Source organism: Coffea eugenioides, chromosome 2 (genome assembly GCF_003713205.1).
Source record: "Coffea eugenioides isolate CCC68of chromosome 2, Ceug_1.0, whole genome shotgun sequence".
In the NCBI taxonomy this organism is placed as follows: Eukaryota; Viridiplantae; Streptophyta; class Magnoliopsida; order Gentianales; family Rubiaceae; genus Coffea; species Coffea eugenioides.
In genome coordinates this window covers 77,425,380-77,482,747 of record NC_040036.1, presented here as the reverse complement: position 1 = coordinate 77,482,747, position 57,368 = coordinate 77,425,380, and the positions used below count along the sequence as shown (strand labels likewise).

The 57,368-nt window shown below is 36.7% G+C and overlaps 5 protein-coding genes across 19 annotated transcripts; 2 read left to right on the top strand and 3 right to left on the bottom strand.

Moving 5' to 3' along the window:
- Positions 1-1,374: 1,374 nt before the first annotated feature.
- On the top strand, positions 1,375-6,339 carry LOC113762156 (F-box protein At4g00755). Its single transcript, XM_027305465.1, has 6 exons — positions 1,375-1,528; positions 2,024-2,208; positions 4,662-5,084; positions 5,284-5,456; positions 5,655-5,773; positions 5,853-6,339. Exons 2-6 carry the CDS (start codon positions 2,082-2,084, stop codon positions 6,133-6,135), a joined length of 1,125 nt encoding a protein of 374 aa, XP_027161266.1. The 5' UTR covers positions 1,375-1,528; positions 2,024-2,081; the 3' UTR covers positions 6,136-6,339.
- A 4,812-nt stretch (positions 6,340-11,151) lies between these two features.
- Positions 11,152-14,107, top strand: LOC113763610 (probable cinnamyl alcohol dehydrogenase 1). Of its 5 annotated transcripts, none has more exons than XM_027307481.1 (8): positions 11,152-11,428; positions 11,594-11,694; positions 12,434-12,547; positions 12,740-12,871; positions 12,968-13,253; positions 13,394-13,544; positions 13,637-13,829; positions 13,907-14,107. In XM_027307481.1, exons 2-8 carry the CDS (start codon positions 11,606-11,608, stop codon positions 13,974-13,976), a joined length of 1,035 nt encoding a protein of 344 aa, XP_027163282.1. In that variant the 5' UTR covers positions 11,152-11,428; positions 11,594-11,605; the 3' UTR covers positions 13,977-14,107. The 5 variants fall into 5 exon arrangements, with proteins under 5 accessions (XP_027163282.1, XP_027163279.1, XP_027163278.1 ...); XM_027307478.1 differs by having other exon boundaries at positions 11,153-11,345; positions 12,641-12,871; XM_027307477.1 differs by having other exon boundaries at positions 11,153-11,428; positions 12,641-12,871.
- Positions 14,108-17,576: 3,469 nt separating this feature from the next.
- LOC113762034 (peroxisomal membrane protein 11D-like) lies at positions 17,577-21,302 on the bottom strand. 2 transcript variants are annotated; one of them, XM_027305274.1, is made up of 8 exons: positions 21,123-21,302; positions 19,434-19,640; positions 19,150-19,224; positions 18,956-19,030; positions 18,777-18,857; positions 18,589-18,663; positions 18,318-18,491; positions 17,577-17,844 (listed from the first exon to the last, which is right to left on the bottom strand). In XM_027305274.1, the coding sequence occupies exons 2-8, from the start codon at positions 19,623-19,625 to the stop codon at positions 17,809-17,811; spliced, it is 708 nt and encodes a 235-aa protein (XP_027161075.1). In that variant the 5' UTR covers positions 19,626-19,640; positions 21,123-21,302; the 3' UTR covers positions 17,577-17,808. The 2 variants fall into 2 exon arrangements, with proteins under 2 accessions (XP_027161075.1, XP_027161076.1); XM_027305275.1 differs by lacking the exon at positions 21,123-21,302 and adding an exon at positions 20,975-21,087.
- An 11,154-nt stretch (positions 21,303-32,456) lies between these two features.
- LOC113761089 (protein CELLULOSE SYNTHASE INTERACTIVE 3) lies at positions 32,457-36,171 on the bottom strand. Of its 9 annotated transcripts, none has more exons than XM_027303921.1 (2): positions 35,849-36,171; positions 32,457-34,442 (listed from the first exon to the last, which is right to left on the bottom strand). In XM_027303921.1, exon 2 carries the CDS (start codon positions 34,388-34,390, stop codon positions 32,708-32,710), a length of 1,683 nt encoding a protein of 560 aa, XP_027159722.1. In that variant the 5' UTR covers positions 34,391-34,442; positions 35,849-36,171; the 3' UTR covers positions 32,457-32,707. The 9 variants fall into 9 exon arrangements, with proteins under 9 accessions (XP_027159722.1, XP_027159726.1, XP_027159723.1 ...); XM_027303925.1 differs by lacking the exon at positions 35,849-36,171 and adding an exon at positions 35,201-35,261; XM_027303922.1 differs by lacking the exon at positions 35,849-36,171 and adding an exon at positions 34,892-35,021.
- Positions 36,172-41,769: 5,598 nt separating this feature from the next.
- Positions 41,770-46,023, bottom strand: LOC113761979 (serine/arginine-rich splicing factor RS41-like). Of its 2 annotated transcripts, XM_027305198.1 has the most exons (7): positions 45,918-46,023; positions 45,765-45,830; positions 44,427-44,556; positions 43,196-43,308; positions 42,840-43,078; positions 42,203-42,466; positions 41,770-42,059 (listed from the first exon to the last, which is right to left on the bottom strand). In XM_027305198.1, the coding sequence occupies exons 3-7, from the start codon at positions 44,530-44,532 to the stop codon at positions 42,023-42,025; spliced, it is 759 nt and encodes a 252-aa protein (XP_027160999.1). In that variant the 5' UTR covers positions 44,533-44,556; positions 45,765-45,830; positions 45,918-46,023; the 3' UTR covers positions 41,770-42,022. The 2 variants fall into 2 exon arrangements, with proteins under 2 accessions (XP_027160999.1, XP_027160998.1); XM_027305197.1 differs by lacking the exons at positions 45,765-45,830; positions 45,918-46,023 and adding an exon at positions 43,513-43,748 and having other exon boundaries at positions 44,427-44,514.
- Between the last annotated feature and the right edge of the window lie 11,345 nt (positions 46,024-57,368).

Sequence of the window (57,368 nt, the reverse complement as noted above, 5' to 3'; positions counted from 1 at the left end):
TAGAAAAAAGCCTCTCAAATCTTCAAAAAAAAGGTAAGTTTTCTTCTTTTTCTTCATCCTTTATTCGTTTTCTTTTCTTCTTCTTTCTTCATTTTCTTTCTTTCAGACTTAAAAGAAAGATCCAAAATCTCATATTGAATGACGAATCCACTCAAAAAATCTAGCTGTGCCATCTTATCAATTCAATTTCCAATCTCTAATAGGCTACGTAAAAGTTCTTATCTCCAAGAATTGAAGACAGAAGTAGCGTCTTGCCTCCGAGTATAGATTGGGACTTTAAAGGGAAGCTTTTTAGTTTTTAGAACAATTATTGAAGACTAATGTGCTCAATAGCTTTTCTTTTTTTTTTTTCAACACAGAAAATATCCTTTCGGACTAATTTTCCTGCGCTTGTGCACCCACCTCCCAAGATACACAAGACGATAGAAGAAATCGAACCCTGATCACACGGTGCTGGGACCTAATGAGACAACCCTATCACCAGCCGACAGACCCCGAGGAGCTCAATAGCTTCTTGAGATCCAAATTGATGGGATGAAAAACTGCCACCTCTAAGGTTTTGGAATAATATGAAGGCTCTAATTCACTTCACAAAGATCAAGAAGGTTTGACGGGGCAACAAAGAGCACTGGCTCAAAATGGCCGGAATTGCCAATTCCAGCCAGATTACTAGAATTGGTTAACAAAAAAAAAAAAATCATGGATTTCTGAAAGCTAAAACCAAGGAACCAAAGTGCATTTTATTCTCTAATCATTAGACTTTATTCAGCCATGGAGAAATCTGCATATGCATTATATTGTTAGATCTATTGATTGAAGCCGTTGGCCATGGTGGTAGATCTGGATTTGGAGAAAAGGAAGAAAAGGAAAGGCAAAAAAAGGAGAAGGAAGAAAAAGAAAGAAACAGAAAAAATTCCTTAATTTAAAAAATTGTAAAAAATTTGTAAGGGAATATTCTTTGAAATTTCTAAGTTTACATTTATATCCCCAATAATTTGATTTTTTTTTTTTAAAGTTGCAATAAGAGGTTAACTGAATATGCCATTTAGGGGTAGCTTGATTTAAGGGTTTTGGTACTTGGAATTACAATAATTCCAATACTGCGCGCTTGGTCCAGTGCAATGAAAATTAAAATATTAAAATCATACCATAAAATTTGGTTATTCATGATTCCCGATCAAATTGGGAGGAATTGACCAAAACTCTCATTAGTGGGCCTTCTAGGAATTATTCTATTTCTCTTTCCAATTCCAAAGCAAGAACCAAGCGCCCCTTATAGTTTTCAAGGGGGTTAAATGTCTCACTTTGAAGTTTAAGGATGTAAATGGGAGTCGGGCCTAAATTAAAGGGTGCAAAGCAGAATTAATGTCTTTTATTATCTCTGTTTACTCATCCCCTATAAATGAACTCGTAAGAGAAAAACTTGCAGGAAAAAACTTGGCAAAAAAGCTCGTTTTGCTAAACTGGGCATTTATTCTCCTAGGTTATCAGACGTGCTCCTATTTCTGCCTTCTTCCGATTCAAGCTGGTATGATTCTACCCTGTTCTTTTCTTGGTCTATACTCTATTACGCTGCATTTGCCCAGGATTCCCTTTTTGTCCGCAATTTCGTGTGAAGTTGGGAGTTAATTGTGGAATAGATTTATGGGGTTTTCTTTTCCTAGTTGATTTTTGCCTAATTCATGTATTCGATGATAGGATGCATTTTTAGCTGCTGATTTCCTGATTACTGTCGCTTTCTGTGGGTTCCTGTTTGTAATTTCGTGGTTCCTGTTTGTAATTTCGTCATTGTTTGTGTTTAGGGGAGGTTGGAAGCCTTAAATGTAATGGCGCGATGACTGCATGATGTGTTTTATTTGGTTCTAGGGGTGAAAGCTAATGTCTTGTGTGTGTGTGTGTGGTGGTTTGGGGGGGGGGGCAAAGATTTGTCCTTTTCGGTGGTTTTCCATTTTTGGCGTCTAATTCAATTGGATATGATAGTTTGCTACTGGGTTTTTGAATTTCTTATGCTTAATTGATTCAGGTTTGAGGGGTTGAATCATTGAAAGAATTCTGATTGTGATTGAGCTGATCAGTGTAAAATGGATGCATGTGTGGATTTCCTAAAATCCCTTGAAACTGACATGGTTCTGAATATCTTCGAGCGTTTGGATGACCCAGCAGATTTAGTCCGTGCTAGTGTTGTGTCTCGTTATTGGCGAGATTTTGGTGAGCTATAATTTCTGAGATTTCCATATTGCTGTTCTGGCTTTCCGTTAAAAAATTGTTTGCTTGCTGACTCTATTTAGGTATGATACTGCATGTGGTTGAATTAGTTTCGCTGTTGTTGCATGAATTGACTGATTTATTATTCCAATTTGGGAGAGGCTTGAGAATAAATGGTGATAAATTTGTTACAAACTTATAGTATGTCTTTATCTTGTTATTTTCCAAGTTTACTTGTTCCTTGTGCCAAGTTAGGGTTCACAGACTCTCATCATGCTTAGACCCAATATTACATAGTCTGTTAGCATGCTTTTTGTTAGACAACTTGCCCCGCATAAAGAAATCGAGTAATTGTTTTTGTTTGGTTTTTACATTATAATTGTTTTCCTTGTTCTCTTTGGGACTTATGCTCATAATTTCTGCTGCAGTTTTAAGATGTAGGCAGGTTAGGCATTCTAGAAGGGGGAAGGGGTTGCTCAGTGTCCTTCATGAGGCAATCATGTTTGGACGAAGGAGCTACAGAAAAGGAAGAGAAAATTTCAACTTAAAGCATAATCTGTTACTGCATTCCTAATACTGCATTACAAGTCTGGTAGTATTTTCTTGAATTTATGATTGAAACTTCATGCTCAGTGGTGAGATAAAAGTTTTTCCAAAAGTTTCTTATTGTGTTATAGATGCATAAATGTTGCTCATTCTCCAAATTGATTGGGTGCACTAGTCAGTGTGTTGTTTAATCAGATGGGTCTGGTTTATAAAGTCCTTTTAAGTCTTTGGTTAAGGAAATAAAGCAAATAAGGTCAAGCCTTGTATTAGAGTTACTAGATAATTTCTGAAGAAGCAAATTTATAGAACAGATAAATTTGACGCACACTGTTGACTTAGTTTCTTATTGTGATAGTAACATCTAATTTACTACCTATTCTCTGTTACATATCTTTAAGAAAGCAAGCAGATATACTTGGCTTTTCTACAGATATATGGTAGCATGGTATAAGAATCCAAAATTACTTGCCTATATAATTTTTTTTTTGTCTATTCTGTGAACAACAATCTTGAAATCCAGAAAACAAGTTGTTTTGTTGCGTGGAAATATTGAAGTTTATTCAGAAGCATTTCGGCTACTTAATATGACTAAATCTTGTCAACGGCTCTTCCAAGAAAATTTTGATTTTGCCTTCTTACTCAATTTATTTTGGAAGGTCACTTTTATAAATACAAGCTTTAGAGGGTCATTGTTACATAAGCACGAAGCCAATGGGTAAAATTTTTTGCAGAATTATTTTTTATTGCAGGAGTTATTGCTGTTGGAGAGACAAGTTTAAAAGAACCTTTTTTTTTGGGGTTTTTTTTGGGGGGGGGGGGGGTTGGGGCTGGCTGAAGAAGGAACAGGAAAATTTTGTACTAATATCATATAGCTGGTGTGAGATCTTTGTAAAGTTGCTTTTTCACTTTTGTCTTGTATCTGCATATGATGTTGTGATTGATATGACGGTTGTTGAAGTCATCAATCAACATATTCTTGCACCTATTATTCTGAGCTACTGGTTGCCAAGTGCTGTGGTAATAATATGGAAAACGTGAAGGAACATCCCCTTTTTAAGCAAGCATGATATGTAAACTTGCATATGCATTCATTGGTGAAACCTTTGTTGCTGAGTTGGTGAAGCCCATAGTGGTATGACTGGATAATAATCTACAGGGAAAAGGTTTGTCATTTGCAGATGTCGCTTAACTTTAAATGTATAATATCTGAAGCACGAAGTATGAAGCAATAAAGATGAAAATTGTTTTGATAACAAATCTATAACTTTAAGGGTGTAATTGAACTGTATTTCTCATGTCAAGAGATTTAAATCTACATATAGATTTGCATTGTATTCCATCCAACAAATAGGAGGCTAAATTTAGGACTTGAATTTATTGGGTATCTGCTCTTCTGATATTTTCAACTTAAAAATGCAATACCATAGCCTGAAATCTCATGTTATCTTGGTTTTTCTCAAACCTGTATATCAGTATGTTGAAAATGATGAATGAAAAGAATAGATGATTAGTTATCACTTGACGTACATATGCATTTTTTGATCTCTACGTGATTCTTCAAGTATTTATTGTTCATATTTGGTGGAATTGCATTGGACCTGTATATTATATAGGTGGATCAATTCTTGATTTAATAAGCACATTTATTTACAAGATGATTCTAGATTTATAAAATCTTTCATTAAAACTTTTCACAGGAAATATCTCTTTCTTGTTTTAGAATCAATTTTTCTGGTCACTATCTTGTAAATTTAAACCACTTAGCGGTGGCTTTCAAAAGAAGAAAAGGTTATGCAGCGTGGTGGAACCCTCCATATATCATGTTCCATGGTCTGAAAAGAGAAGATGGAGAATTAACTGGAATAGGAAAATCATGTCAAGCCTTCTGACAATTTTATTATCTTCTGCAGTAATTGCCAATGGGCTATCTAAGCAGCTGTGTGTGGAATTTTATCCTCAATTAGCAAATGTTGAACGTGTAACTGAATCCAATTCACAAACAATTACACTGAACCATGCTGGAGCTAGCAATTCCATGGAATGGGATATCCTGGAGAGAAATCATAAGGTTTACGCTTCTCTGTCTCAAGTTCTTACGAAACTGATATCGTCACCTGTTGAGTGCATAGCAGAGGCATTTAGTGCTTCCAGCACAGATAATTATCCAGATGAAAGCATTGTGAATACACTAGATCCAAGAGACAGGTTTGCATTGAGAGCTTCGTACTGGTCAAGTAAAGGGCATAAAGATCCTTCTGTGCCTGAGACACTGATCTACAAACTAAAAGCTGATTTTTGTGTTATTACTGAGATTGACATACAACCATTTGAAGGTAAGTTCGATATTCTGCCTATCTAACGCGCTTTTCTTTTTACTTCCTTGTGGCCCTTTTGGGGAGGGAAAGGGGAAGTGGAGAACGCTATCTGTTCTAGCTCCTATTCCTTCTATTTTCCTGAGTAAATTTTTGAAGAAAATGAAAGAGAATCCATAAAGTAGGCATTCCTCTAATGTTGTTGTGTTATTTGTTCCAGCCTTTTTTCAGCCTGGCGACCCAATATATTCTGCCAAATCGGTTAGGTTTCGAATGGGACATCCCAAATCACCAACAGACATAGAGGATGATCTTTCATACTTGCCATTGCAACAGCCCGCTGATGACAAGTTCGTATGGACGTACACTTCAGAGGAGTTTGCAATGACTCAGGTACTCAATTGCATTTTTTTTGTTTTCAGTTTGATGGTCCTTTTGCACCCTATGTTTGTGTTCCCTTATTCCTTTCTTTCCTTTTTCATTTTTAATATAGATGTGGGAAATTTACTTGGCTTGATGTTGATTTACTTTTGAGTGATGGCATGAGCAAGTTGGCAGGGTTACTGAGCTGAAATAACATCTTACATGCAGGAAAACCGGTTGCAGCATTTCAAGTTTTCACAGCCTGCTCTTTGCATTGGTGGATTTTTGCAGATCGAGCTGTTGGGGAGGGTTCAACAACAAGAAATGGATGGATTACTCTACATATGGTTAGTCTTTTTGCCTTTTAATTGATAAATGCTGTGATACTCGTGGTGACACGCCAGCTGATCATGTCCTCCTATTCAGTGTTTCTCATGTTAAAGTTATGGGGCGGCCCTTGTCTCCTGCATTTCATGTCGAGATCCTTGAACCATCAGGGAAATTTTTGCTAAAGTATTGCCCTCATGCTCTTCAACACACGTTACAAAGTGAAGAGCCTGAGCTTGCACCAATGCCGATAATAGCAACAGAAGATGTGTTTTGGGGACGTGTGGGCCTGTTGCAGTATTTGGTGGGCGGTAACCAAGAAGCCGATGGCCCCTTTGATTTGGATGACGAGGAGAATGAAATGGATCAATTCGTTCTCTGATTCTTGGATGGTTTTCTATTTCCTTTTGTTTTCTTTCTTAATAAATCCTTGTTACCATATCTGTGTAGTTTTTTGTCTTTTAGAGTTCTCAAACAACCTCTGCCTTAGAGGCGGAGAGTTGATCTTGTAGTGCTTCTTGTGGGGGTTTTATCTCCACAAGTGATATAACCCTTGTAAATGTGATCTTATATGTGATGTATGCAAAAGTTCTTGTGGGGGTTTGGTGTTGTGGTGTGGACTAGCTTTCAACAAAGGCTAAGATGGAGTTGGCTCGTGCCTGCGTGGCCTAGATGGAGTTGAGACAAAGCTCGAAGATCAAAAAGCATGAAGCAAACTAGATCAAATCAATCACTCTGATCAGTAAGTCAATTGAACACAAGATGGACCAGACCTTTCAGAACCAGTACAGGCCATCTTAAAGGCCTCCATTCTATCAAAGCAGTATATATATGTTCATGGCCCTCAATAGCCGAAAATTCTACAAAATGGTATAGTGGTTTGTACCAATCGGTTGGTAAGGGGTACGGATCACGTAAATGTAAGACACGATCACAATTACTGACATCAAAGCGGTTTGGATCAGGCACATGAGTGCTAAATTTTACCGGGAGACATAAGGCTTAATAAAGATTGAGAGGAAGAGGTGCTGTTGTGACAGGGTTATGGGACCCAGATTGAATGGACATAAAGATCATTGAGAGAACTGAAAGTGCAGAGCTATTGTTGTGGTGGGCAGAGTCGGGGAAGTTAAAAAGCAACTTGTGAGTGGTTGAAGCAATTAACGAGGAGAATTAAACCAAGGGTTAATCAAATTTAATCCCCTTAAGGTATACCTCATTTTTCAGTTTACCCTCTAACCTTTAATTTTGCTCGCTTAATCTCCTATAGGACAAAACTGTCCTTGCATTATTTGACTTTTCATTTACCTTGTTTTCCTTTCTTTTATTTCTTTTTCTCTTTCTTCTTTATTAAATTCTTCCTCTTTCCCACAAAAATTTTCACCTTACTGATTGAAATTAAAAAAGAGAAATTACAGAGATTTATCTTCTCCTTAAATGATTAAAAAAATATTCAAATCAATTTCCTAAAATACAATTTTTTTAACCTTTCTAGTCTTTTATTTTTTGATTTTCCTCTTTCCTTCCTAGTTTCTCATTTTATTCCCAAAAAAATATCTTAAAATGAAATTGTGACCTGATTAATAATCATCAATTGAAATTTGTGACACCTGGTATCATACAATAAATCAAAATTAGTTTTTGATGCCATTTTAATCTTCACCTAAAAATATGCAATTACAAATTCAAAACAAAAATTTTCGTTGAAATTGAATTTTCTATTGGGAATGATAAAAGAAAGAAGAAAGAGAAAAAGAAATAAAAGAAAGGAAAACAATTTCATCTTATGATATTTTCTTGAGAATAAAATGAGAAACTATAAAGGAAAGAGGAAAATTCAAAATTAAAAGAATTGAAATGCTAAAAAAATTGTATTTTAGGAAAGTGATTTGAATTTTTTTTTAATCATTTAAGGAGAAGATAGATCTCTGCAATTCCTTTTTTTTTAATTTCAATCATTAAGGTGAATATTTTGTGGGAAAGAGAAAGAATTAAATAAAGAATAAAGAGGAAAAGAAATAAAAGAAAAGAAAACAAGGTAAATAAAAAGTCAAAATAATGCAAGGGTAATTTTGTCCTGTAGGGGATTAAGTGAGCAAAATTAAAGGTTATGGGGTAAATTGATAAATAGGATATACCTTAAGGGGATTAAATGTGAGTAGCCCTTAAACCAATCATGGGTAGGAGGAAAATGATCGTAAATTAGTATGTGCAATTAATTAAACCAATCATATGAATTAATAACTGTAAATGAGTAAACGAATGGTTAATTAATTAGTTGAGATGGAATATTTGTAGCAGAAGTAATATGTTGTTGCATGATTGTTTTTTATATTTTGTGGGTAGAACATAAAGAAATATTTTAAAAATGCATTTGTAATGGTATTAGACCAAATTAATGAGAATGAATTGATGACATAATAACCGCAGTGCGTATAGGTGAATTTAATTAGACCATATTTGTCACTTTTAAATTTTCAGCATTATCATCGCAATCACTTACGAGCAAAACTTATATACACTGACAGCGTATACACTATCACTATTGAATCTATGACATATATGCAAAAGTTGAATTTTAAATTTAAATTTTGCATATTTGTAATTCATCCAACTTTGATAGTGTATACACTGTTAGTGTAGGAAAGATTAATCCATCACTTAATTATACTTTTATCATCTGATTAACATGTTGGCTATGTATTGTGAACCAATACCACAACTAACTTTCACCAATAACCAACCACAAACATTATAATTACCAAATTCATTAAAATAATATTAAATTTTTTTTTAAAAGATCAAAGTTTTTTGTTTATTAAAATTTTATGCCATTTTGTTCCATATAAAAAATGATTGTTTAAATTGTACATAGATTGAGTGCACCATTTATCACTAGTAATACTAATGGTATTTGTACTAATGTATACATGCTTGAAATCAAATATTCGTATTAATTAAACTATGTAGTGATACAGTTAAGAAATATTTTTAATAGGTATAAATACAAAAATATAACTGCTTATTGTCTATTCTAAAAGTAGGACATCAAACAATTTTCACATTAAAAGTATTCCATATATTTTCATGGATAATATAATACAAGATGACATGCCCGAATTTACTAATGAATGAATAATTTTCTTTCAAATAACATAAAAACTTTTTACAACTGGTACTCCTGAACTTGAACATATTTTTAGGCAAAAAGAGATTAAAATTTATGATTAAGTGACAAATCACCTCCATTTTATTAGAAAATGACATCACGATAATATTAAAACTAAATCATCACTAACCAACCATTATGAAGAAAATAAGTTTAAAACTTGTAATTTAAATCAATACATAACATATATCCAAAATTTGGAAGAAATACAATTCCTGTTTATAATACTCTGCATGTGTGTAAGACTGATCATTAATGCTTGGATCAAAACAAATTTGGTCCCCAGTGTTTCAAATCTTAAGCATATTTAGTAAATTGACGAAAAAATGATGATTAAAGATCAAAGTCAAGTTGCCACTACTGAATAGTTTTGACTTTGCATTTTTTATAGCAATGTTTCGAATTTGGATCATCATGGTATCTTAGATTTTAAATAGTGATATTAACGGTTTCAAAGGAAAAGAAATGCAAATTAGATTGAAATTATGTTGAAAATGTGCAAAGGTTCACGAAACTTCTTTCTTTTATTGTTTTATTTTGTGTATTCATCCCACTTGTTTCTCGTAGACTTTTACTCTTGCATAACTGGTCCCAAATGTAGCATTATATATGTATGTATGGTTTTGCATTATGGAGAATTAATTGATAATGAATTTTTTTTTTGTTACTTGTATTGATATTTAAACGCTCAATTAGATATCCATTCAAACTATAAAGAATATGAACTATAAGTAAATCAGGTTTGTTTTCTTTTTTCAATTTTAATAGATTATCAATTGAATTTAAGATGAAATTAATATTTTGTATAATTCTTTGAATCATTCAATAAGATTCTTAAGGTAACGGGGGGAGGGTTGTGGTAAAATATTAAGGTAAACAAATAGCAAAGTAACTATTTTAAAACTTTCCATTGAAACTTTGGATTTAATAGACAGAAAACTGAGAAAAGTATATAAATTGTGCCCCTACTACTAGAGCAATTTAGCACGAGTTCAAAGTATTTTAAATGTCTCTTGGTTATATGTAGTTTACCTACTATAGTTTTTTTTTTATGAAATATATTTTGATTGTTTTACTTTTTTGGTTCTATAGATAAATAATTCAAATTAGATAACACAGTGTCGTTAGCCACTATGTACTCTATATAGAATAATATAGGCACAACATTATCATTTAACCTAAAAAGTATATCTTCGTTAAATAAGTTAAAATTGGATAATAATACATATTTGATATACAGAACAAAAATTAGGAGGTTATAATATAGGAAAAATTGAAATAGAATTTTATTGCTAAAACGATTTTGACTGTTAATCAATGTTAAGTTCCATCAATTGTTCTAAATGTGCTTAAAATTATAAATTTTGGAGACTAAAATTTTTTTTATTGAAATATTATCATTTTAATATATAACTAAACATTCACATTCATAACCTGCCTGTCATGTGATGCAATTCTCAGCACAAATCTTTATCAGCTTACCGGTAATCTTTTAGTTATACTCTCTTATTTTGTGCTTCATTTTCAAGGTGAAGTCAGCCTTGTCAGTTGTCCTTTGGTTCCTATTGACTTGATGCGAGGCAGAATACCTTGTACCATTGTGTCAGTCTAATACCAAAGAAATGGTAGAAACCGCTATACCATTTTGAAGAGGCTTCGCCTCAATAGCACGGGAATTTGGAGAATTTTCTGCAGCTAGTAACTATTTTTGGCCCATTAATTGCTTTTTCTGTCAAACGTATAACATCGGGTGACCAGCTTAAAAGGAAAAAGACAGAAAGATCAGAGGCTCTGGGCTTTGCCTTATGGGTAGAAAGAGGGTCTGAGCTGATAACGTGGATCATGGAATTAAATGATTCAGGATTGACTGAAAAAATATATTATTGGTCATGGCTGGCGGCTGTTTGGGATCGATGCTGGATGTAGTATTAAATTAAAATAGTTCTCTTCGATCTGTTTAACAACTTGCATCAAACTAGCATTTGAATATCTTTGCACGCCTTGTCTGGACAGTCTTTTTTCGCTTGAAATTACGTCACTTTTTATGATCAATTTTTTTTATTATTTTTTTGTCTCGTTACAATAACTTTTTTATAAAAAAATCCTAGAAAATGCAATCCAAACACAATTTTAGTTTTCTAGTCATTTAAGAATCCCATCATTTTTCACATCCATGTTCGGTTCATCTCATTCTAGTCCCATGAATATGGTCCCATCAGATTCTGGTCAGCAGTCCTTGTACTCGAACGTATACATCCATTATCTACACCCGACGAGTGAACTCGAACTACTGGTAACCCAGATCCCATCTCCCTCCGACCCTCTTCCTCCTCCTAATCAATCCTCGCTCCTCTTGACGAAGGAAGGGCTTCCTAACTGACACCAACGCCATCGCCATCGCCCGCGTCCCCGATAAGCATCAGGTTTACTTGACTGTGTAACCTTTTGGGCTGAGGAATTTAATATTGTTCTTATTACGGTTTCTTGGTTTCTTGAGAACGATCAGGTCAATCGTTACCTTCTCTTTAATCTTTTCTTGTCGCTTTTTCTATCCTTTTCTTTTCTTTTTTGGTTTTTTAACTTTTGCATATCACATCACTACACACGGATCTCTGCAAGCTTTCAACTTGATTTCTTACTTTGATTCGTATGTATTGCTTGTGTATTTTAGGGCAGTAAAACCATGAGTTCTGCAAATGACAATGCGGAGTGCCTTGGCTGGGCAGCAAGAGATCCTTCTGGGCATCTGTCTCCTTACAAATTCAGCCGCAGGTTTGTCTACCTCATCATTTTCTTCTTGTGGAAGGAAGATCTACTTGAGTGTGCATTTGCATGTGTATATCGTCTAGCCAACTTTCTTGTCAGCCCAAGGGGAGAGTTTTTGTGCCCTTTTTAGTATTACCTTTGCTCGTCAGGATTGGCGGAAAAGCTGGTAAAAGTTGGTTAACAGTTGTACCATCTGCAGCACATTGGTCATTTCACAGATATATGTATATGACTCATGATTTCTAAGAGGAATCAGAAACATGCTTAGGTAACTACTGATGGACTGTAAAGGGAATTCAGAAATTCCATGGAGTAATCATTACATCTGATTTCCTGGATTTGTATTATCTATTTGGAGCTTACTGTTTGAAATATTCCATAAGAAAAATCTACAACCTGGTAGCAATCAGGGACTCATGTTAGTTTGTATTCCACCTTACACCAACTTGTTTATTGTCCTAGGCTCATTGCTACAGCAATTCCAATTGTGCATTACTTCTCTCCTTGGCTTTCAGTGAAGTAATGTGGAGTTGAATTTAAGAGAGATGTATTTATTAGGAGAACCACAGGTAGTTTAGCTTAATAGGCTTTTAATTGTGTCCAGACATTTGTTTTGTTGTACATTCCTTTGGTTAATGAATCATGGCCACGAGCTTCTCTCTCTCTCTCTAAAGAAAGATATTTCTGATACTTTGTACTTCGAAGTTATTCAAACTCTTTGGTTAAAACCCTGACAACTCAACAGGGCCATTGGGAGTGAAGATGTTTCACTAGATATCACACACTGTGGAATTTGTTATGCTGATGTTGCCTGGACCAGGAACAAAGGGGGACATTCTAAGTATCCTCTGGTGCCTGGGTAGGTACTAGATCACACAAAAGACATAATTGTTTCATTAGTGTTTTATATTTTGCCCCTTTTGAAAAGTTTATGAATCTCTCTCATGGCTAGACACGAGATCACTGGGGTCGTAAGACAAGTTGGCTCCCACGTTAAGCACTTCAAAGTTGGAGACCATGTTGGAGTTGGAACTTATGTTAATTCTTGCAGAGAGTGTGAGTATTGCAATGATGGATTGGAAGTTCACTGCTCCAAGGGGCCAGTCCTCACTTTTGATGGGATAGATGTGGACGGTACAGTGACCAAAGGAGGATATTCTAGTTACATAGTAGTCCATGAAAGGTGAGTGTTTACTGCTGCTAAAGATTTTTGACATTTCAGAAGGCAGAGAGGGGGAACTAGGCTCTTTAATACTAATATTCTTTTCTTACTCAACAGGTACTGCTTTAGAGTACCTGATAATTACCCACTGGAACTGGCAGCACCTTTGCTATGTGCAGGGATAACTGTCTACACACCAATGATACGGCACAACATGAACCAACCTGGAAAAACTTTGGGTGTTATTGGGCTAGGTGGCCTAGGACACTTGGCAGTGAAATTTGGAAAGGCTTTTGGATTGAAAGTCACAGTGTTCAGTACAAGTTTATCCAAGAAAGAAGAGGCAGTGAGTCGTCTGGGAGCAGACAATTTTGTTGTCTCATCTGATGAACAGCAGATGAGTGTAAGCAACCATCAGCTTGTCAACTGTAGTCCCTTGCTTGCATTTTAGCAGAGTAACCAACTCTTTTTGGGTTGAATTGATTTTAGCTAAAGCAGGAAAGTGTTGATTCCTTACCAATTTTGACTGCTTATCTTGTGCAGGCACTAGCGAATTCATTGGACTTCATTATTGATACTGCTTCTGGAGATATTCCATTTGATCCATACCTTTCACTGTTGAAGACTGCTGGAGTTCTTGTTCTGGTTGGCTTCCCAAGTGAAGTAAAATTCAGCCCGGTAACCCTAATCCTGGGTACAGTCTTAACCATTTACATAAATACGTTGTCGTGGCACAGTTGTCGTAGAACCTGCATTGTAGCTTATAAACTATGTGACTTCTTGCAGGTATGAAAACTGTATCTGGGAGTGTAACTGGTGGAACGAAACAGACGCAAGAAATGTTGAATTTCTGTGCTTTGCACAAGATCTACCCAGAGATTGAAGTAGTTCCAATTCAATATTCAAATGAGGCTCTTGAGAGGATGATAAAGAAGGATGTTAAATATCGTTTCGTTATTGATATTGCCAACTCCCTCAAGTAAGATGCGTCAGATTCTGTTATTGCATTGAGTTGGATTCGTTAAGCTTGAAAACTGAAGTTGCATATGGTAGCAGATGCAGGGTTCAAACCTATTATTATATCCTATGGAGTAGGGACTATATATCTCCTCTAGCATGGTCTTGACGTAGGTCCAGGCCAGAGCAGAATACTCTTCCGTGGCAATTGTTTCGCACAATGATTGTCCACTGCAATTTCACGAGTTGTAAATCGTTGACAGAACTTCTAACCAATTTCATACTACTGTATTTCTCTTCTTCTGGCATTGTCTAACATTCTACTTTTCGTTGCTTACATATAACTTTTCGTTGATGTAACGTGATGCCATATGAGATAAAAAAATATATGGTGATGCAAACAAATAAATTTTTGCAAATAATCAACAATCTAACAAACCCCCTATATAGTAATTTTTTGCAAATATCTTGACTCGTGGTTTTTTGATCATTGTAAATTTTAAGGGTCCCATTTTTAACAAAAGCTCCACAAGATTATTGTAATATGTTATGAATGATGAGATTGACCTGACACATTATGGAACATCAGGTCTAGTTTTACTGTAATATTCCGGTTCATCTCATCCTTGGTCAAAAAGGAAGATGTCACGGATGACGCTGCTGGTGAAGTTGAACGAAGATTATGAAGCAACTAATAGACGTTTCCAGGAATCCGACAGCCCCTCTTCCTTCTTCGATTCAGTCCTCACTCCTATTAAAGGCATTCCTAATTAGGACCAAACAACACTCTTTGTCTTTGGCGCTCACTCTTTTGAGTAGGGAAATTGTTATTGCTCCTCTTACTTCGTTTTCTTGACTTCTCCTTTTGATTCTTACATGTCTCTTTAGCATTTCAAGGTTTATAAACAATAATGACATTTGCAAGTGATCATGAGGACTGCCTCGGCTGTGCAGCAAGAGACCCTTCTGGGGTGGGTCCTGTCTCCTTGCAAATTCAGCCGCAGGTTTGTTCGCCACGTTAATTTTCTCTTCTGCAAAAGAAGTTCGAGTGGAGTGTGAATTCGCATGCCTATCCCGTCTAGAGTTAATTGTGTTGTCGGCCCAAAAGTAGAGTTTTGTGTATTTTTTCTTTTTCACTGCCGTTGTCATTTAGATTGCAGGAAAAGTTGGTTTGTATTTGTACCATCTGCATTCTGCAGCCCCAGGGGCGGATTTAAAGTGGGGCACGGGCCTCGCTGCCCCTTAAAATTTTATAATTTTAATATAATTTTAAATGTGCTTTTAGAATTTTTTTTAAAAAGATGTAAAAGAATTACGTGATTTTTTAAGTTAGTTCATAAACTAAAATTCTAAAAGATGCGTGGGGCACAAATTACATTTGAAATAAGCTAAAAAAAGCCTTTTCATTTTAACTAGCAGGTACCAATCATATATCATTCACTTTCTTTGGGTTCCACTCCCCAATTTCCCTTCCCTCCTCTGGTCCCCTATTTTTCCTCCACAACCGAGAGCCACTACCTTCCACAACCAAGCAGCTAGTTACTCTTTCTCTTGATCAATTTATCCAATCATATCATTCACATCCTTTGTTCCCACTTCCCAATTTCCCAACCGAGAGCCATTCTTACTTCCACAACCAAATCAGTTATCAAAATATAAAAACTCGCAGTGAGCAATTGTAAATAGTTTAGTTTGTTTTTTAAATAAAATTATTATTACATTAATAATTTTGAATTTGTCTTTTTATGTTTTTCATGGAATATATACATCATTTGTACTTGTTGGTGAATTTTTTTTTTGCTTAAAAAAATAGAAAAAGAGTAGATAAAAAATTTTAGTGTTGTTTTTGCCCCCACTAAGAATTTTTTCTAGCTACACCCCTGTGCAGCCCATTGTTCATCCTTATGGATACACTTCCCCCTTAATGGTTTGCAAGGGGAATCAGAAACAAGAATAAACATAGTTCTTCAATGAATACTGATTGATTGCAAGAAAAATCAAAATCAAACGGAGTAAATGAATTCCTCTGATTTCCTAGTCTAATTCATATCATCTGGAATAATCTGTTTGAAATATTGCATGGAAAAAACTGCAGGCTGCTAGCAATCAGGACCTGCTGTTAGTTTGTATTTCACCTACGGCAATCTAATTTTCGTCCCAGGCTGGTTTGCTAGTGATAGCATTTACTTCGAGGTTTCTTGGTCTCCAGGATTTAAAACTCTCTACAGGGCCATTGGGAGCGAAGATGTTTCACTGGATATCGCGTACTGTGGAGTTTGTTATGCTGATGTTGTCTGGACCAGGAACAAAACAGGATATGCTAGGTATCCTGTGGAATTGATCACGCAACAGATTAGCATTTTTTATTAGATAATTTTTCTATTTTGTCCCCTTTTTACAAGTTGCAGTATTAATCATTCCCAAGGCCAGGCACGAGATCACTGGGATCGCAAGACAGGTTGGCTCCCACGTTAAACGCTTCAAAGTTGGAGTTGGAACTTACGTTAATTCTTGCAGAGAGCGTGAGGAATGTCAGAGGATGGATTGGAGGTTCGGTGGTCCAAGGGAGCAGTCTTAACTTTTGATGGTACAGTGACCAAAGGAGGGTATTCGAATTACCTAGTTGTCCACGAAAGGCAAGTAAATACTGCTGCTAAAGATTTTTATAAATTTGGAAAAGCAGAGAGGGTGAAGTAGGCAGTTTGATACTACATTCTGTACAACTCTGCAGGTACTGCTTCAGAATACCTGATACATACCCGCTAGAATTGGCGGCACCTTTGCTTTGATCTGGGATAGCTGTCTACTCACCAATGATGCGACACAACCTGGAAAATCTTTAGGCGTTATTGGGCTAGGTGGTCTAGCACTGGTACATCCAAGAAAGAAGCAGCAGTAAATCTTCTTGGAGCGGACAATTTTGCTTTCTTGGAGATTATTTTTTACCTTAGGATGAAGTTATAGATTATGAATTTATTACCCCGTTTTGTTTTTGGATCTTTAAATAACTGAAACACGACAGTCCCAATGAATCATAAGCGAGTGTTATTAACTCTTCTCATGTTTATCATAGTTTCCTCTACCTGTAATGTAACATAATTATTATTTCCTACAGAGTTGAGCGCATCTGATGTTTTGGTTTTAGCACTATTTGGCTTCATGTATTTAAGTTCATATCTTACCTTGGCACCTAAATAGTGCAGCAGATTCAAGCTGGTTTGTACAGGGCAATATGATGAATGTAGGATACCATTTCATACTCGGCTGACTACAGCAAAAAAAACTAACCATTTCTTACTCATCCCATTTTTTGCAAGTAATAACTTGATGCATTTAGTTTACATCCAATCTTCAAATTAACAAGATGTAAGCGTACTTCAGGTCAGATGTACATGGCAAGATGATTGTAGAATACCATTGCATTACTTGAATAACGAGTGAATACAGCAGACTGTTCTTTTACCAGTAACCCGCATATATCTTTCCTGATCAATAACATCTTTGCATTAAAAACATAACTCAGTTCTATCCCACAAACAAATTCCCATCACAGGCATGTATGATGCAGGAAACAGAATTTCTTTTCACGAACTAGGCGAAAATAGGATTCTCCTGCACGGGATGACTCTAGTTGCAATACTCTAACCAGCCAGACATGAAGAGATATCAAAGACATTCAAATACAGATTCTGTAAACTGTCATTGGAGTGTTAACGTTCTTAGAAGAATTGACTGTTTTAACACGAATTGTGATCAAGTTCCGTAAGGATAAATCAGAAAACTTAGATGTGGAAAGTTACTCTAATAAAGCAACAGCCAATGTGATTTTCATGTAAAACATCATTATTAGAGATTCATATGGCAAAATGAAAGGTGGTTATAGTGCAGCTTCTAACCAAGGGGAAGAATAACGTCAATCATACAGCCACAAGTTTTTAACTCTCAGACATGAATAATAATTATTTAACTGAGACAGACACCGGCTGACAATCAGTCCAACTTCAAGGCGTCTTGGCCTTCTGCGGTGAAGGAAGCAACTGCAAAACAGAAATAGAATATCTCACTATCTCGACAACTTGGCAAATGTACAAGACAGATGACATCAGGAAACTGAATAGCTAAACCTCATGCATGCTTCAATGCCAGAATCTCATACTAAACACTCCCAACACTTAGAAAGAAAGCACATACCATATGAAAAGGATGAAAATGCTCTAAATATTTTGGAAGAAATGAATTTACTACACTAAAGACATGAAACATTAATTAAATTTTGGTTCAGACAAAAGATGCTCTTACACGAGAAAGGAAGTTGCAAGAGGATGGAAAAGCCCATTTCTGGATTTATGTAGAAGCATTCTAAGAATACCTTCTTAGTTTCAATTGAACTTGGCTACTCATCACAATTGGGACAATTAAGTTTACATTGGCATGCGTTACTCTTTCATGCTAGGAAATTCAAAGGCAATCAACGCACATATATTAATGAGAACTGATAAACATCAAGTACCTGATAACAAGAAATCAGAGAGGTAACAAAGCCAAAGGCTCCTGTTACACGGGGAGTAACTTTCTTCGGTGCAAGTTGAAGCAATCCAACTGCAACAACTATGTCCATTCCTGCTTTAATCAAGGCCAGAGACCTTTCATTTGACTTCTGTAGTTTGACACGGTATTGCTCATTCTGCAAAACAAACGGGCCAAACAAAATAATAGGAAATTGGTTCCCAAGAAAAAGTTAAGGTAAGACATCCAAGCAGATGCTTCCAGAAAAGATGAACCTTATATTTATCGGTATTCTTAAGTTCCTTCTCCAATTTTTTCATTGATGCTGAAAGCCTCCCGAGCTCCCCTAGCTGAACTTGCAGAACACCAAAACATGTATAGCAACTATCAACTGTTAGCTGAAAAGCAGAATAATGGGAGAAATAATAATTAACAAAATATGAATGCAACAGAATCAACAGACCTCAACCAAGGTGGTACAGATTGAAGAGCCCATCCAACAGAAGAGAGAGATCCTGCCAATCAGCTCAGTACGCTCTTTGTTCTTATTTAAAAAGAATTTAAGTTACATTAGATATTTCCAGTGAAATTTCATGTCACACTTGAATATTAAAGACCATATACATAATGTTCATTCCATACCTTATAGATGCCTGTCCTACCAAGCCATACGATTTGATCAAGGAATAAGAACGTTGACAACAATGCATTTTTAGACTGCAAAATACAGTATCAAAAAGATTTAAACAAAAAACACACACACACACACACAAAAAAAACAACTGTGATGAAATGCAAATTTTCATGAAACCATGATTGAGAAGTGAACTTCATACCTTTCCCAACAAAATGAGTGAAAGTGGAGTGCCTGGAGCATTTGGGCTAATAAGACCATGCAAATCATTGATAAACTGTAAAATACAGAACAGAAAAATGTCAAGAAATGCAAAAGAACACAAATATGTCCACTATTACCATCATTGAAACATAATAGGAGCGTACAAAACAAAATTATAAGAAGTTCACAACAAGGCTGAATAAAAGCAATGGAATAAGAAACAGGTCACAGCGTAAAGCACATATTTATAAGCCATAAGAGATATTTATAATCCATCTTGACCTTATATAGACGGAAAACTTTCCGAGCCAAGCTGGTTGATTTGTCAACATTCTGGGCAGTGCCAGGCTCTCCATTACTCAAGAATTTTGAACCATATTGAATTGCCCTGCATATTTTGTCCCTGGCTTCTGATTTGTTCAAATATAACACTGCAAGAGCAAGTTCAGCTCTGCCTACATCTAATGTGCTCATACTTGTTGGAATTTACTGGAAATCCAAGAAAGAGATGCATCAATGAGGATCCTAAAACCAATAACTAATAGCAATGTAAGACAAAACTGAAAATTCAACACTGCTCAATGCTAAAATCATGACAACAATATACCAATTAGTAAGGGCAACGTTGCACATTTTAGTATTCCTTTGCAAGACTCATATCAAGATACATGATATTCGACAGTCTACATCCTTTGTCATCTCCCTACATTTCTATCTTCCATTTTAACAGCAGCCAACATGACTTGTCAACCATGTAGGTTTTAAACGATCAAGAACCTATCTTGCAAGCCCATAATTTTCCCCAACAGCAAAGTACACAAAAATAACTACTCGAAAGATGAAGACAAAATTTTATATCTGACTATTAACAGCCAAAGGTGGACCAAGAAACTTCTATCAGGAAGCCAAGGGGACAATTCAGGAATACTTTCTATGACTTCAGAAATGGTCAGTTTATACTCTCTCAAAGACTAAATTACACAGGGATGTTTGTGAACCATCTTTGGAATTTCTTGCACCTTCTGAAGATCATATAGATACAATTAATGTGCAAAAGCAATGGTTTTTCATGAAGTAATTCAACTAAAAGCACCAAGATTGAACTTTGTCCAGAGTACAGTCAAGCCAAAATAACAAACAACATAAGAGAAGTCTGTCTCTTTAGTAAGCAATATCACAAGTATGTCTGACTAACTAGAAACCTAACAGAAGCTCAAATGCCCTAGAATCTAGGTGAACTACAACTATGATATTCGTCTACCATGTCCTATATTTGTAGACACACATGATGAGACGTAGATTTTTATCAACTCAGGCTAATGATAAAAATCTATCAGGCAAGAAAGATGCAACAAATCTTTTCTCATACCACATCAAAAGACATCCAATAAATAAACAATAGCAGCAAACATGCTATTGTATACGCTAATGAATCTCAGAAAAGGAAATCTACTTAATAAATTCAAACAAAGATAAATCCTTCACTTAGCTCAATCACCCTTTAACTTCAGTTAAGTTGACTTCAAGACCCCAAACCAACTTTGCTGTTAGCACAAATTCTTTCTCCTTCAATTCATCTTCCAACAACCCTCCACCCCAAAAATTAAGACAGTATTCATAAGCACCAAGAAAACAAATAAAAAGCAAAATTCCAACAAATCCAACAAAATAATTTATTTAAAAAAAGAAATCATAATCGAACAAAAACCCATCAAAGCGTCCACGAATTCTCAACTGATGACAAGAAAACGAAGTCGACCCGTTCCCCAAAAATCAAAACAGATGCTATTCACATAGAAAAAATTCAAACTTTTCCGATTTACCTGAAGCAGGTACCAAAATTATAGTCAGGCCAAAAAATACAAGCCCTTCACCAATTTCACAGATAAGCTACCGCGTGCGTGTGTGCAAAGGACAGAGCATGAAGAGGTAGGAGAGGATTATTAATAGTACTAGTCGTGTTACAATTACCGGGAAATGTGCCCAAGTCTTCTTGTCTTGAGAATCACAATTTTTCCTCCTTCCGCTGTAATATGTCCTAATGACAAAAGTGCGGCTCTTTTTCCCTTGGGTGAATCAGCCTCGATGATAGATAGGGAAGAGGATTTGTGTGACCCAAAAAATCTTACTACCAAAAACTGAAGAAAACAAAATGGAATTTAAGTAATTTGACCCCAAAAAAAATAGTTGTCCATATTTTTCCCTCTCATCATTTCCCTATTATTATCTTCTCATATTTAATATTTATCAAAAAAAATTAGATAAGGCCAACTTCTTGTGGTTCAATTGGCAAACATATAGTCCCTGTGTCAGGAGCTCTCAGATTCAGGGTTCAGATCATGTGTTTACCAGATAGATCAAACAATGTCATTAATTAATGTGACTCTATTAGTGGTAAACAATTTACCATGACCTTACAGTGATTAAATCATCTTTCCTAAATTTTTTATCATCCAAAAAAGAGACATGAAAGAGAAAATTGATAATTGTCCAGTGATTAAATCGTCTCTCGTAAATTTCTAATTTTTTTATCATCCACAAAAAGAGATATGAAAGGAAAAATTAAAAATTGTCGATGATATATTGATATGTTACTCTTAGGACATTCTTGTAAAACATCCCACGTTCATTTGGTACATTGATACTAAATACCTTTCTTTAATTTATTTTTGATCAGATACATTGTACTAAATGGTAAGAAAATGAAAAGGATAATGCTAATAGTAGTTTAATAAGTGCATGGAACCACAAAGGTTGACTCCTCTAAAAGCTGTTAAATTCAGAGTTCGAAGCAATTGGAGATGAGAAAAGTTGGAAGAGGTGAAAGATTAAACAAAAAAAAGAGTAATTAAAAGAATTAATCTTCATACTGATTGTATATATATTGTTATCATTTGATGTATGACATACAATTTGAATTTGAAAGTTAAATTATATATATATATATATATATATATATTTATGCATTCAACAATCCAAATATAAAGTGTATATACTATAATCATTATAAGATTTACTCTAAAACAATGTAATGCATGCAGGGATGTGGTGTGGCCTGTGCTGGAACGGAAAGGTGGCGGCTTATTGGATTGGGCTTCAGTCGCAATCCAACTCATGGACTTTGTTTCGTGGGCCCACTTTTTTTACACGGTAGATTAATTTTGGGTAAATAACATATAATCCCCCACATTTATATGTTATCTTACTTTCCCCTGTAATTTTGTTTATTCCACTTCAACACTTCTTAAACTTGGATTATTATACTTCAACCCTTGTTCACATTTATTATATTTCAAACCTTTTCAAAACCTTGATAAATTAAAATACATAATTGATTGTAACATTTTTTTTATCTTAATAACTATTCTAGTTGAAAAATGTTTTAAATAATAAGAAAATAAATTAAAGAATTTGGTTAAAAGATAATAATTGATAACCTATTGCAATACAAGAATTCTTTTTAATTAATCACTTAATTTTTATATGACATTATGTTGCTTAAATTTTGAAGGCACAATAATGTGCACAGCTAATGATCAATCCATTGCTCATCATAAAAAAAAATATTAAATAAAAAAAGACAAGAAGATTAAGTACATAAAAAAAATTTATTCCTTCTATGCAAAGGAGAAAAACATGCTAGTATTTCATAGCATAAAAAATGAAGAAGTAAAAACAGAAAAAGGTTAGCTACTGCAAAAAGTATATAATGGCATGGGCATATTCATCTAAATTTTTACAAATTAAAGAAATGGCAGTTGTCTTTATGAACAAAATATAGACAGCAAAGTGAGTCAAGCGTATAAATACAGGGGAATTAAGTGTAATTTTCCATTTTATATGTTGCACATAGTAAAACACAGTAACTTTGCGGTTTTGAAGTCTTCTGTTCCATATACAATTGTTTTGTCTTTGTTCGTCTTAAAACTTAACGCGGATAAAAAAAGATAAGCATGTACGCCAAGTGCAAAGTTTTGAACCAATCTTGGGATCGAAAAGGGAAAAAAATTGACAATGAACCAAGTCAACTTTTGTGTTGTCCTACCCTCGAAGAGGAAAATGAAAATCTTCATCGTCTAGCCCGATGTCTCAAAAATCATCTTTATTCTTTTAGCTTTCCCAGGTGAAGTTCCCTAATGGGAGTGTTTGGATAGGAGATTATGTTGTGTATTTTAATAAAATCTTAATTAGTTTTTGGTCAAATCTTTACAAGGAGTTACAATAGAATTTATTGGTGAGTTATGGGAATTATAATTGTGGGAGTTACATTGCAGTTTGAATGGAGTTATAATTGTGAATTACTTATTTGAATAAGAGTTACAAAAGAATTATTGTGGGAGTTACAAAAGAATTATTTGAATAAGTCTTTATAACCCATTCAAATGTGAATTAACTCTTTGGGTTACTAATTCTACCAATTAACTACAATTTAATATGGAAAAAACCGTTACACATTGGATTTTCTTTTACTTAAGGTCTTGTAGCCTATAAATAGTGGAATTCTCCAAAGAGTTTGATACACACACACTTCTCTCAACAAAATACCATTCTAAAATACTATCTTCTTCACACTCATTTCTTTCTCCTTCATTCTGTTTTCTTTGGGCAAAGAAAGATATTGGGAAGCTTCTGCTTCTCTTGGTTGTGCAGATCAAAGGGAAGTAACAACTATAGAGTTGGGTTGTTGTATCTTGAAGGCAGCGCGCTAGACCTTCTGCATCGGTTTGAAAAGTACCGTAGGAGCGCGTAGTGTCTTAAAAAGAGCGTTCTACACGCCTCAGCCCTACCGAACTTTTTAGTAGTTGTCAATTCCAATGTGGTTATTTTTTGAAGATCAAAGATTGTTCGTGTACTCTCCTCCAACAATTTTAAGACGGCACTCAAATGGAGAGCAACACTAACTCTACTATCCCTACATCCGTCGGAAGTTCTACAGATCTCAACAAGCATTTCAAGTTCAATGGCGAACATTTCCAAAGATGGCTAAAAAAGTACTTTTCTACCTAAAACTCATGAAGGTAGCTTGGGTACTTACGGCCAAAAATCCAACCAAAATCCGTGTTGATGACATGGATGAGCAACAGAAGCAAGAGTACGAACAAAGTGTTCAAAATTGGAGAAGTGATGAAGAAGGTTGTAAAAACTATCTTCTTAATTGCTTATCCGATGAGTTTTATGATTACTATTCCACTTCTTATTCCACAGTTAAAAAGATTTGGAAGGCTTTGCAAAAGAAATATGATACTGAAGAAGCTGGAGCCAAGAAATACGCTTGTAGCCGCTACTTCAAGTATCAAATGACAGAAAACAAATCTGTCCTTGTTCAAATACATGAACTACAAAATATAGTTCATGAAATTCAATCTGAAGGCATTAAGGTGGATGAACAAATATAAGTGGCCGCTATAATTGACAAATTACCAAACTCTTGGAAGGATATTCAAAAGGGACTACGCCACAAGCAGTCGGAGATCACTCTAGTCAATCTCATGGCTTGACTTAGAATTGAAGAGGAGGCAAGGAAGCAAGATAAGTCTGAGGAGACAAATGGCAATGGTGACACTAATAAGGTACATTTTATTACTTCAACTGATAATGTCTCTAGAGGTCAGAATTCTAAGAATAATGCATACTTGAGACCTAGAGGAAAAAATATGAAAAATAAGAATAGACCACAATATCAATATAAAGGACCTAGAAAGAACCAAGAAACCCCTTCTACTAATAATAAAACTCTTAGGGGTCCATGTTTTGTATGTGAAAAACCTGGCCACCAAGCCAAGGATTGTTATTTTAGAAAACGTGGACAACCTAAAAAGTATGGTGATAAACCTCAAGCTCATGTAGCTGAAGAGCCTTTAGTGGCTATGATAACTGAGGTGAACATGCTAGAGAATCATGAAGGGTGGTGGGCAGATTCAGGTGCTTCTAGGCACATTTGCCATGATAAAGATTGGTTCAAAAGCTACACTCATGCTGAAGAAGGTAAAATGGTCCTACTTGGTGACTCATATAATACTAAGGTGGTAGGTGTTGGTGATGTGGATCTAAAATTTACCTCTGGCCGTACTTTAACTTTGAAAGATGTTCTTCATACTCCTCAAATCAGAAAGAACTTGGTTTCAATCTATCTTCTCAACAAAGCTGGATTCAAGCAAACTATAGATTCTAATCAATATGTGATTACAAAAAATAATGCATTTGTTGGAAAAGGTTATGCATATGATGGTATGTTCAAATTGAATGTTGAAATGAATAAAATATCTCTTAGTTCTGTTTATATTGCTTCTAGTACAAATTTATGGCATGCTCGACTTTGTCATGTTAATTCTAAATATTTAAAGAATATGAGTTATATTGGATTGTTACCTAAGCTTCAAAATGATTTTGAAAAATGTAAGTATTCTAGCTTGACAAAAATCACAAAACAGCCACATGTAAAAGTAGAAAGGAGTAGTGATTTACTTGAATTAATACATATTGATATTTGTGAATTTGAAGGCACTCTTACACGTAGTGGTAAAAGATATTTTATAACTTTTATAGATGATTTTTCTAGATATACTTATGTATATTTTATGAAACATAAAAGTGAAACACATGAAAAACTTGTAACATATGTACAAGAAATTGAAAATCATTTTGACAAGAAAATTAAAAAGTTTAGAAGTGATAGAGGAAAAGATTATGAAACTTTGGGACTAATTGATTACATTAAATCTTTAGGAATTGTTCATGAAACTACTCCGCCTTATTCACCTGCATCTAATGGTGTAGCAGAACGTAAAAATAGAACTTTGATAAATTTAACAAATGCAATAATGGTGAATGCAAGTGCACCAAAGAATTTTTGGGGAGAAGCAATTTTGACAGCTAATTACATAATCAATCGAGTGCCTAGAAAACAAACTCTTTTAACACCTTATGAGTTATGGAATAAAAGGAAACCAAATTTAAACTATTTTCGTGTGTGGGGTTGTTTGACATATGTTAGATTAGCCGATCCAAAAATTCCTAAATTAGGAGTTAGAGCTAAAAAGTGTGCATTTGTTGGATATGCCTTAACTAGTAAAGCTTATAGATTTTATGACATAGAAAGTAACATTATAATAGAATCACTTGACGCAATTTTTCATGAAGATAAATTTCCATTTAAATTAAGAAATAGTGGGGGTGAAAAGGAAAAAATAATAAATGAAACTAGCTCTACACATTTAAAAAATTTTGGAACTAATGAAAATTTGAGAAGAAGTAAAAGAGTTAGAGTAGAAAATGACTTTGGACCAGATTATTTAGTTTACTCTGTAGATGGTGATCCAAAAACTATAGAAGAAGCCTTAAACTCACCTGATTCTATTTTTTGGAAAGAAGCTATAAATGAAGAGATGAAATCTTTATTGTCAAATAAAACTTGGAAGTTAGTTGATTTGCCTATTGGTTGTAAAACTATTGGATGCAAATGGGTACTTAGGGAAAACTAAAACCAGATGGTACAATAGATAAATATAAAGCAAGACTTGTAGCTAAAGGCTTTAAGCAAAAAGAAAATGTAGACTTTTTTGATACGTATTCACCAGTAACAAGAGTTACATTAATAAGATTGCTTATAGCTATTGCTGCCATTCATAATATTAAAATTCATCAAATGGATGTAAAAACAGTTTTTTTTAATAGAGATTTAGAAGAAAAAATATATATGGATCAATCACAAGGTTTTGTACAACCTGGTCATGAAAACAAAGTGTGTAAGTTAACAAAATCTTTATATGGTTTGAAACAAGTTCCTAAGCAGTGGCACGAAAAATTTGATAGGAGCATGATACCAAATAATTTTAAAATAAATGAAAGTGATAAATGTATTTACTATAAATCTATTGCAGATACTCATGTTATCCTATACTTGTATGTTGATGACCTTTTAATTTTTACGACTAATTTGAATATTATTGAAAATACCAAGGGGTTACTAAAAAATAATTTTGATATGAAAGATTTGGATGAAATCAATGTAATACTTAGAATGAAAATTACTAGAACCCTAGAGGAATTATGTTAGATCAAGCACATTATATTGAAAAAATACTTAAAAAATATAAGTATTATGATTGTAAACCAGTTTCCTCTCCTTTTGATTCTAGTGTGCATTTATATCCAACTGAGAATGATGCAATTGTGTTAAATCAGCATGAATATGCAAGCATAATTGGAAATTTGAAATATGCCACTGATTGTACTCGACCAAATATTGCTTATGCTGTAAATATTTTGAGTAGATTTACAAGTAAATCTAGTTATGATCATTGGAATGCTATTACTAGTGTCATGAAATATCTTAAAGGTACTATAAATTATGGTTTACTTTATAAAAATTACCCTGCCGTCCTAGAAGGGTTTAGTGATGCAGATTGGAATTCTCAATCTGGTGACTCATTATCTACCACTGGCTATATTTTTATTTTGGGTGGTATAGATGTGTGTTGGAGATCTAAAAAACAACACATTATTGCTAAATCTACTATATAAGTAGAACTTATAGCTTTAGCTTATGCCGGTGAAAAGGCCAGTTGATTAAGAGATTTATTATTTGAAATTCCCGTTTGGGATAAACCAGTACCATCTATACTTTTACATTGTGATAGTACTGCTGCAATTGGTAGAGTACATAACAAATATTATAATGAAAAATCCAGAGTTGTTAGAAGAAAACACAGTACTGTGAGATCATATTTATGTGATGGTGCTATAAATATAGACCATGTGAGATCAAAAGAAAATCTCGCTAATCCATTAACGAAAGCTCTAGCTAGAGAACAAATTTTTCAAACATCAAAGGGAATGGGACTTGAGCCTAAAAAAATTTTAAATTGGAATCATCTATAAGGATACAACTACCTAGGGATTGGAGATCCCAAGAATTAAGTCAGGGATAAACGAATCATAGAATGGTTTGGGTGAAAAGCATGCATATATATTAAATCCCTTCCCATAGTGTAAAGCATACTCGTGATTCTATGACAAAGAAAAGGTTAAGATTTGATATAAATCTTATAATGAGTTCTATAGCCCTTTATGGGTGGCATGCCTTAGTCATGGGGGCATTCTTGATAGACTCACCTATACGAGTGTGGAAGTAAAAACCGTTTCCTATGAGAATTTGGCTAATTTTCTAAAGCATTCATGAATCTGGGATAAAGCACAAGGCCGAAATGTGCTGGCCTAAGAAACATATTAATTAATATCTTGAATGTCATGTGTGTGACATAATCTTACATATCTTAAAGTAGTCTTAGTTTCAAGGCTTTAGTCCACTTTGACTCTAATATGAGGATTATGGAAACACTAAGTGAAGGTTTCAAGGCAATGCCACTTTCACTATGCATGATATTCTCACTTTGTCCAAATTTGCTTTTATCTCTTTCAGATTTTGTTAAAATAAGTGAGGGAATGTTGGTGTATTTTAATAAAATATTAATTAGTTTTTGGCCAAATCTTTACAAGGAGTTACAATAGAATTTATTGGTGAGTTATGGGAATTATAATTGTGGGAGTTACATTCCATTTGAATGGAGTTATAATTGTGAGTTACATATTTGAACAAGAGTTACAAAAGAATTATTTGGTCAAATGTATTATTGTGGGAGTTACAAAAGAATTATTGTAGGAGTTACAAAAGAATTATTTGAATAAGTCTTTTATAACCCATTCAAATGTGAATTTAACTCTTTAGGTTATAAGTTCTACCAATTAACTACAATTTAATATGGAAAAAACCGTTACACATTGGATTTTCTTTTACTTAAGGCCTTGTAGCCTATAAATAGTAGAATTCTCCAAAGAATTTGATACACACACACTTCTTTCAACAAAAGACCATTCTAAAATACTATCCTCTTCACACTCATTTCTTTCTCCTTCATTCTGTTTTCTTTGGGCAAAGAAAGATATTGGGAAGCTTCTGCTTCTCTTGGTTGTGCAGATCAAAGGGAAGTAACAACTATAGAGTTGGACTGGTGTATCCTGGAGGCGGCGCGCTAGACCTTCTGCATCAGTTTGAAAAGTACCGTAGGGACGCGTATCGTCTTAAAGAGAGCGTTCTACGCGCTTCAGCCCTACTGAACTTTTTAGTAACTGTCAATTCCAAGGTGGTTATTTTTTGAAGATCAGAGATTGTTCGTGCACTCTCCTCCAACAGATTATTTGAAATAATTATTATAATATTTTTTATGATTTGATGTGATGCATGTAAGATAAAAAAAAGCGTGTTAAAAATTATATTTATGATACATGTAAATAATTTTTTGGCCCAATAATGGCTATGCAAAAATATCTATTATATCTACAGATGGATTGGCTGGACCTTATTAAAAAATTTCTACATAGGCCAAAGAGTAATGCAGATTAAGAATTTAACTTTGTTTGGATATTTTATTTTTTCAAATAATATTTCGCTTGCATTGTAAACACATTTTTCAATCCATTTTTTTATATTTTAATTACCTTTTTATATCATATACATCACATCATAAAAAGTGTTACAATAATTATTTCAAATAATATTTCAGATAATACTCATCCAAACAATACTTAAACTTTGGCTTTAAAAAAAAAAAGGTGTTAAAGAAGTGCTTTCTAGTGCTAAAAGTTTATGGCTACATAATTTCATTCAAATTTTCTCTAATAAGAAATTAGCCCCAAGTCAGATAATCACATTAAAGGTGAGGAAATCCATGATACTTGGGATATGGCAATGATGCTATTTATCATTTGTTAATGCCTATTTTTTTTTAAAAAAAAATTCATTGTTTGACGCCTAATCCACAATTATTTAGATCCAATCAGCAGATTCCACGGATCTCAAGGACATTGATGCGTTGACGGACGGCCTTGTTTGACTTATCCGCGACAAAATCAGCTCTTTCGGCCTGCTTCCTGTCCGCGACCCGACCCAAACTCTTCGTCTATCCCTCCAGCACTTATCCAAGTAATGTGCCAATATGAGCCCATCATTAACAGCCCATGGTTGCAAACGACTAACAGTTATTTCAGTCCAGCCCATCGTCTTTCTAAAATTTCCAACTACTTTCCTATCTTTATCAACAAAAGAAAAAGAAAAAAAATGAAAAATAATCCGATCCAGAAATAAAATAATCCACTATTAAACTTCTCAAGCCACCCCAGCGTGTCATAATTTGGAAGAGAAAGTTTTTTCATTTTTTTTCCCTAACTTAGCTGAACAAATTAAAATATTGACGCAGGAATACAGTTTTTTTTTTTTTTATTTTTACTACACATGTAATCTTAACATTTTTAGAGGTAGTTTATTTCCAATGACTATTAGGTAATTAATTTTGGAATTGAAACTTAAAAAAAGGTAGTCTAACGCACTTACTATAAACAGTAAAATTACTATACCAAGACTCCAAAAAGAAAATTACTTTTTACGTTTAAATTTCCTTTACATGAATGTTTCAAAGGTAAACCATTTATAAAAATTTATCTTTGTTTTGGAACATACGAGTAACTTGACAAGAGTGAGAAGGCTTTAGTCTAATGATTAAGGCTAACGCCTCAAAAATTAAAGGCGTTCAATTCTTCCTGCTCCCCTTCTCCCGTAGCAAGTTTTTAAATCCCAACATTCTCTGACTTATTAAAAAGAAAAATTCCTAAGAGGCTCAAGACATTTGATCTCCAAGCTGCAGTGCCTTGATGCTTTCTCATTTTGACAATTATCATCTCATTAAGGAGATACTACAAATTACCATTTGCCAAAAGATTTGTAATTCTTGAACAGGAACAGGAGAAATTGACTGTCATTTGCTTTTGGTCTCAATTGTCATTTTCATGCCTATATTCTTGTCTAAATCCTTTCATATCATCAACTCTAAATTCTTTTATGTTATAAACCCCTTTGTTTCTGAGGAAGAGTCGCTTTAATCCTGTACGATTTGGATCCAGTGACAAATGATTATCAAAAAACATTTGAGGAAAAGATTTATTTGATGGAACCAGAAAAGCCACACCAAAAATTTTGTGGGGTTAGATTAGAAACACTCAACCAAGTGTATATCAGTGCTGATACTGCTGCTTAACAAACCATATTTATAGTGATGTCAGGTGCAGTGTAGCTTTCTCTATTATTGAAATTTGATTGGAACTCATAACAGCAACAAACTTTTGAATCTTACCTACAAAGACTTAATGAGCAAATATTTTGGCTGAAGGCCATTTAGAAATATCACTGATCAAATATTGATCACTGAAGACTAGTACCTTAGCCCTGTGTGTATTGATCCATATCATGACACTGAACACCACACCTGTAACTGAACCATTCTCTCACCCTAGCTACAGACCAGGCAGTGATAAATGCAGAATCAATGATGTTTTTTGCGACAGTCGAACCATTCGGCCTGATGAAGATTATACCTGCTAACAAAACATTGTTGTAGTAAGGGGAAAAGACTTTGCAGTATTGATGTACAGCAGAGTTTCTTTAAGGCTGAGAGAAGATTCTTCAACAAATTCATCAACTAAATATCTATTGAAATGCAGTAAAGGCAGATACTTGAGTGGATGGTAGGAGAGAAATTATGATGTTTGACTGACCGTGTGACTGGAAAAGATCCAAGTATGCTGTTTTGGTTCTGGCTTGGAACCTGTGTTGTAATCCCTCGAACAACTCTTGTCATAATTCGTTGAAGAAACCATGGTGTACAGGGAGTAATAGCTGGTTTCTATCTGGTGTCTCAAGTCTGTTCTTGTAAAAGTGGAAACTAGCGAAGCTGACATTAAGAATCAATCTGACCTTTAGATCTCTCCGTGGATCAAACATGATACAGGAACACTTGCCTTATGGCTAGTTAATGTGGCTAAAAGCACAACAAGAAAATATATCTCCTTATCCATTACAAGGTTCTCCAGCTATGATAGACTTGGCCACTGCATGAACGCATGGGGAAATCTCAACCTGAAACATGAGAGACTTTATTTAAGCTATGTTGAGATGTCAAGCTAGCGAGCATATTTATGCCAGAAATAATACACGTATCTGTCTAATACCTGCAATGTTCTTGTACATATATTTTAAGTAGCGTATGTATTGGTTGGTAGCAGCATCAGGTAACTGAAAAGTTCAGGAAAGGAGAATTTACAGCAGAGACTGAAAAAGTTGAACAGAATCTGCCGGAGAAATGTTAGGGAATCAAGCAATCATTTCCATCTGCTAAATAGAAAGACTGAATAAGATTTTTTTCTCCCATTAAAAAGGAATGCCAAGGAGGCTACCCGATTGCTATAAGATGAAGATGAAGCCAAAAGAGCACCATCAATGAAGATGAAGCCCAGCAAGGACTTTCAAGTACCACACAAAAAGCCATTTATGGAACAACTATCTGTACAAATGATAGAATTATTACCGATACATAATGAGACAACAATTGCATTAATTTGCAGCTAGTTGATTTTACTCCATACGAATAAAACTACTATTTTGTTTCATACAGATTATGAAACAAGATGAAAGATGAGTTTCTTATACATGGACGTTCAATTCTCCTCTATTTTCTGATGAACAAACTCTTCAATTTCCCTCTTTCCAAACGCTCAAGTAGCTTCTTAGCTCCCGGGATGTCCATCTCTGTAAGCTTCTTGAGATATCCAATTGCCCCATATGAAATCATAAGCTTCTTACATTTTTTGCTCGAGGAGAGCAAGGCAAGAGAAGAAACTGCATATTTCTTGGCAGTATTTTGAGGGCTTGGGTCAAGTAATTGCACTAAATTAGGCACACTTTTGTCATCCTTCTTGACTTCTCTGCAATTGTGCGATGAGGTCATTAGGCTAGAAATTGCTTGCGCGGCTACTTCCCTCGCCCCATTTGCTTTAGCTTCGAGCATCTTAACAAGCAGAGGGATGCAACCAGCCTCACCAACTAGTCTTTTTATTTCTGTGGAGCTACAGATCCTACAGATTGCAGATGCTGCAGCCTGCTGAGCACCAAGTGATCCAGATTTAAGCACATGAACCAACCTTGGAATGACACCAAGTGAAACTAAAATCTCCATGGAGACTGAGCAGACCAAATTCCTAAGTGCTCCAACGGCAGATTCTTGTGGCAGTGGACCATCCAAATAAGCCAACAAGCTTCTGATTCCACCCTCCAAAATAACAGACTTCCGTAGACTATCATTGCTGGAGGTAAGATTTTGTAAACATTCAGCTGCATACTCTTTGGATCCCAATAGAATTCCACAATCCAGAAGATTAATCATTACTTTTACAATGCCTTCTTCAGCTAGTGTTTGCCGCACCTCTGGAACAGAAGATATGTTTTTCAATGTACAAGCAGAAGCAGCCTGTGAAACAGAATCACCAGTTCGACAGATCTCAATTAGAGGTCTAACACCACCATGTCCAACAATAGAACGGGCTGTTTCTGCTGACATCGACAATCTCTGGAGAGAAATTGTGGCCTTCTCTTTACCGACTGGACTACCAGATTCAACAAGTCTTATAAGAGGTGGAAGAACACCTTCAGAAACTAGCCAATTCTCACAACTACCAGATTCTGCAAGAGAGCATATTACAGTGACAGTTTTCTCCCTTATTCGAGGAGATGTGGCAGTTAGAAGTTGGACTAAAGCAGCAATGTTGCTGCGACCTAAAACAGCCAAGACATTCTTTTCATCTTCTTTCATAACCTCAACAAGGCTATCAAGAGCTCTATGTTTAGCCTCCAAGTGCCCAATCTGAAGCCGCGCCAGCAATTCTCGCATATTTCCATGTAGTGCAGCCTCAGGCTCAGCCGAAGTGCTACCAGCAGTAGATGGCAAGGTCACCTCACCAAGCACACCAGTTTTGATCAAGAGACCACAATCACGCAAATTCAAATCCAATTTGCCTGATAGTGCATCAAGATCACTTTGCATCCGAAGTTTCCCTTCATATTTCTCATGTATACACAACTCTGATAGTTCATTTGCTTCATATAAGGTCTTTGATACTGCCTGCAACTGCTCCTTACAAAGAGCATTTTTCGAGAAGCAAGGATGACTAGACAAATCAGATAGTGTTGCTGGGATCTGCTCCAATTTTGAGACTATCATCTTCCACCTACCAGGGAATACCTTGACCTCCCTAGCCTTCTTCAGTGCAACAGGAACAAGCTCTTGTGCGCGAGATAGCCACTCCTCAGCCGACAACATATCAATGCTGGCATCCATTCCTGCATCCTCAACCATGATTCCTCTACAACCCAGTTGCAAATCAAGCTTTCACCAAATCCAGAAACAACTGAAACAGAAGAAACCAAATCTTAATAACTTTGTCCCAAATGACGCTAAAAAAATGAATCTCCCCACACGGATGAACTAAAAATAGACACTTACACTTCAAACCCAGGTAAGAAACTTGATAAAAGATTCAATCTTTCAGAAAAACCAAATAGTACCATCAACTAGAGTCGCAGAGAAAAAAAAAAAGAAATGAACTTGACAGAAGCCAAACCTTCCAATTTTGCGGTTTAGATGAGGAAGATGTTTAAAAATTGTATACCTTTGCATAGAAAATTTAAAGCTTTGGAGCAGTTGCAATCATCAATCCTTAAAAAAATTAGGCATTATAAAAGCTATAATAAATAAAGAAAGAGAGAGGGCGGTCGAGATTAGTAGTTTCGAGAATCTTATATGATCACACAACACTCGTTTACTGAAAACAAGACCAGACAGGCAATTACTTAGTACCTAATGAAGGCCCCCACGAGGTTACCCAAAAAGACTAACGAAATGATGATTGAATACCAGTGAGGCACATTAAATATTAGCCAAGTAAATGCACAAATAATTTAATGTTACGGATACAAGTTACAGCTGATGAAAGTGAAAGAATGAACTTTCCAACAGCCATTACACACAAAAATTCAATAATGGCAGTCGGTAGATAAATCTTTAACATGACCAAATGGCCCTTCTCACAAGCTAAGTATTTTGATTGCAAAAGAGAAAATACAAGGGGACAGTTTAGTAAAGAAAGATAAAAGTTGGTATCTTTACTTTTCTACTGTGGAATTGATTGCACAATAGTTGATCAGTGATGAATTTTCCATAGGCTCCCCTGCTCAATTGGAGTAGATCTAATATCTTGACCATAAAAAGAAATTTCTTTTGCAAAAAGGTAAAGGCCCACAATTTTCCGCCCCAAATTCTATTTCTACAGTTATCTACCAAGATATGAGGCAATTGGATATAAACAATAAATATATACACAACAGAAACTGAAAGAGACTTTGCTTTGAAGAGAAGATAGGAGTCTCCATCTCCAGTTGTACATTGTATGGAGTGTATTGAAATTTTGTACAAGGGACCAACAGCCGCAAAGCCAAAGAATTTTCAAAATTATAGTGCAATAAATATGAAAGAAATGACAAAGGATGCCCTCAAATTGCTTTATCTTTTGCCTATCATTCAAGTCACTCCAAATAACTCAATCAGCAGCCACCACCACTTACCACCCTTCTGTTTCTGCAAGCAAAACCAGAGAGATAAAAATATCCCGAAGCAATGACTAAGTATCAATGCAGATAAGTTCTAATTATCAACTACAGTCTCGTTAAAGGAAAAAGAAGAAGAAAAAGAAAAATCACTTGTTTTGCCCGTCCAAAAACCAGACCTGCAGAGAGCAAGAAAAGACAAAGAACCAACCTTCAAGACTCAAAAACAAGAATCCCGGCCTTTTTTCCCCAGAAAGCAACCATACGTAGCTTGATCCTCAAAATTCTTTCTTTATATCCCCAATCCAAAATATCTTGCCCAAAAAGAAAATAAAGAATAAAGAAAAGAACCCAGGAATGCTCAACCTTCAAAACCCAAATCCCTCTTTTCTAACCTTGAAACTGTGGCAAGAAATGAACTTTATCCCCTGAGAGTGATGGAAAATTCTCAAAGCCTTGACCTTGAAAACAAACTTTTTGCACCGGCCCACAGACAAGACATTGACCATGAACAAGAAATGACTTGTGAGTTGCAAGGAAAAGGAGAAGTACCCAAAAGGCTGTAATGGTGCTACTGTATCCTAATGAGACAAGAAGACATCAAACGGTCGAAAATCTTTTAATCATAGAAAAAATGGAAGGCAAGAAAATCAGAAGAATCTTGGGAGAGCAGTACCAAGTTTTTGAAAATAAGCTTACCCAACTAGTGAAAGTACCAAAGCTTCCTCCTTAATTAAAAAACAAGAAAATACCAAAGCTACCAAAACAGGACACAGCTGCCCAGAAAGAGAGCAATCCACGTTCAAAAATCAAAAAATCAAAACCACATACAGTCAGACGAGTCTTTAATATAATACTTCGCAACAAGCATTAACAATTAATTCATTGTATTGATAATTAAATTAATTAATTGCATGTACTGGCATAGCAGTGTACGGCAAGTGGCAACTTGTCAAGATCCCTATTAAGTATGTGAGTGTGTGTCGTTGTGCTGTACAGTGCGGTACTAGAAAGGCAGTGGGACTCGATGGTTTAATTTTTATTTGAACCCGGAGTCTCAATAATCATACACACAGCTAAGAATGATAATTCCCCGTATGGCCGTATAAATGTCACTTTAGCTTAAAATCAATTTTATAGATAGCGATATAATCGAGTCGAGCGAGTATATCACTGTACTCAAACTCGCGCTCGAGCAAACAACAGAAATGGAGTTTGAATTTAAATTTTAAAAATAGTTCAAAAACTCGAGATCGATCCAATTTTCTTACTAGTATGATCGAACTCGAGTATTTAACTCGACTAAAAGAGTAATTCTAATAATTTATACAACTTCCAATCCTAAAATAGTAAAATTGTAATAACTAAAAATATAATTTTTAATTAATTACTTTGTACTAGATAAAGCTCGACAAGCCATCAAACTTGAAAAATCAATACTCGAACTCGACTTAAATAATTATTGAATTATTCGAACTCGACTCGTACTCGAACAAAATCGAATCCAAGTCAAACTTTTGAGCTGCTCACGAGTAACTCGATTCGATTACATCTCTGATGTAGACAAACATACGTTATTTATGGAGGTAGGTACTATTTACAAGTTTTTATGAACATAAAACATTTGTGACGGCTTATTCCATTAATCCATTTTAATAGGTATATATACAAGTGAAGACGAGGTTAATGGAAACCATAACTCCATAAAAGTGTAGATGGAATTAATAAAGGCTATTGCTAACGCTAGCGTTCAAAATTGGTTTTATTTTTTAATTTGTTTAAAATTATAGTATTTTTTTTCCTTTCATTCTTTTTCACATCCTTTTTATTCTCATCAATCGTCGGATTTAGAATTCAAATTATAAACCTAACAGCAGAAAAAACTATAAATGTCATTCCCTAATATCAGCAGCAAAAAAAAAAAAAAAATGCGGTGAGTACCGTCAGATGAAAAGGAAGAATGGTGGGTTGAGGGTTCAGGAGAACGGACGGTGGATATTGGGGGATGGAACAGGGAATTTACCGTTGGATTGGCTGAATTTTGAAAAGTGCTTTTCAAATTTTGATTGCACGTTATTCGAAGCGAAGGCTGACATGGCAGATTAATTTTGCCAAATGTAAATGGGGACCACTTGAGGAAGCTTTTGAAAAGTTGAGTTCGATTTCATGGTGGACTTTCCATGCACGTGTTGCAGACTTTTTGAGTCGTGACTCGTGAGGGCTATTTTTTAATCTTTTGACAAAAGAGTGAAATGACTAAAAGTTCATAATTGAATATGGGAATTGAATTTATTCAATCAAATAAATACATATGAAACAAAAATATAGCCAAAACACAGATGGGAAACGAATTAAAGAATCAACACAAATACGCTTTACAAAAAAAGGATTACTAGTAAACTTTCAAAAGTAAACTTTCAAAAAGTGATCTGCTTCTTTTAAGATTAAAGTGGATGCTTTGAGACAAACATTATAATAATAATACATCTTCCATATTCCTCTTGTATTATAATAATAATACATCTTCCATAATAATACATTTATATTCACATTATATTATGAAGAGACAAAATCCCTTTTCTACCTCTAAGTCTTTTAACGTAGCACATTGTTCGAATTGTAGATTTCCGCACAAAAATTTTTATGTTTTTTCACGAGCATATTTCATAATCATTTTTTTTTCTCATATACATCAAATCGTTATAATTCATATTTTTACAAAAATTCTTAAAAATAGCAATTCAAACGGGAATGCTATGAAAGTCATGGGGAAAGGGATTCGAATATTTAGCACATAAAAATATAAACACTAAAAGAGGAGCCAACCGTTAACTAACTACTTTTAGAGTTGTTGGCTACCAGTGAGAGCCTCAAGACTCTCCATGGGTGCAGGCATCATTTGACTTGCATTCATTCCCAAAATTTCTTGTAAGTTTTACTAGTTTATCTGTTTTATTCGATAGTGGTTTAGTCTCTTCTAACTCTTCTCTTGACCCATATGGACTCACCCCCTTCCTCTTAGTATAAAGTAGGAGTAGAAGTATAATAGAAAAGCCATCGCGTGGACAAAAAAAAAAAAACTAAAAGAGCAGCCGTTTGACTCGAAATAACAGGAAGGACCTTTATTACCCAATCAGCCCCAATCGTGCTTGCCGGTGACTCTAAAAAGTTCTCAAGACGACTCCTCGTCAATCTAAGAGTAATTAGTTTTCGAAAGATGCAAGGGAATAGTACATCCATCGGCAGGCGCAAAGAAAACAATATAAATTATTTTGGTTCGACGGTGATTCAAGACCTTTCCTCCTTTTTTTTTTTTTTGGTTCATTTGGACTCATGTCTTCCCCCTTAACATAGAATAGAAGTAAGAATAAAATAAGAAAGTTATCGATAAAAAATAAATAAATAAAAAGGCTGCCGTCTGACCCCAAATAATAAGAGGGTCCTTTATTACACAAGCAGCCCCAATTGTGCTTGCCGATGACTTGAAAAGTTCTCAAAGTGACTCCTCATCAATCTAAGAGTAATCAATTTTCGAAAGATGCATGGAACAGTACATCCATCAGGGGGTGTAAAAGCATCCATTTGATCTGACAGTGATTTAGTTCTTTTCAACTTTTTTGTTGGCTCATTTGATTTCACTCCCTTCTCCTTAATATAAAATAAGAATAGATGTAAAATAGGAAAGCTACGTGATAAGAAAAAAAAATTTAAAAAGAGCAGCCGTTTGACTCCAAATAAAAGAAAGGTCCTTTATTACCCAAGCAGCCCCAATCGTGCTTGTCGGTGACTTTGCAAAGTTCTCAAGGCGACTCCTCGTCAATCTAAGACTAGGGATGGCAATGGAGGCGGGTGATTGCGGATACCCACCCTACTACGGGAGGCTAATAGGGAAGGGGTTGGGGCGGGATGGGGGGAATTCCCCCCGCTTAGAAACGAACCCCGCCCCCAGCCACCTGCTTTAAAAAAATAAATATATAAAATATATATGTATATAATTATATATATAATATATAATTTAATTAGTTACAAACTTATGATAATGATATTATTAGTTATATGTATTATATAATGTCTATTAGTATATATAATATAATTGATATTATTAATTATACTAATAATTATATATGCGTACTAATACAAATTATTAATTAGTTATACTAATTTTACTAATACATTTATACTAAATCCCTAATTAAACTTACTACAATAACATTTTTTTCTTAAAAAAAGCACAAGCACAAGCACAATAATGAATTAGTGATTGTATTTGTGCCAAAAGTGAAAACTTGACTACTTTAGCTATATTTATTTCATCATGTTGGATTGTATTCAAATAATTTTTATTTGATTGTTTTTACAAGTTTCAATTGTAAAATTACAATGAATAATAATTTGATGATGTGTTGATATTTTAATACTTGATTATTTGCTAAAATTTAACCATAATAAAATTATATAACAAATTTTTATTAATCCCACGGAGAAAGCGGGGCGGGGCGGGGGGAGCGGCGGACGGGGGTTGGGGCGGGGGCGGGGGGCAGTTTGTAAGCAGCGGGGCGGGAGATGGGGGAGGGGTCCCCCGCCCCGTTGCCATCCCTATCTAAGACTAATCAATTTTCAAAAGATGCAGGGGAATAGTACGTCTGGATAAATCCAAATGACAAGAAAATTTTGATGATGGAATTATTAAAGTAAACCAACACCCGAGCCCCTAGATGCAAAATGCCAAATCAAATAATGACAAAAATCGTTTGGCACTCGGATTTGATTATCAACGGGCAGCCGTCTACTTGTGAGTAAACTAGTCGAATGAGCAGACCGGATTTATTTTCATTTTTATTTGTTTAGTTCAACAATTTTGCGAAATTACGTTCGACAAGATGTAAGTGATTTTGTTTATATCATAAGTAGTTTTCTAATTATTTTCTTATATTTTTAATTAAATTTTCATCTTATATATATTTATTATTGCACCAATGTATTGTGCTGACTGCTGAGTTCAAAATGGAAGAACAGCAGCAGCAACCCACCACAATACGCGGAGGGGACTGTTGGGACCGGTGTAAATATTCCGAGGAGGCAAAGGCGCTCCAGGTTCAGATATAACGACAACCCTCATTGGTTCGTTGCTTTGAAATTTTCGGTTTGATGCAATCCTTCTAGTTTTAGCATGATAGATTTGCTCAAGCAGGAATGCCTGCTGAACCGGAACCAGTCCACCGCAGCCTTTTCGAAAAGGCTACTACAGGACAGCAGCAAATTTTGTAGAGACTGGATGAGTAGCTGCAAATACCCCAGTCAGCTTCGAGAGAAGGAGAGAGACGAGAAGGTTCGTGGGTGGGTTAGGGTGGTCTAAGGTCCTATAGGAGGACCATTGGCGGGTGAACCAAGAGACGCGTGGGATGGGGTGGGGCGACGTTGGCTTGCTGGAGTGGTTGCAGGGACGTGACGCTGTCTCCTGTCGGCTGGATTAACCGATGCCTACTACTACTCTTTTCACTTTTTCCCGCTGCCACCCATTATCTATCATCACTTCTATTACTTTTTGCGTACAAATTTGTACTCCTACGCTGGGCTCCGTTGTCCCGTTGCATTTTCTTTCCTACCACTCTACTAACTTCGTGTGTTTTTCTACCATCGATCCTTCTACAGCTGACGTTTCACGCCCAAAAAAAAAAAATCTACCCAGTTGCGAAATACCACTTCTGCATACATCTTTCGTTAACCATTCCTCAGTTTAAAAGTATGGTTTGTAAGTGGTTGATCATCTTTAGACGAGAATGCCGTCATGCAATCGCGTTTCAATGCAGCTTTAACATTTAACGACCTCAAATGGAAGTACCTAAATACAGCTTTTGGCTTGTATCCAGGTACTACTATTCAAGTACTTTTAAGCAACCAAAGTTCTGCATCGAGTGAAAACATGAAGCAAATAAGCAGAGCCAATTGCTAATTGCAATCAAACTAAAAACGTCCATGACCCTTTTTGGAAAGCGCAAAAGATGGGGATGAACTAGTATGACAACAATGTACCGGCAGCTTATTGATCAGCGATGAAATGACAGGCAACAAAATAGTAGAACCCGTCACCAACTGTCAAACCAACTAGAAGCGCGATGCATCTCAGACAAAGATCACAACACTAGAAGCATTCAAACAAAAAAATCAGAACACTAATTTAAGCATTCAAAGGATAATAATCACAAGTCAAGTAAAATTCCAAGAAATCATATAGAATCTGTCTACAGCTACTAAAATAGAGCAAGTCAACTAACTAAACTAGGTCCACAGACAGCACAAGCACTACAGATTGCGTTGCTAAAGGACATGCAGTGAAAGAGTTGAATTAGATGTTCGTACAAACTGCCACTTGAAACTTCCCTTCTCAAGAACGAGATCTCTCCCGTGGTGGCGGTGAACGACTGCAATAGCCATAAAGATTTAGATGTAGCATCATTACAGGGCCACACCAACCACATAAACCATTATGACATCTATTTTTTTTTTTGGTTAAAGCCAACCAGAAGCAAAGAAGCAACGAGAAGGGAGGAAAAGAGAGTCAAACCTGTGATATCTTTCATTGACAGGACTCTCAGCTCTACCATAGTCAGGACTTCCCCGAGGCTCCGCTCTTGAACTTGGGATTGATCCATGACCATAATCAGGGCTTCCCCTATCCCTGCGGTACGGACTGGGAGATCTCCCACGACCATGCCCTCTTCTATCTGGGGACATATCACGGCCTCGTCTATCAGGGCTGTAACCATTTCTTCTGTCGTCATCATCTCGAATTGCGTACTCAACCGAAATAGCTCTATCCATAAACTTGCTGTCGAGCAAAGTGAAAGTATCCAAATGAAAAGGATCAATGAGACAGTAATAACATATCAAACTATTGTCTATCCCAAAAAGGTCAATTGAGATGACGTGTGGTGCATGAAATCCTACACAGACCAGTACAGAAAAGCAAAATAAAGAGTTGAAAACTATCCAAACAAGCAACATCGTCAACTGTAATGACCTTTTTAGCAACAAAGATCAGCATGTAAAACGAAGTCATTTTATTTAAGTGCTACTAAAATAAATGCATTTTTTTTCCTCAATATTACTATCTGAGTAACAAACTCTGCATTAAACTTGCACCAAACAGGAAATCAAAGGCATATTTTGCAGACTTCTCTTAACAGGGGAAAAAGGGAAACCTCATATGTAGTGCTTCCAATGCTCTAGTGGCATCTTCCTGCAACTCAAACTGCACAAATGCAAAATTCCTTCTGATTCTCACATTTGATATTCTTCCATAAGGGTCAAAGTGCCTCTCTAGGTCCCTTGTCCTAGTATGAATTGGATCAAAGTTTATAACAAACAGAGTTTTTGAAGGTCTTGAATTAGATGAAGATTTTTTTGGGCTCCCACCAGGCCTTCTTATACCACGTTCTTGCTGCACAAAAAAGATTTAGCAGGATTGGTCCTAAGCTAACACTTAAACCAGCTAGAATGTCATTAACAATTCCAGTTTACAAGCAAAGCACCAACTTGGTATAATAAATGTACAAACCTTGGTCCATTCAACACGAAGTCTACGCCCCTTTCTACCAAACTCTATCCTGTCAAGTCTTCTAATTGCATCATCAGCATCCCGCTCATCTTCCATGTACACAAAAGCAAAACCTGTAGAATCGACACAATGAGAAACCAAACAACAGGTCTCCAGTTTGAAGGTAGACAGTAAAGCTAATTCGCTAAAGTTTTCAATCATTATGCCTCCTTTGTGGGCTCCTGAGACTACTAAACCACAATTACTAAATGGAATTACCAACCGAACCAATGATTCAGAGTGGGGAAATGAGAAATTTGTTGGAGCAAACACAAAACCTGCCATTGGTACCGAGATGATCATGATTTCTATGTGGAACATGTTGGGAATTGAATACTTGACAAAGCATGACAAATGGAAAGGGGCAATGGTCTGAGGTAAGTGTGGGATGGTAGAACCATGGAGGATCATATTGGTCCTTTCGGAAAAACATTAACATGTATCTTGGGAACAAGCCAGAAAAGGGATGCAGAGAACCATCCATCCAGGAAGATCATGGAAAGTCCAAGTAATCCTGCGCCAAAGAAACTGTTGAGCTTGGCGGTTTAACTACAAGAAATACTTGCATTTCTGAAATAAAATCAATAGATTAGTGACATTAAAAAGTTACTATTTGAAGAAACATTTGACCCTTGAAGCTGTCAGCCAAGAGCCCATATGAAGAGTTATGGGCACAATCTTATGTGAGATGCCCAGATTTCACACACAAAAAAAAAATCAATTTTAATTCATGGTGCAATTCATCCAAATAACTTAAGTTTAAGCAATTACACAGACAGAAGATCCCAATCTGTCCTATATAATTCATAAAATTGAATCTAGTCCCATACATACTTTTAAAACTGCTAAAGTACAAAAGATAACAACTTGGAGGCAAACGAAGCTCATACACCATACGATGTTAGACAACAAGACTTGTTATGAGTACTAGTTTGTTATGCACTTCTACATACAACATGAGTATGACAAACTTCAGCATACAGGCAAATTTACAAGTGTTGCAAGTTGCTACAATATTCAGTCACCATGGAGACCATCCAACAACCTCAAGAGGTTCATAATAGGAACCTTCAACCACCAAGTGGTTAGGAGTAAAGAAGAGCCCTGGATTAAAATTAAGACAGATCATGAACTGGTTGGGGAAGTTTTAAGGGTTCCAGTCAAGTAGAGAAGAAAGATTGTATTATAGTACCTGATTTCATATCCACCCTCTCAACCTTCCCATATTTTCTGAAAAGTCGTTCAACATCAGACTGACGTGCATCGAACTCCAGATTCCCACAAAAAATTGGCCTCATATTCCCTGAAGCTCTCAAAAAAACCTATTGCAATCCAGTAATAAACACCCTATTAGACAAATAATTTTGGAGAGCATACCCAATGATAACAAAAAGAATATTCCAATTCATGCATAAAATGATTCATGAACCATAGCTAGTCTCAAATCTACATCAATAAATACAAAAAATACAGGCTCTCTAAACATCCTATAGAGGCAAAGCTTTTCATCTTACTAGTCGGAATACAAACATCCTACCCAAGAAAAACCATGCATTGTACCAGCAAATAATTTGGGATAAACTTTACGATGAGCAAACCATTCTCTCATTTTTGCACACCAATAAGCAACTTAACTGATATACTGGAGATCCCAAAAAAGTCCAACAGGATATGAGATAATTTGAGCAACTACACAGCTAGGCCATATTCCAAGAATGACTACACATTTATATGGAAGTGAAAGCATTATTGCGGTGCAGGAGTCTTCCAAATTGCAACTTATGTTTCATCAAATATATAACTAAACATAACAGAGGCAATTCAAATTTAATAAAGACTACATTCACTATTTATTGCTGTTCATTTTGCTTCACTAAAAAAAAATCTCAAATTAATCAACTACAAGAAACTATTCAACTCATCAAGTCAAATACGTATCACTAATCCCTTGGCCTCCAAACACTTAAAACTTTCTGAGATTCATTCAGCTCTAATTCTCTCCAGGAGATTTTATATCCTTTCAGATTTGAACACTTACACTTCCTTTATGTAGTAAAAAGAAGGGCAACGGAAACAACAATCATATGCATATTCTTATAGCCCCTGCGTTCCATCCAATCAGCCCTCTTCCGCCATTTTGCACTCTTGTGCTAATCTTCCCCTTCCCAAACCCTAAAAATCCCCTTCTTTTTTTTTGCCTGATTCTGCTTCAGTCGTAATTCAACCACTGTCACTGTTTTGTTATTAATTGCATTTATCAGTCCACTTGCATCCTCCGTCTCCACCCAAAAAGGGCATGTAAATCAAATACATTCTAATTTAACTAAAAAAAACGGCGCTAAATCCAGCAAAAAAAAAGAAACTTTGACAAGAAATTACATCAAATTCAGAGATTAAAAGTCAAATTTGATCCCAGATAAAAACCAATTGTATAATCAGCAGTTCGCTTTTTAAAGTTGAAAACGGCCAAAAAAAAAAGATGCTTACTGCACAGAAATATAAAGCCCGAAAAGGGATCCAATATTATTACCGAAAGAAAGAAAATTTTCCAATTAATCGCACGATCTGAGTAGGATCGTTCAGCCCTCGGCAGGACCTGAAAATATTGACAGGATTAGATCCAAAACGGATCTATATTTTTGTTATATGTAGGATTACAGAGAAACGGAAGGAAGCTATAAACCTTTGCAGCAGACGGATTCAGACGAACCCTTGACGGCTGGAGCGGAGATCGCAGGCACAGAGTGAAGAGAAAGATAGCGGCTTTGGCAGATATTTTTATTTAGTGTTCGTATATTTCAGTTAGACCCATGATGTTTGCAGAAGATAACTTTTTTAGACCCTCATACTTTATAAAGTTTCATCCAGGCCCTTTATTGTCTTGTGCCTCTTGGAGATCTATTGGCAAGGATTCAAGGAATATATAATTACGAGTGATAGAAATGGCAAGTGATGCATTGAAGTGTCGTTGATTAGCCAATAGTGGTAGAGTAATACGTAAAGAGTGTAGTGATAGTTATCTAGGAATAGAAAGTTTTGTAGATAAGGTATGAGTAGATGATAGTGAATGTTGAAAGGGTATATTTGAAAGAAACAGAAAATGACACTTTTTTTTTTTTTTTTCCTACCACCAAACCTACTCCAACTTTTTATATGTTGAGGGATACTTAGTGTAAAATATAGGGTTAATCACAATTCATACCTTAAAGTATACCTCATTTCTCACTTTATTTCCTGACCATTTTTTTGTTTCACTTTATCCCTCATTGGACAAAATTATCCATCTATTATTCTAAACTCTTATTTTTCTCTTTTATTTTTTTCCTTTCCCCTTTTGTGTTCCTTTATTTTTGTTGCCTCTTTCTTTATTTAATTCTTCCTCTTTTCCACAAAAAATTTTCATCTTAATGATTGAAATTAAAAAAGAGAAATTACAGAAATCTATTTTCTCTTTAAATGATTACAAAATATTCAAATCACTTTCTTAAAATACAATTTTTTTAGCCTTTCAATTCTTTTAATTTTGGTTTTTTCTCTTTTCTTTCTAGATTCTCATTTTATTCTCAAGAAAATATCATAAGATGAAATTGTGACCTGATTAATAATCATCAATTGAAAATTGTGACACGTGGCATCATACAAAAAATCAAAATTAGTTTTTTATGCCTTTTAAACCTTCACCCAAAAATGCAATTACAAATTCAAGATAAAAATTTCCGTTGAGATGGAGTTTTCTACTGGAAATGATGACAGAGAGAAGAAAGAAGAAAGAGAAAAAGAAATAAAAGAAAAGAAAAAAGATATATGAAAAGTCAAAATAATGGAAGGGTAATTTTGTTCTATAGGAGGTTAAGTGAGCAAAATTAAAGGTTATGGGGTAAAGTGAAAAATGAGGTATACCTTAAGGGAATTAATTGTGATTAACCCTAAAATATATTGGCCAATTTAAATGCTTAGTACGTGTGAGCATTGATCGTAATGCCTTTAAACTTGTGTTTGTTCATTTATGAACTCAAATTCAAACTAGTTTTTACCTTAAACTTTGTATATATAATTTTGATTTTAACAATGCTAATAGTGCAAAATTTGAATTGAGATTGAAACTTTAACAAACACTAAAACCATTTATGTTTGACTTAATTAGTCCGAGAACTAAAGTCATACAATCTCTATAGTAGTATTGAGCAGCTTTTTTTAATCTTTAGACTTTATTTGTTAAATGATATGGTTCCATTTAAATTGTTATTCTTTGAAGTTTTTGTAAAAAAAAATACTGTAACGATTTGACGTATATAAACTAAAAAAGTGATTGAAAATGTGTTTATAAAAAATATAAGTTTTTTTTTTGGGCAAAACTACAATCCAAACATAGCCATTGATTCACAAATATACATGTGACAAAAATTCTAAATCAAAGATTAATCCTTTTTGTTCTTAGAAAAATGAATTTCAGCATTCTATCGTAAGGTAGAAACTTCTATGTCACCCTCACCCTAATGTTGGTAGCTATTCATCACTTTCGTTCTCTTGTCTGTCGCAAAAATGAAAAGGTCAAAAGCAGCTTTATAGTTTATCCTTAATTTATGGAAAGAAAAAAAGAAAAGAAAAGAAAAGAAAAACATCTTAAATCTTCTGGAAGGTACTTGTAAACCAAAAAGTTCGGCTTGTCTTATAGTGATACAATTGTTTATGGGCTGCTCTGAATATTAGTGGGCTGGGCAAGAACGTATTAGGACCATCACATTTGGGCTTATCGATTGGTTTTCCGATGTTGGACTTAGTCGGTTAGGGAAGCACTAGGCTTCCCACCATTCATTCAAACAAAGCATTTTAACGAAGAATATTCTATCCATTTTAGAAAGCTACGGCATATATATATATATATATTAATGGTACAGACCTGTAGCTTTCTTTTCAATCCAAATATTTATTTACTAATATTCGCTACTGATCTCTCCACATTTGTCCAATCTGCAACAATACCTCTTAAATCCTTAACAATACGTTGAACTATGATTTCTAGGGGATAAACGAAGTGCAGGAACAACGCATAACCATTTGTCTACTTTGAACAGAGATGTCAAAAAGGGTGACTTGGGTGCGTTTGAGCGAGTCATAATTGGGTAATGGGTATGTTGAGTCAATTCATTTATATCTATTTAAATAGATAGGTATGGATTTACTGAATTGCTGACTCATTTGAAATTCTACTTTTTATTTTTTATTTTTTATTTTTTTTGCATATTATTTGACCAAAAAAAACTGTATTTTATTGTTATTAGATCAGTAGGAAATTCAAATTTATCTTCTTAACACTTACTAAAAATTGATTTTAAATATATAATTATTTTTAAATGGATAAAAATGTATAAATCGAGTCAACTCACTGCCTACAAATTAAATGGGTTTAATAGGGCACTCATTTTTTTGACAAAAAAAATTAGGTACCCATTTAGACCCGTATAAAATTAATTGACAGGTTTATATGGGTTATTAATAATCGAGTTTGGACAAGTCAATATAATTGGATTGTGATTGAGATCTTTTGACTTTAAAGCAGTGGCCTTACTAAAAACCAAACATCTACGTTGTGAACCATTTCCCAAATACATGCTGCGTACGGACAGAGGAAAAACATACGAGAATATAAATTCCAGGACCGGAAGAGCAAAAGCAAGACATAGAATCCACTTCGAGACCACCCAAGGATCTAATTAGTCTATTATTAGTGCTCAATCGCAGTCTACAAGCAAGCAAGAGAATTAATGAATGTTGAAGAGGTGTTTTTTGGACCTGCTTGAGTGAATCGCGAGTTGTAAGTGCTCTAACTTAGAGAAGTCGCGATACCGGGGTCACATGTTCAAGCTAAAAGAGGGGTTGAATCCCCCGGTATAGCTCCGAAACTTAAGTTAGTTCGGAACTGAAGAAGTAATTTAACGGTTAAGAAGATTAATATAGCTTGCTTTACCAGCAATTGATTATCCCCTTTCTAAGTGGAAACGTTAGGTATTTATAGGAGATGGATAGGAGAGAGGGACGGCTGGTACAGGTCCCTAGAGATCTGATATGGACAGCGTATCAAGTTGATTTGATTGGTTCCTGTGAAAAGGCGCGCCGGAACAGCTGCCAGAGTTAGGCGACGCATGTATCAGAGCAGCTTTCTGTCAGGTGTTAGATGTGTCAGAAGTCACACCCCCACCCTTCTGCGGTTGTCAGACACTTAATCATCACTTCGGCTCTATGACGGGAGGTCCTAGCCGAGGTGACGAATGGGTCGAAGTCACCTCAGCAAATAGATTGCCGAGGCAGCCCTTCCAGGAGAACCACAAGGTGCGGCCCCAGTCTATCCGAGCCAAAACGACCATCCTCACTAAGCCCCCAGGCTTCGGAAAAGGGCGAGATCGTTGTTTCTCGAGATCGTTACTTCCCGAGGCTGATAAGTGTGTAGGACACGGAACACAGACACGTCATGACCGCGTGGATGGAACTGGGGGAGAAGCGAAATGACGGCTGTTAGCTTTAATGGCAGGTTCATGAATAAGCGCGAAATCAGCAGGCAGGTGAACAGTCTTTTCATTAATGAGGAGAGAGAACGCGCCCTCGAGAATCCCAAATGTATCGCCTCTTCATCTTTCCCCCGTTAGCCTATAAATAGGAGTCCTTTTTTACCGTTTCACTTTTTACCAGAAATCTAAAATCATCCCAGAGCTTCGTTTCCGTCTGTCTTTCCACTTCGGCCATTTCCTAAATCGCATCTTCTGAGTAAGTACTTTCTTTCTTTACTAATGGTTAGGACAGCTCGCATACACAAAGAGACAGTGAGGCCCGACTTCACCGAGGCATAGAGGCCCGACCCCTCCGAGAAGAGAACTGCCTCCGAATCGAGGAAAAATGGTGCTAGAGCGTCCCACTAGACCGGATCATTCCAAGAGCAGGACGAAGAGATAGAGGTCGAAGCTGAGATTCTTTATAACGACGATCTCGACGACGAGATTTCCAGGGATGAGGGTGTGCAAGAGCCGGCCACCCCTCCGGATCTATCAGCACTCAACTACGACCAAATGCCTACCTTTAGCAGCATCATGAATCAAACTCTGATAGCCGAGGTGGTTCGCCGATATCCCTGGAGGAGGAACTACAGCCTCTATTCGCCTCAGCCAGATCAATCAGCCGTACTACCACCAAGGGGTAGGGTGGCTATTTATGTGGATCAACTGGAGGCCGGACTCAGGATGCCCATCACAAGATTTTTTCGAGACTGCTTGAGGTATTAGGGGGTGAGAATCACTCAACTCATCCCCAACGCCATTCGCGTTCTCGTCGGCTTTCAACTGCTCTGTCGACATCAGGAAATAGACCCCACTGTCAACCTCTTCCGCCGGTGCTACTCGCTCAAAAACAGTGAAAGCGAAAAGGGTTGGTTTACTTCGGGAACAAGATCCCGAAGTTGGTGGTGGATGCCCCCACTTCGATAAAGGAGTGGAAGGGAAACTTCATCTTCGTTCCAACTGAGGATTTCCCCAGAGGATTCTAGTGGAGGTCTCCCACCCCGGTCAAAGAGACATCTCCGGGCAAACTGGAGGAGGGCAACTTCAAGAAGCTGACGGGGTCGGGTCTCAGGATCAACTGTTGGGATTTTCCCTAGGCAGTTCTAGTTGACGGCGGAATCAGCCGAGCTTTGATCAGCTAGAATCATCCCGTCTTCTTCTCCTCCAGGTTTCAGAAACCTTGTACTTTTTCATTCCCTACTTTGTTTGTTTTTCTTTGATTCTAACTAACTCTCCTTTCGTACTTTGCAGTGACGAGAGTTTCTGACTTGATAACTTTCGGAACGACAGCCGAGGTGGCCAAAAGACCAAAGAAACGCAAGGACACTACCGAGCCCTCCATCAAGCCGGCCAAGAAGGCTGCCGCGACAACGGCGAGCCGCGAACCTCCCGTGGTGATCGTAGGGGATGGCTCACGCACCTCGGCTACTCCAGGGTGCTCCCGAGCCTCGGCCATTCCGGTGGGTATCCCCATTCGAGAAATAACAATAGCCTTTCCACCCCGGAGCCAGGGTGTAACACCTTTTCCAGATCACCCCGTCACGGGGTTCTTGTTGTTCAATCTCCACCACGTGCCTGCTCAAGAGGTCGGGGAGGACAAGAGGCACTCCGGAGCACAGTGGTGCCCAGAGTGGAACATCAACGTCAACGACCGCTGTAAAAATTCTTTGGTTGCACAGGAGCTCCTCGTGCATTCAGTGCTGCCGCGGGACAACACTTATGCCAGGAAACTCACCCCTGGCGAGCTGATGCAAAGTGCCTCAGTCTCCTGGGCATCCACCACGACCTTTTTTGCTGAGATGATTCAACGTTATAGGAATATAATGGAGACTTATGAGCCGCCCTCCGAGTTTCAGAAGAAGATTGCTGAGCTAGAAGAAAGGCTAAGAGCCACCGAGTTGGAGCGAGATAAGGCTGAGGCGGCCAGAAACCGAGCCGAGGTAACAAAGAACTCTTTGATAACGACCCTCGGTGAAGAAAAAGAAAGAAGAGCCCAAGAGGAGCAGTCATCCAAAAAAGCGATAGAGATGGCCGGGATGTCGGCCTTGGAAGCCTTCCGCAAGTCGGAATCTTTCATCCGTGACCTTGGCGAACTGACGCTGCCGAGTTTCATGTTTGGTTACACCACGGCGGTCAATGACGCGGCGCCCTTCCTCTCTTCTGAACAACTGGAGTCTCTCTAGGATGCGCCGAACTACAATGAGGATGCCAAAGAGCTGTGTGACAGCATGGCCGAAGGCATCCAGGCCGGAAGAGACCTAACCGAGGTTCGGACGGAGTTCAACATGTGGCTTCAAGAGTTTGACTTAGATGGCGATGGCCTCGAAGGGGACAAGACCAGCGGAGAGGCTGAAGGACAGCAAGACGCCGAGGAGGGGGGAGAGACCATGGGAGAACAAGGCACCGGGACAGGGAATGCTTCCTTTTTGTACCTGAGGGCCGAGGTCGTGGATGCTTAGGAGCATTCCGGACCTCGGTCTTCTACTTTTTGTAGTTCAATACAACTGACCTCGTATTTTTGCCTTCTTTTTAATTGAGCTCGATTTTCGATTTTCCTTTTTTATTGCTGCTTTGTCCCCTTATTTTTTACTTGAAATAAAATGAGACTAAGTGAGAAATAACTCAAGAACTGATAATTAAAAGCACGTACTGTGACGCCCCGAAAGAATGAGTGCGAGAACCTGAAAATTTTCTAAGTTTCTAGGATTTATTTTATTGATCGCCCGCCTTTTCGACATTTTCTTTATTAGACAATTTTCCAGAGAATTTTATTGAGTAAATATAGTTTTTAAATGATTTTTCTAGTATCAGTTAGTTTTTGAGAAATTAAGAACATATATCGGACGTGGGACCCACTAGTGCGGAAAGTTCGGCAAATTTCGGCCAGTTAGGTTAAGTTTTGGATACCGGATTTATTTTATCGGGTGTTACGAGATAATTAGAGGTTGTTATATGAATGAGAGTGGAGAGACAAAAGGATAACCATGTATTACTTGTAGTGACAAGTGTCAGTTAGAGAATTGTTCTTACTTTTGACCACTATTCATTACTTTACCAAATAAATAAAAAATTGACCCAAAAATCACTCAAAAATTCCAAGCTCTTGGCCGGCCACTCTTCAAGAGAAAAGAAGAAAAATCTCTCCAAAATTCTTGCTTCAATCTTGCCCAATTCAACAAACTAACCGATTAAACTTGAAAATTCTCCATAAAAACCTCTCTCTTAGTGATTGTGAAGTGATTAGTGAAGTGATTTGGGAGATTAAAGTGCAAAATTGTTCATTTTCTTGTGTTGATAAGGTGAGTGACTATGGAACCCCTCTCTTCTATCTAATGATGTTTAATTAATGACTTGTGGTGATTATAAGTGTGATTTGGTGGATTATTTCTTGATTTTAGTTAAGATTGGTGAATTTTTCTATTTATGTGGGATTTTTCTATTTTCATATGATTAATATTATGTGGGCATGTATGATGGTTGGAAATGGTTTAGAATGAAGCCTTGGTGTTAAGATAGCGGCTATTTGCGAAAAATTTCTGCATTGAACGGAAAATTTCGGAATTAGGGTTTCAATTTCACCCTTTCTGCCCGGTACTGTTCCTCTTAGTTAGAGGCCGAATTAGCCTTAGGTTAAAACATAAAAGTTGTATAGAATGATGTTTTGTAATTGCCTACAAAATTTCAGCCCAATCGGAGCAGTGTAGCCTGTGAAAAGACCAAAATACCCTCACTGCCCTAGGATGCATTCCAGTGTTCCGTGTTAGACAATTCATCTATTTGGTTGTATTGATTCACTATGATCCATGCGAATTTAGCTAATTACCAAAACATGAACGTTTCAGTACTCTATCTTAGCTTTTCAACGCCACCAAGAACACCTTAAACGGATCTATGAAGCCTGAGTTATGACCAAAATGGTCGCATCTATTCTAAACTCAGCATTCTGCCGTGTTTCTTGTTTTAGCCTCTGACCATATTTTGTCTGTTTTAATAACGTATGAACTGGGTGTTGACTCTTTCATAAGAAATGTAGATCTTGGTCTTAGCTTCGAAACGGTATAAAGTTCATCCAAATCCGAGTCCCGTAGCTCCAGTTATGACCAAAACAAGATCGCTTGTCAGAACTGCCTTCGAATTTGGACAGTTCTGATAGGAATGTTTGGACCCATTTTCCTCCATGCTCTGTATTGATTCAGCTTTTGGTCCAAACATGAAAGTTATAGCCTTATGTCCTAAATTTCCAACGCCTTTGAAATTTTTTTATTTGGATTTGTGAGCTGTGAGTTATGGTCCAACAAACAAACCTTGTTCGTCACCCGAATACGTAAATTTCTGGTACTATTTTTCATAATTTCGACCTGCTTCCATTCAGATCTAGATTAAGGTGTCTTCAGGAGAATTGTAGCCCTTCCTCATAGCTTCGAAACGGTGTCTCGCTCACCTTGACCTGACATTCCTAACCTAATCTTTGATCAAAACGGTTTGAGATGGCGGATTTGACCGTTTCCGTTTGACGTTTCGCGCGCGCGCGTGTGTCGATCTTGCCGTTTCCACACTTGCGTGTGCCGATTTTTGCCGTTTTGCTTATTTTGGGTTTGTTAGTAGCCGTTTGTGATATAATGTGATAAATCTTCTATTTCAGACAGTGGTGAGTTAAGCGGAGCTGATGGGGCCCACTACTAGAGAACACGCGCGAAGTGATTTTTGCTCTTGTACTATTTTTGTGTTTTGAGTAAGTATTCGGGCCATTTTGTATATAACTTGCTTATGTGTTTAAGGTGAATGAAAGGGTACCGAGGCGAGGGTGTATTTCATCGCACTCGACCTAAACCCTAATTTACGTGCATATTTATACCGGACATGTCTAAATGAATTATTTTGGGTTTGAACCCCTTGACCTTGGAGCTCGGAGTGACTTTCGTGAGTTCGTGAAATATGTTGAAGTTGTGGGCCCGATCTCAAGACCTAGATGGACTATTCGAGCCGGCAGGAGTTTGGTCGAAACCAGTCCAACCTAGTCCGAGGTCACCAAGTTCGTAGGTTCCAGTTGTGAATCAAGTTTGTGACCCGAGCTTGTGATTCAAGCTCAAGTTTGTGATTTCGTTCGCCCGGGCAAGTTTGTGAGGTGACTGGCCAGTGAGGGTGATAAGATGTTCGGCGGGTGTACAAGTGGAGTTCTACGGACCTTATTTATGCTCGACGGAGTATCGACAGGAGATCACGCATGACAAATAACTTGGCTTTGGAGCCAACCTGTATTCTTCCTTTGTATTGTTACTTTTGCACTTGACTTGACATTTTTGTGAAATAGTTGTTTATTTAAATGTGAAACTTATGCTTTTACCCCTGTTTATTTACTAAACTTCTAACTTACCCCGTTTTCTTTGTTTTCCTTAGTAGGAGACGACGCGGGGAACTTTTGGACACTGCCACTAGTATAGTTAGGTTTAGTTTGTATTAGTTGGACAGTTAAGATGTTCCTTTTCTTTTGGTGGTTTGTATAAGGACCCACCTTAGGATCCACCATTTGTTGGTTGTTGTTATAATGTAAATAGTAATATGAATAGCTACTTTTGGGAATGCAAATAGAACTCTTTTGGCGTTAGATATATTGTGAATAGTACGCTTGTGGGTTTATCTAATTTTGTTGTTTTGAAATTTTGAGTCCTGGCGCGAGTTAGGTTGGCGCCCGCCGATACCCTAGGGTTCGTCCTTGGAGAAGGGGCGTCACATGTACCCCTCAAGGGTAATACAATTTGAGGTTTTCAGCATGCCAAATTCGAGGCACCCGAGAACCATTCCGGAACGCTAATTTACAGTATCAGTTTTGGCTGGACTCGACCACACGGTAGGGTCCCTCCCATTTGGGGCTAAGTTTTCCCTGAGATTCAACTCGGCTGACCGAATTCTTCCGGAGTACAAGGTCTCCCGGATTGAATCGCAGGTGTCTGACCCGAGCGTTATAGTAGCCAGTTAGAATATTTTTATAAAGAGCGATTTTGGCCGCTGCTATATCACGCTTCTCTTCGGCGAGATCGAGATCAACTCGCCGTTCTTCTTCATTAACTTTGACGGTATATGCTGCTATTCGCGGGTTCGGAGTGATGAACTCGACTGGGACGACAGATTCGGACCCATAAGTTAAAGAGAACGGGGTCTATTGGGTTGCTGACCTCGGGGTGGTTCGGTAGGACCACAACACGCTGGGTAGTTCTTCCATCCATGATGATCCAACTCGATGTAGCCTGATTTTGAGGCCATGAAGGAGAGTGCGGTTGAAATTTTCGGCCTGCTCATTGGCTTGGGGGTGTCCAACCGAGGTGAAATGCTGTTTGATCTCAAGATTTTCGCACCACGCTTTGAAAGGATTATCAGCAAACTGCCTGCCGTTATCCGGGATGACCACTCGAGGTAGGCTGAAGCGACAAACCACGCTCTTCCAGAAGAATTTTTGAATCGCTGACCCAGTGATACTTCTCAGAGGCTCGGCTTCGACCCATTTGGTGAAATAATCTACCGCCACCACCACGTAGGCATAATTGCCTGGGGTCCTGGGGAATGGGCCGATTATGTCAGTCCCCCATTGTTCGAACGGCCATGGCGAGGTGATGGGGATCATGAGGTTGGTGTGCTCAGGGGCGTGGTGCTGGCAAGAGGGACAACTGAGGAGTATGATCTGGGCATCTACCTTCATGGTGGGTTAGAAATGCCCAAGCAACAAAGCCTTTTTGACAAGCATCCTGTAGCTGACGTGAGCACCACAAAGTCCCTCGTGTATGTCTTGGAGGATCCTCTCGCATTCTTTTGGTGTAATACACTGCAGCCACGGGTCGAGATAGGACCTCTTGTACAAGAAATTCTGTCGGAGGGCGTACCGAACTGCTTTACGCTGAATCTTTCTCGATTCAGCTCGGTCATCGGGGAGCTCCCCCCGACTGAGAAACCGAATCAAGGGGCCCATCCAGGTGTTCTCAGGGTAGACGGGATACACGACTTCTCCTAGGTATCCCGGCTCGGCTAAGACTTCCATAAGAACTGTCTTGTTCAACTCAGAAAACGAGGTAGAAGCAAGCCGAGATAGGACGTCAGCCCGCTTGTTCTGCGACCGCGGTATCTTTTGGATTTCAAAAGACTCGAAATGTGCCATCAACTGGTGGACCTTGGAGAGGTAGCGATGCATGACCTGTTCTCTGGCCTCATACTCACATAGTATCTGGCACACGACAAGTTGGGAGTTACTGTAGACCAAAATGTGCGCAACCCCGAGCTTATGAGGTAGCTGCAGTCCGGCAATGACTGCCTCATACTCGGTCTCATTGTTCGAGGCAACAAAGTCAAACCTTAAGGCATATGAGCACACCTCTCCCTGGGGGTCTTCGAGGAGCAACCCTGCCCCACTACCCTCATTGTTGGACGAGCCGTCCACATGCAGAACCCACCGCTGATGCTCAGTGGTGGTCGGGGTGGACTCATTCACTTCATCAAAGGTGAGTTCAGCTAGGAAGTCCGCGAGAGTTTGGGTTTTGATGGCCGTTCGAGGTTCGTAAGACAGGTTATACTTCCCTAGTTCGATGGCCCATTTAGTA

What these genes read in the sequence shown, in the direction of transcription:
- LOC113762156 (XM_027305465.1), top strand. Translation starts at nt 2,082, where the DNA reads ATGGATGCATGTGTGGATTTCCTAAAATCCCTTGAAACTGACATGGTT. An exon ending in TCGTTATTGGCGAGATTTTG is followed by an intron (nt 2,209 to 4,661) that starts GTGAGCTATAAT and finishes TATCTTCTGCAG; the next exon opens with TAATTGCCAATGGGCTATCT. An exon ending in AGGAGTTTGCAATGACTCAG is followed by an intron (nt 5,457 to 5,654) that starts GTACTCAATTGC and finishes TCTTACATGCAG; the next exon opens with GAAAACCGGTTGCAGCATTT.
- LOC113763610 (XM_027307478.1), top strand. Translation starts at nt 11,606, where the DNA reads ATGAGTTCTGCAAATGACAATGCGGAGTGCCTTGGCTGGGCAGCAAGA. An exon ending in AAGTATCCTCTGGTGCCTGG is followed by an intron (nt 12,548 to 12,640) that starts GTAGGTACTAGA and finishes TCTCATGGCTAG; the next exon opens with ACACGAGATCACTGGGGTCG. An exon ending in TACATAGTAGTCCATGAAAG is followed by an intron (nt 12,872 to 12,967) that starts GTGAGTGTTTAC and finishes CTTACTCAACAG; the next exon opens with GTACTGCTTTAGAGTACCTG.
- LOC113762034 (XM_027305274.1), bottom strand. Translation starts at nt 19,625, where the DNA reads ATGAGCACATTAGATGTAGGCAGAGCTGAACTTGCTCTTGCAGTGTTA. An exon ending in TCTGTACCACCTTGGTTGAG is followed by an intron (nt 18,664 to 18,776) that starts GTCTGTTGATTC and finishes CTGCAAGTTCAG; the next exon opens with CTAGGGGAGCTCGGGAGGCT. An exon ending in CTCTGATTTCTTGTTATCAG is followed by an intron (nt 17,845 to 18,317) that starts GTACTTGATGTT and finishes TCTGTTTTGCAG; the next exon opens with TTGCTTCCTTCACCGCAGAA.
- LOC113761089 (XM_027303921.1), bottom strand. Translation starts at nt 34,390, where the DNA reads ATGGTTGAGGATGCAGGAATGGATGCCAGCATTGATATGTTGTCGGCT.
- LOC113761979 (XM_027305197.1), bottom strand. Translation starts at nt 43,645, where the DNA reads ATGATCCTCCATGGTTCTACCATCCCACACTTACCTCAGACCATTGCC. An exon ending in TTCGTGTTGAATGGACCAAG is followed by an intron (nt 43,079 to 43,195) that starts GTTTGTACATTT and finishes TTTTTTGTGCAG; the next exon opens with CAAGAACGTGGTATAAGAAG. An exon ending in TTGGAAGCACTACATATGAG is followed by an intron (nt 42,467 to 42,839) that starts GTTTCCCTTTTT and finishes TTTGCTCGACAG; the next exon opens with CAAGTTTATGGATAGAGCTA.